At 56.5% G+C, this 56,867-nt stretch overlaps 8 protein-coding genes across 39 annotated transcripts; 3 read left to right on the top strand and 5 right to left on the bottom strand.

Annotated features, from left to right (window-relative positions):
• Window positions 1-1,114: 1,114 nt before the first annotated feature.
• PROSER3 (proline and serine rich 3) lies at window positions 1,115-9,376 on the bottom strand. Of its 18 annotated transcripts, none has more exons than XM_064580729.1 (10): window positions 9,292-9,353; window positions 8,131-8,227; window positions 7,621-7,823; window positions 6,623-6,750; window positions 6,410-6,519; window positions 5,694-5,776; window positions 5,450-5,589; window positions 2,646-2,821; window positions 1,410-1,491; window positions 1,115-1,300 (listed from the first exon to the last, which is right to left on the bottom strand). In XM_064580729.1, the coding sequence occupies exons 1-9, from the start codon at window positions 9,312-9,314 to the stop codon at window positions 1,444-1,446; spliced, it is 1,008 nt and encodes a 335-aa protein (XP_064436799.1). In that variant the 5' UTR covers window positions 9,315-9,353; the 3' UTR covers window positions 1,115-1,300; window positions 1,410-1,443. The 18 variants fall into 18 exon arrangements, with proteins under 18 accessions (XP_064436799.1, XP_064436800.1, XP_045747262.1 ...); XM_064580730.1 differs by having other exon boundaries at window positions 2,679-2,821; XM_045891306.3 differs by having other exon boundaries at window positions 1,580-2,821; window positions 9,292-9,349.
• Window positions 9,377-10,254: 878 nt separating this feature from the next.
• On the top strand, window positions 10,255-12,766 carry HSPB6 (heat shock protein family B (small) member 6). Of its 2 annotated transcripts, none has more exons than XM_045891312.3 (3): window positions 10,255-10,501; window positions 11,468-11,602; window positions 11,700-12,766. In XM_045891312.3, the coding sequence occupies exons 1-3, from the start codon at window positions 10,319-10,321 to the stop codon at window positions 11,868-11,870; spliced, it is 489 nt and encodes a 162-aa protein (XP_045747268.1). In that variant the 5' UTR covers window positions 10,255-10,318; the 3' UTR covers window positions 11,871-12,766. The 2 variants fall into 2 exon arrangements, with proteins under 2 accessions (XP_045747268.1, XP_045747269.1); XM_045891313.3 differs by having other exon boundaries at window positions 10,257-10,501; window positions 11,468-11,590.
• Window positions 12,767-12,822: 56 nt separating this feature from the next.
• Window positions 12,823-18,656, bottom strand: LIN37 (lin-37 DREAM MuvB core complex component). 4 transcript variants are annotated; one of them, XM_054511370.2, is made up of 9 exons: window positions 17,474-18,069; window positions 14,880-14,955; window positions 14,640-14,690; window positions 14,313-14,342; window positions 14,146-14,231; window positions 13,894-14,060; window positions 13,206-13,346; window positions 13,045-13,118; window positions 12,823-12,959 (listed from the first exon to the last, which is right to left on the bottom strand). In XM_054511370.2, exons 2-9 carry the CDS (start codon window positions 14,945-14,947, stop codon window positions 12,878-12,880), a joined length of 699 nt encoding a protein of 232 aa, XP_054367345.1. In that variant the 5' UTR covers window positions 14,948-14,955; window positions 17,474-18,069; the 3' UTR covers window positions 12,823-12,877. The 4 variants fall into 4 exon arrangements, with proteins under 4 accessions (XP_054367345.1, XP_045747267.1, XP_064436802.1 ...); XM_045891311.3 differs by having other exon boundaries at window positions 17,488-18,069; XM_064580732.1 differs by lacking the exon at window positions 13,894-14,060 and having other exon boundaries at window positions 14,640-14,729; window positions 17,474-18,656.
• A 127-nt stretch (window positions 18,657-18,783) lies between these two features.
• PSENEN (presenilin enhancer, gamma-secretase subunit) lies at window positions 18,784-20,203 on the bottom strand. The gene is made up of 4 exons (XM_045891304.3): window positions 20,067-20,203; window positions 19,778-19,934; window positions 19,243-19,347; window positions 18,784-19,066 (listed from the first exon to the last, which is right to left on the bottom strand). Exons 2-4 carry the CDS (start codon window positions 19,836-19,838, stop codon window positions 18,927-18,929), a joined length of 306 nt encoding a protein of 101 aa, XP_045747260.1. The 5' UTR covers window positions 19,839-19,934; window positions 20,067-20,203; the 3' UTR covers window positions 18,784-18,926.
• Window positions 19,274-22,585, top strand: U2AF1L4 (U2 small nuclear RNA auxiliary factor 1 like 4). 3 transcript variants are annotated; one of them, XM_064580735.1, is made up of 9 exons: window positions 19,274-19,375; window positions 20,043-20,135; window positions 20,562-20,649; window positions 21,032-21,098; window positions 21,179-21,228; window positions 21,304-21,402; window positions 21,580-21,701; window positions 21,819-21,914; window positions 22,268-22,585. In XM_064580735.1, exons 1-9 carry the CDS (start codon window positions 19,308-19,310, stop codon window positions 22,350-22,352), a joined length of 768 nt encoding a protein of 255 aa, XP_064436805.1. In that variant the 5' UTR covers window positions 19,274-19,307; the 3' UTR covers window positions 22,353-22,585. The 3 variants fall into 3 exon arrangements, with proteins under 3 accessions (XP_064436805.1, XP_064436804.1, XP_045747256.1); XM_064580734.1 differs by having other exon boundaries at window positions 21,580-21,713; window positions 22,268-22,584; XM_045891300.3 differs by lacking the exons at window positions 19,274-19,375; window positions 20,043-20,135 and adding an exon at window positions 20,233-20,415 and having other exon boundaries at window positions 21,580-21,713; window positions 22,268-22,584.
• Window positions 22,586-22,997: 412 nt separating this feature from the next.
• Window positions 22,998-25,563, top strand: IGFLR1 (IGF like family receptor 1). 2 transcript variants are annotated; one of them, XM_045891303.3, is made up of 4 exons: window positions 22,998-23,486; window positions 23,964-24,163; window positions 24,487-24,859; window positions 24,943-25,563. In XM_045891303.3, exons 1-4 carry the CDS (start codon window positions 23,219-23,221, stop codon window positions 25,248-25,250), a joined length of 1,149 nt encoding a protein of 382 aa, XP_045747259.1. In that variant the 5' UTR covers window positions 22,998-23,218; the 3' UTR covers window positions 25,251-25,563. The 2 variants fall into 2 exon arrangements, with proteins under 2 accessions (XP_045747259.1, XP_045747258.1); XM_045891302.3 differs by lacking the exon at window positions 23,964-24,163 and having other exon boundaries at window positions 24,791-24,859.
• A 147-nt stretch (window positions 25,564-25,710) lies between these two features.
• KMT2B (lysine methyltransferase 2B) lies at window positions 25,711-46,358 on the bottom strand. Of its 8 annotated transcripts, none has more exons than XM_064580719.1 (37): window positions 45,191-46,356; window positions 43,983-44,055; window positions 41,712-43,753; window positions 41,352-41,465; window positions 41,108-41,258; window positions 40,545-40,824; window positions 40,327-40,382; window positions 39,802-40,080; window positions 39,424-39,518; window positions 39,044-39,142; window positions 38,805-38,918; window positions 38,517-38,663; window positions 38,318-38,413; window positions 37,759-37,876; window positions 37,154-37,267; window positions 36,777-36,961; window positions 36,601-36,690; window positions 36,405-36,504; window positions 36,198-36,271; window positions 35,498-35,645; window positions 35,312-35,403; window positions 35,092-35,229; window positions 34,114-34,272; window positions 33,776-33,896; window positions 33,624-33,702; window positions 33,363-33,523; window positions 32,056-32,283; window positions 30,681-30,954; window positions 30,505-30,594; window positions 30,318-30,427; window positions 27,665-27,802; window positions 27,509-27,583; window positions 27,232-27,409; window positions 26,839-26,946; window positions 26,641-26,724; window positions 26,391-26,520; window positions 25,711-26,288 (listed from the first exon to the last, which is right to left on the bottom strand). In XM_064580719.1, the coding sequence occupies exons 1-37, from the start codon at window positions 45,551-45,553 to the stop codon at window positions 26,013-26,015; spliced, it is 7,179 nt and encodes a 2,392-aa protein (XP_064436789.1). In that variant the 5' UTR covers window positions 45,554-46,356; the 3' UTR covers window positions 25,711-26,012. The 8 variants fall into 8 exon arrangements, 7 of the variants coding, with proteins under 7 accessions (XP_064436789.1, XP_045747255.1, XP_064436784.1 ...); XM_045891299.3 differs by having other exon boundaries at window positions 30,681-31,974; window positions 35,498-35,613; window positions 36,405-36,509; window positions 45,191-46,355; XM_064580714.1 differs by having other exon boundaries at window positions 30,681-31,974; window positions 45,191-46,355.
• Window positions 46,359-46,583: 225 nt separating this feature from the next.
• Window positions 46,584-56,478, bottom strand: ZBTB32 (zinc finger and BTB domain containing 32). Its single transcript, XM_045891296.3, has 6 exons — window positions 55,675-56,478; window positions 48,133-49,048; window positions 47,803-47,876; window positions 47,622-47,690; window positions 47,335-47,496; window positions 46,584-47,151 (listed from the first exon to the last, which is right to left on the bottom strand). The coding sequence occupies exons 2-6, from the start codon at window positions 49,014-49,016 to the stop codon at window positions 46,874-46,876; spliced, it is 1,467 nt and encodes a 488-aa protein (XP_045747252.1). The 5' UTR covers window positions 49,017-49,048; window positions 55,675-56,478; the 3' UTR covers window positions 46,584-46,873.
• Window positions 56,479-56,867: the final 389 nt, after the last annotated feature.

The following is a 56,867-nucleotide window of genomic DNA, read 5'->3' as shown; positions in this document are numbered from 1 at the left end:
GCTCCAAAGTACACAAAAGAGAGGGGATGCAGGGGCACCAGGTGGAAATTGTATAATCTTTTCTAATCTGGTTTAGAAAGTTAAAGCAGTAACATTTCCTTTGTATTCTATTTGTTGAGGCAGTCCCCAAAGTTCTACCTAGTTTCAAGGAGAAGGGACACAGACTCTACTTTTTAATGGGAAGTGTGTCAAAGAATTTACAGACAAAACAACTGGTTTTTCAAAAGTCCAGACAGGTGATACAGCTTAGACTGGAGTGAGGGCATCGGAAGAAGGATTAAATTCTGGATAGAATTTACAGGAATTGCTAATCAACTAACTGACGGTGGGGTGAGGGAAAAAGAAGAGTCAAGAAAGGCCAGGAGGCTTTTGGCCTGAGCAGCTGCAGGGATGGAGCTCAGGAAAACCAGGGAGGGGCAAGTTTAGGGGGAAGATTGAGAGTTCAGTTTAAGACCTGTGGGGTTGGAGACATCTCTTAAGCCTTTGAATGGAAATGGTGAGCAGGTAGCAGAATACAGGAGCCTAAGTTTCAGTGGCCAGATCTAGGCTGAAGATAGAAATTTGGGGACCATTAGAATAGAGATGGGTGTTAGAGTGGTGAAGCTAGATGAGAGCACCTGGGAATGAATATAGACAGTTAAGGCCAGGGACCTGGGACATGCTCAAGTGACAGGTTGGGGCAATGACAAGGTGTGACACTGGAAGCAGGGAAAGGAAGAGTTTCAAGGAGGAAGGGATGAGCACACCATATGCTGCCGCTGGCTCAAGAAGGCTGTGGACTGAGGACTGACCATTGCCCAGCACTCTGATGACCCCATTAGCTTCATGGCCAGAACACAGCCCTTTGGTGTCCACTGAGACAGGAGGATCCACTTCTGAGCTGAGAGTCAACTAAGGGGAGTCCCAGTCTTGCCTCAAATCTGACCTGGAACCACATCCCTGTCCTGACCTCAGAGAGGATTCCTCAGAGGGGAAACCAGAAGAGATTTTGTGCCAAACTGTCAGGAACTAGAGTGGGGGTGGGGCAGGGGGTGGGTAGAGGAGGGAGGGAGCTATTTCTCTGAGTTAGCATGACCCTTAGCCTTTCCAGAACAACTTTCTCAGGGACAATCAGTAACATGAAAAAAATTTTATTGGGAAAAACATAAGTTGTACAATTCAGCGCCACCTGGTCTCAAGAGAAGCTCCTCCCCTCTGCGGCCGCCTTCCTGGGGACCTGGGGGGCGACCTGGTTAGAGGAGACCAAGTCCCTGAGTCTTCAGTGTGCTACAGTAAGAGGGATAGTTGGGCGTCCACTTCCCTGCAAAAAAAGCCAGGGTAGTAGAGGCTGAGGTTATGTGCTCAGGATTGGGGTCTGGGATGATGGATGGCTCTGGGAACGGGGTGTTGTAGATCCCGGTGATGGTCACCTTTTCTGCCGTCTCAGCTCGGCCCTCTGAATTCTTAGCAACTGAAGTACCGGGTCGTCCTGGAACTCGCTGCCGTCGGAGTCTAGGGGGAGAAAGGCGAGCGCCAGGAGGTCGACTCGTAAGGTGCTGGACTGCCATCCAGATGCGGACAGCCACGCACATCAGCCCACCTTCTGCCGCCTCCAGAAGTCGGGCAGCCTGGCAGAGCAGATCTCCTGAGGGGGCGTGCTCAGCAGCGGACCGGGGCGTAGCCACCTCCTCGAGAGGCTCCGCCTTGGAGGGAGGGGGCGGGGCCTCGGGGCCAGGGGACGCCTCCTCAGCTGGAGGGGGCGGGACCTTGGGCGGCGGATACCCAGCTTCAGCCAAGGGAGTGTCTTTGTCTTTCCGAGGCTCCCACACCGCTAGGGGGCGCGTGGCCTGGGCTTTCCGAGACTCGGCTTTAGACCGACCTGGCGGAGTCTGTGCTCTGGGAAATCGTGATCCAGATACAGGGGGAGTGACCTCTGAGCGAGGTGGCGCAATCTTGGTTTGGGGGTGTGTGGCCTTGACTTTCAGAGATTCAGCCTCGGGCAGAGGTGGGCCCTCAAGGTGAGGGGGCGTGTCCTCCAGGCTGTCCGGGAAGAGCCGAGCGGATACTACTTGGCCCAGGGCGCCTCTGAGCTGCGGGCCAGGCCCCTCGTCAGCTGCCACGACTGTCCCAGCGGACTCCTGGCGCGGGCCTCCGCTACTCCGAGGCTTGGGGCCCTGCTTCTCGGGCTGCGCCCGGCAGCTTGGAGCAGGAGTGGGTGGATCCTGGGGGGCGGCTGGGGGCGGGAGGGTGGAGGCTGCGGGTGCCGAGGTGGCAGCCGGAGGCGCAGGGGTACAGGGCATGGGAGGAATGGCCCCGAGAGATACGCAGGGACCAGACTGCGGGGCCCAGAAGAACCCATGGGGGCTGGGGCCCCAAAAGATGTGTGGAGGGAACCCTGGGGGAATAGGAGGCCTCTCCATATAGAAGGCCTCCAGGGGCCCCGATCGGGCCACACTGGCCCAATGTGGGACACAGGTAGGCTGGGTTCCCAGGGAGCCAAGGGTCTCTGCAGGGGCAGGAAGGGCCTGTAGACAAACGGGGGCAGGGACCTGAGAGGGAGAGAAAGGACAGAGGGTTCTTCGGTCCCCTTCTGGCTTCCCCTTCCTCCAACTTCCCTTAGCATCCCTCCCTCCAGCCCCCTCAGCCTCCTCCCTCCCCTGTCTCACTAGAGTGGTGAGGGAAGGAGTCCGGGGTAGTACCCAGGTTCCATCACCCTGCCCTCCTCGAGCCCGTTCAAGCTTCCGCCGCTGCCGCCACTGGTACAGAATATCATCCTCTGGACGCAGGGGTGCCTGGGAGGAGACCGGGGCTGGAGCAGGGATGGGGGCAGGTGCTGGTGTTACTGTGGGGTAAGTAGAAGGAGGAAGGGTAAGGCCACAGGCTGGGGTGATGAGCAAACCAAGGACAGCCTGTGCATACACCCTTCGACTGTACCAGAAAGGTATTCAGACAGGCTCTCCAGGTAATGTCCCACCTCCTCTCCCAAGCAGGAAGTGAGAAAAGGGGCAGTCAGAGGAGAGAGCACTCATGGGCTTCTCAACCTGTCATCATTCAGTTCTTTATTCATCAGCAAATATTTATTGATTTCTTACCATATGCCAGGCACTGTTCTGGACATTGTGGTTACAGCAGTGAACAAGACAGATTCTCCAGGATCAGTCCCCTTCTTCCTCTCTTGACTGCCCTTTCCTGGGGCCAACCCCACAGCAACCTCTTCTCTGGTCTCTCTACTTCTGTCCTCCCAATCTGTCCCATTCCCCCACCCCCAGCCCACCCCGCAGCCAGAGGGAGCCTGGGAACACCTGAGTCAGATCAGGGTCCTCCAGGATTGGAACCCTCCCCTGTCCTGGTAAAAAGCAAAAGCCTTTGCATTTGTGTTGTTCCCTCCTGTATCCCCAGGGTTCCATCCCTCCCATGCTTCAGATCTTTGCTCAGTATCATCTTCTTAGTGGGGCCTTCCCTGGCTACTCTATTTAAAATTGCAACAACCCCCAGCCCCTATCCTCTCTCCTGTTCCAGGTTTCTCCTTAGCTCTTTTCACCTTCTAACATATTCAGTGTGGTACTGCTTTGCTTACTTCGCTCTCCCTTCACAATGGCAGCTACACAAGGAGGTTTTCGTCTGTCTGACCATCACTATATCCTCAGTGTCAAGAACAAGGCCTGGTGCCATCAGTATTTGTGGCATAAATGCCAAATGAACTATTTATTATATGGAAGTGCAGCGTCCAGACCTGTGCTAGGGATACAGCAGTGACCAGGGGCAGGGCCACGGGCCGTCCTCAGTTCAATGGGGCAAATGGACATCATTCCCATCACCCAGAGCATAACTTCATCGGTCATGACCAGTAGGGCTCCCATGGTCTCTTTGAAGCCCCACCATCTGATGCTGCAGAGAAGGGGGGTGTCATCCTGGATCTCTCTCCCCCCCCCCCACTCCCCTCTGTATCCTGTGACTCTACTTCCAAACCTGGCCACTTCCCTCTACTCTGTTCCTCAGGCTCTGGCCCAAGAGAAACTACCAGCGTCTCTCACTGGGGGGCCGATAGCAGCCAGAGGGAGTCTGTTAATAACCCAAGAAAGATCCCATCCCTCCCTGCTCAGAACCCTCCCGTGGCTCCCCAGTACTAAGCTAATGACCAAATGCCTCCCATGGCCCAATGTAATCTGACCCCTGTCAATCTCTTCCACCTGACCCCACACTACTCTCACCCCCCACACATGCCCCCCCCCCCGCCCTTTCTAGTCTGTTATCCTCACCATGCTCCCCCCACTTCAGGTCCTCCGTATATGCTAGAGGCCTCTTGTCCCCACCTTCATTGTTCAGGTCTCCACTTAGACAGCACTTCTTCCAAGGAGGCCTTCCCTGACTTCCCAGCATCACAATCCTCTCTTGCATGGCCCTCATTTCTGCTTACATTTCACATGTATTTGTGGGGTTATGTAGCTATTTCTGCCCCACATTCACTATACTGTGAGGACCATGAAGGTGGGACCACACATGGTTGGTTCACTGTAGAATCCTCAAGCCCCCACCCAGGGCCTCATCCACAATAGGTAGTCAGTGTTTTTCAGATGAAAGAATGAGTAAATTTAATCTGAAGGACAACTCATGAAGTAGGTACTAGTCTTATCCCCATTTTGCAGATGAGAAAACTGAGGCTCAGGAAGGAGAGGTGAATAAAAGGTGAGGTAAAGCCGAAAAGAAGCAAAGAATCAGACAAGCGAGAGCTCAGCCAGGATCACACACACCACGCAGGACACCTCCCTGTTTACCGTGCCTCCCTGTCCCCCATTCACTCAAGCCCCATGAGACACAGACAGCATCTGTCCTGTGCGCCACTGTGCCCCAGGACCTGGCCATGGAGTAATAGTAATCCAGGTCCTTAATCCCATATCTGAAATCTGAAGACTTCAGGTGGCAGGAATTGAGCGTTCAACAGTCGGCCTGCTTCAGCAAAGTCACATTGTATGTCCAGCGTCAACAGGGGGCTTGCTCGGTACACCAGACTCAAACACAGTATTTGGTTGAACAATATGAAATTGTCCATATTCAACCATTTTTTACCGACAAAGACAAAAGTTTCATATGGTTCAATTTAACACAGCCAAATAAAAAGTATGTCTATTCACCCTCAATGAGATATAGAGAGATGATAAACAGCCTTCTTATTCTTTAGGTCAGATTTTGCTGTCCAATCAGGTACAGGGCCAACTGAGCAAAAAGCCATCTGATTTTGGAAATTTGTGTTCAGAACTGCAAACAGGATGCGGAGAGAGCCTGTCATACTAATGATAGGTACCGTTAGGACCTGTGGCAAGAGCTCCCTGCATCCCGCAACTCATTTATTACCCCTGTTTTAAAGCTGGAGAAACAGAGAGGCCCAGAGAGGCCCCAGGTCACCCAGCTGGTAAATGTCAGAGCTGGGATTCACACCCAGTCTCTTCTTCATCCTTGCCTCAGAACTTACCATGTGCCTTGTGGTCAGAGCCCTTGCTGGAGTCAGGGGTGAAGGTCGCGGAGAAGGGAGAGAGGCCATCAGAGCTGACGGGGAATGAGGAGCTGCTGGTATCGCTAGGGCTGAGTGAGGAGGAGGAGATGGAGGCCTTGCTGTAGGAAGAAAGCAGAAGCGAGGCAACAGGGGGGTCTCAGAGGCGGTGCGGGGGGGCATGGAGCTGTAGGAGTGGGGAGGAGGATGGGGGCAGGGAAGGCACCTGCGTTTGAGCAGCCTGGCAGCTCTGCTCTGTAGGCTCAGTGTCTCCAGGTCCAGCAGGGATGAGTTCCATGTGTTGAGGCTCTGCGAGGAAAGAGGGATTAGAGACTAGCCCCCATCTTAAAGGGTGCTGGGAAAGGGGCTTTGGACAGAGGGCCTGGAGTACAGGTCTGCCTTCCACCTGGTATCCTCACATGCTGGTAAGCCATTCTAAGGAATCCGCTCCTCCTCCTCAGGGAAGAGGGACCCAGTTTTCCTCTGGGGTTGCACACCCCTGCTTGTAGTCATTATTGTGGGAGAAGGGTTGACCCCACCTTTCTGACCAGGCCTGGCTAATCACAACAATCTGTCCTCGGTTCCACAGTGATTGGCTCAAAGATGAACGAATGAGAGTAAGCCCTGGGGCTTTGGATGGGTAAGTTAAAAGCCTAGAATCACTGGGGCCATCTTCACTACTTCAAGGGGAAAGCCTGCCTGAGATTGAGCCCAAGAAAGAGGAACAGAGAGTCAAGAGGGTCGAGTTCCTCCTAATAGTGGTCAAACACCTGGATCCAGCCATTCCTGAAAGCATATACATTTGGATTTCTTGATTGCATTAGCCAAGAAATCCTCCTTTTTTGTTTAAGCTTCCTTGAATTGGGGATTGACTCTAATTCTATCCTAGGGCTGGTGGTGTCAGTTCAGGTACATAGGGAAGAAAGTAAATGAGGATGTCACCTGTTTCATTTCCTCAAGGGGAGCCACAGCCTTAGCCTGAGATGCGCTGGCCACCTTTGCAAGAGTTGGGACTGCTGTGTTGGGTCTTCCTTCTGGTTCACTGGCTCCTGCTGAGAAGCCCCAATTGATTTTGGGGGGCCATGAGGAATTTCTGCTGGGGGCATTGATCAGGAAAGGCTTTAGGCCAGCAGGGGATAGGACTGAAGCAGGTACCTGCTGCAAGTTGACTGGGGGTGTCTGGAGATTTAGGCCGTAGCCACCAAAAGTCAGCTGGGGTTGGGCCTGCAGGCTGGCGTTCCTCTCGGCTTGTGGGCTGAGCCTGGCGGAACCGGTTTATGTACCTGTGAGCATCAGAGAATGGGAGGTGAGTGAATGAGGAGAGCCAAATAATAATAATAATAATAATGACAATAACAATCACAATAGTGATGTTTATCAATTACTTTGGCAGTACCTAGTACTTGTCCCTCAACATCTGTTCTCTCTTACAGAGTAATGCAATATTATGTAAGACTGTATAATCCTGGGCACATAGCCACTCTTCTACAGATATATTTATCAGGGGTCCCAATAGTTTAATGGCCACGTAACTAGGTTCTTGACCAGCAGGGTTATGAGATGAGGTGTGATTCTGGCAAGTGGATGTGGTTGGGAGCCACATTTCCTTTATGGTTGGTCCATAAAGGAAAGGACAACAGCCTAGTGATGGGAGGCAACAAGACAGAGGCAAACTGTGTCCCTGACACCTCAGCCGGGGGCTGCCATATCAGCCCTGGTTGCTTCTGCCTGGACTGTTTGGGTGAGGGAGAAATAAATGCTATCTTGCTCGAGCCACAATTAATTTGGGACTGTTTGTTAGAGCAGCTGAACTTGGATCCTACAAATCCAAGGGCTCACTATGTGATAGCACTTGTTATAGATGCTTTATAAACAGTAACTCATTGAAAGCTTAAAACAGCCCTAGGGCATATGAGCTGTTAATATCCCCAATTTACAGATGAAGAAACTGAGGCCCAAGTCATACAGAGGGTAAGTGACAGAGCTGGGATTTGAACCCAGGCAGCCTAGCTCCAGAGCCCTTAATAGCACATATAAAGTGTGGTCCTAAAAGTGCTGCATAAACAACTCTGGCTATGGTGATTATTATGGGATGCCTGCCCCCTCCTGATCCAAACCCTTCTCCCCCCCCCCCCAGGGCTGCTGCTACTTACTTGGCCACCACGGACTCCCTGCTGTCAACCAGGGTGGGTGGTTGGGAGGCTCCCATCTGTCCTTCAGTGGTGCTGGGTGGGGAAGGGGTCCCTGAGCTGGATGGCCAGGACTCTTCAAACAGTTCAGAGGAGTTGGGACCTGTGGCCAGAGCTTTGGGAGCTTCTGGGGGCCTGGACCCCCGGGACCTGGATGGGCTCAGGGTCTAAGACAGGGAGGTAGGGAGAAGAAAGTGAGGGTTGAGGGGTCATCCCTGTAGGGGAATGAAGGCACACATGAAGTGTGTCTTAGTCGAGAGGGGAGGAAACATATCCCACAATGGTAACAACTCAGAGTGATTGGGGGCTACGATAGGTGATCCAGGTAACAGAGGACTGGGTGAGGGCAGAGCCATGAGGAAGGACTGTCTCTTAACCCTCACCCCCCACCCCCATCACATATCCTCCTTCCCTCTAGTTGTTACTCCCTCACCACTGGGCTAACACACAGCACTCTCTATGGAGTGTCCTCACCTTGGGGTGCCAGGTCTGGCTTTGGGACGGCCAGTAGTGGCTTTGATCCAGGGGACTATCCTCAAAGGGGCTGTCTTGGATGGAGAAAATTGGCAGACTGCAAGGGGAGAGTGAGGTTGGCAGGCAGAGCCCCCCTGTTTGGGGGTTGTGGGGTGGAGTCAGGTTTCGGGGTTGGGAAGAGGAGGGCAGAACCAGATGACAATTCCCATAGATTGCAGGAAGAGATGGACTATAATTCCCATGAAGCAGCGCTGCACATTCGAGATAATGATACTAGAGGCTCGATTCCCACCAGCTCTTGGGGGCAGTCTCAGAAAACCAAGGAACTGCCAACTGGTGGTTCTTAACCCTGAATCCAATCTAAGAGCCTTTTAAAAATACAGATACGTGGTCCTCACCCCAAGCCAAAAGAAATCATAATATCTGGAAGGTGGCTGGTTATCTGTATCTCTTTCGCACCGTCCCAAGTGATTTTGAAGTGCAGCTTCAAAGCCGTTAAGAACCACGGCTAAACCCTCTCTCTCTACATTTCCCGTAAGTCCCGGGGACACGAAGGAGGAAATGGTAAATGGACTACAATCCCCATCAGTAACTGGGCTCCGCCTAAGCAAGAAAGGTCAAAACCAACACCCATAGGAATCTGGGGGCAGTTTTTAAAATTCAGCAATTGAACTCCCAAGATGACACTGGACACCCTTAGAGGAAAAATAAAAGGCCCTGGAGCCACTTGGAAAGCGGAACGTAAGACGCTACGGGACCCCGATGGTGAAGTCCTAGGCTGGAGCGGCCAAAGGATGTGAGCATCTTGGGAGTTGTAGTTCCAGTGCTGTTGAAAAAGAGACTCCGGACCCGAGCAAACCTGGCCCGACGCTTTGTTAATCTCACCCTAGGTCCTCCCCAGGCCTCCTGTGGTCCCCGGGAGAAGGATCGGCCTCACCTGTGGTCCATCCCGCAGCTACCTGAGCGCTTCCGCCAGCTCCGCTCCCTCACCGGGCTGACCCCGCGCGCGTCTTTGTCGCTTAGCAATGCCCTGTCAGGCCCGCCCCTCCCCCGGAGTGCCCGCGCGGGAAGAGAGCGGCCTCCAAGGCGACCAATGATGAAGAGGAAAATAAAAGTAATTGGAAAGTGGCCAAAGGGAGAATGTCGCACAACTGGCTGTACCTTCGGCCTGACTGAGAGCGCATGTTTGATTGGAGAACCGTAGCGTGCAGCAGTAATTGGCAAGCCTGTGGACCAATGGAAAGGATCTGAGGGTGAGCTCGCGGTTAGGAGGGGTCATAAAGTACTCTCGCTTTCCCCCAGTGTCTTAGAGCCACTCCCCCTTTTGGTGCGGAAATCTTGTCCGGACTCCAATGTAACCACCGTTTTTCGCGTTGCAGGGCAATCGGGGAATCTGTCCCCTCTCTAACCGCCGCCCCTCCATCAGTCGGGCCAGCCAACCAGTCCCGCGGAGTCATTAACCACTTCCGTCTTGCTGCGGGAGCAGCTGGTTGCGCTAAGTGCCAGGCCTGGGCTCCTAGCCGAGGTGGTGGGATCAAAATGAGCTATTTCGGGCCCGCCGCGCGGCCCCTCGGGGGCCAGCCTGGACTGTTCGTGCCCGCGCCCTCTGGCCGCTGCTCACCTGGCAGACCCCGCTACCCTGCGCACCCGAGGCTGAGTCAGAGGCCCAGAATTAGGCCCGGCTTGTCGGGGGGCTGGGCCCAGGCCCTGCTGAGATGGGAGTAGGGTCTGTTCTGTGTCCTCCTGACAGCCTGGCCGGCTACCACATTCCCTGTACCCAAGAATCTGCTCCTAAGACCGCCATCTGCGTCATCCCCAGAGCTGCCTGCGGGGCGGGGGTGGATTAAAGGGCCTGCGAACTCTGCGCAGGGGTTTTCGGGCCCCGGGTCCCAAATGCCGCGCCGTCCTACCCACTCGGCAAGGCTCCACCTCCTCAGCCTTAGTTTCCCCTTTGGGATATCGGGGGATCACCTCTCTGGCATCCAGCAGGCGCTTAATAAATGGCCAAGTCATTGTTGGGCTTTCTAAGTAAGACTCTATTAATGGCCGGGGCTGGCCGCGGTCCCAATGTCCCCGGGCGGCCCGCCGAGGGGCGGACACAAGGCGCGTACTATAAGAGCGGCTGCGGCGCACGCAGGGGCACTGCGGAGCCTAAGGGCGGTGGCGGCGGCGGCGGCGGCGAAGCAGGATGGAGATCCCCGTGCCTGTGCAGCCGTCTTGGCTGCGCCGCGCCTCGACCCCGTTGCCCGGGCGCCTCTTCGACCAGCGCTTCGGCGAGGGGCTGCTGGAGGCCGAGCTGGCTGCGCTCTGCCCCGCCTCACTGGCCCCCTACTACCTGCGCGCACCCAGCGTGGCGCTGCCTACCGCCCAGGTGCCAGGCCTGGGGGAGGGCGGTAACTCGACCACTTGCAAGGCTCGAGCCCCGGTCATCCCGGGGAGGGGGGAGGGTGAGGAATGTCCCCCGACTTTGAGCGGGGTGGAGAGTCCGGCCACTCAGAGGGGCTTCCAGAGTTCCCTGAGTATGGAATTTCACAGGCCGGATTACTGAAGCGGGTGGGAGGTCCCTGCCCATCTGAGGAGGGTCTCAGCTCTGAGGGGCTGGAACGGCTGAGTCACGGATAGGGTGGGGCCGTCACTCTGAGGGGAGCGTTGGTGACTCAGAAGGAGGCTGGTGACCCAGGAAATCTGGGGAAAGGGGGGCGCTCAGTTATTCTGAAGGGCATGGGGGTTCCCAGGGACTCCTGAGGGGAGGGAATGTTTTGTCATTCTCGGGGAAGAGTTTGGAGACTGTATGTATGTGGCGACCCTCTGCCTCCTGGAGAGACAGAGGGGAGGGAGGGTCCTGTGACTTGAGAAAGGGGGGCCTGGCCACTCTGAGAAGTGGGGGTGGATACTGGTAACTGTTAAGGGCGTAAGCGGCCCCGTGACTCCAGTGGGAGGGTAGAAAGATGACTCTGGAAGCTGGGGGAAGAGGCATCTTGGCAATTTCTGGTGGGGGGGCGGTGTGCAGTAAGTGCACCAGGGGTTCTGAGGGATGGGGGCCTGGGGATTCAGTGTCCAAAGAACACTCTGACACGGGGAGGGGGCAGGCCTGACTCTGTGAGAGCCGAGGTCCCTGACCTTGCAGGGGAAGGGGGGACCTCATCACTCTGGATGAGAGAATCTCAGTGATCACAGGGGGAGGGGTGATCCCAGTTATTCTGGGTGAAGAGATCCTCCGGGGCTACAAGTAGGAAAGGAATGGATTGCCCAGTTCCGGAGGCCTGGGACAGGGGCAGCCCCGGAACCGACCGGGGGAGGAGCCTCGCCCCGCCGATGACGATCGGGCTGTGCTTAGGTCCCAACGGAACCCGGGCATTTCTCGGTGCTGCTGGACGTGAAGCACTTCTCCCCGGAGGAAATCGCCGTCAAGGTGGTTGGCGACCACGTGGAGGTGCATGCGCGCCACGAGGAGCGCCCGGTGAGCCCGCTGGTAGGGGTGGGGCCAGAACGCGTAGGTGGATCCGCAGGCCGGAGGGGCGGGGCATCCACAGGAAAAGGGTTGGGGCCGCTCAAGTCTCTCTCTCCAGGATGAGCACGGATACATCGCGCGCGAGTTCCACCGCCGCTACCGCTTGCCGCCTGGTGTGGACCCTGCCGCCGTGACGTCCGCGCTGTCCCCTGAGGGCGTCCTGTCCATCCAGGCCGCACCCACAACGCCCCAGGCCCCACTGCCACAGCCGCAGGCTGCTGCCAAGTAGACGTCACGTCTGAACCCCGGGAGCCGCCTCAAGCCCCCTCTTTTAAAGCCGACCTGACTCCGCCCAGCCAGATGTCCCGAGCGCGCCCAAACCACCCACCCAATCTGGGATCCTACCCTGACCCTCCCCACGTAGACTCTTCCCTGGTAACGTAGACCATTCCTCTGACACTCCCGTTCTCACACCCCCTCCAGCTTTCGGACTCCTGACACCTCCCTAGCTTCCAGGCCGTACACGGACAACCCTTCAGCCTACAGTCTCCCGGCCCCACTGGCCCCACTTTCTTGGCATATAAACCCACTCAAAACTCCCTCCTCTGCTTCCTTCTGACTCATCTATTAAAATATCTCCACATCCCATTTTAATCCTTTTCCCTCTCCAACACCACATTATGGTGTGGACAGCCCTGCCCCCACCCTAGGCCAGTTAAGCATAATCCCTCTCCACCCCTCAAATATCCCAGACCATCCAACGCCTGGTCCTCAAGATTCTGGATCCTTCCCCTCACTCCAACTGGACAATCTACTCCCCCCACCCATCTTGTGACTTGAAACCCCAGCCAGCGCCCCCATCCCAGACTTTTAAACCCTTTTTCTGACCCCCCACCCTTGGACACCTATTCCAGGCCTAGCAGGACCCTCAACCTCCGAGTGCACAGATACCCTCCCCATCTCTCCAGACTCTGCACAGATATCCTAAGCCCCATCCCCAGCTCTAACCAGAACCCCATCATTTTGCTGTAATCCCCTCATCTCCAACCACATACCTCCCCTTGTTCTCCAAGATCCAACCAAGCGGCCACTTTTGCTTTGGTGCCCCACAATCCTTCTCCCTCCTTGAATTTCCTGCCACCCCATCCCCTTATCTGTTCCCCCAATAAATGTGCTAGAGCTGTGCCAACTGCTTTATGTCTGCGCTGGGAAATATGGGCTGGAGCAAGGAGAGGCCAGTGTGGAGGTGGGAAGGAGGGGAATGTTTATTGGGGGGATGTGGTGGGCAGGGGAACATCACTGTCGCTCATACATCTCCCGCAGGATCTTCATGCTTTCTGAGTACCGAAGCTGGTTCCGATGAGATGCCTCCTTCCACCTGTGTTGGGGGTAGAGAAGCAGAGGGAGGACTCAGCAGTTGGGGAAGAAGCCATAGGGGTACAAGCAGGTTCGGGGACGCTCACCTCTGGCGGATGCGTTTCCAGCGCTGCATGTTGCGGTAGATGAGCGTGGATGGTGAGGGCTCAGGCTCGGAGGGCTGCGTGGACAGAGAGGCCAGGCGGGGTTGGCCATGCCCAAGCCCCGTACCATCTGCCCACGGCCCTGGGCCAGCCTGCGTACCCACCTCATCATCAGGGGTACCCTGGGTCTCAGGCTGCAGGGGGGATGGAATTCGGGATCTGCAAGCATCTCCAGGTGGCCCAGGGGCTGTGGGTGGAGGCAGCTTGTACACGTCACGACTCTTGCTATTGGTGACCTCTGAACTCTGGGGACACAAGGGCCCCACACCAGGCCCAAGAGAGTTAGAGAAGAGGGCCAGCAGTACACACTTCCCCCCTCCTGCCTTTCCCAGTGACAGCAGACACGAGGGTCTCACTGGGGACCTGTCTTAAGAGCCATGTCAAAGAAATGTCTGCTCCAGGGATCCCTGCCTGTATTCTGTCCAGCCCAGGGACCCCCAATCACTCCTAGTCAGCCCAGTAACCTCCATCTGCTCCCCTAGGCCAGGTGGCTACACCTGTTTGCAGTAAGGACCCCTGTCAAGCCCCCCAGCTTTTGGGAACCTCTAATCTTGGAGGGCACATCTACCTGCCCAAGGGAGCCCTGTCCCCTCTCCCTCTCAGGCCAGGTATCATGTCTGTCTGCTTCAAGGAGTTCCAGCCATACCCTCGGCCAAAGGGTTCGCATCTGTGTGCCTCACCGGATCCAGAAATCACAGAGACCCGTGCCTATCTATCCCACTAGCTTTGGGAGAGGACACCTTTCACCATCTACCCACTGGCTGTTGAGAGGGGGCCCACCACATATCCAACCTCCTCATCCTCAGGCAGTGGGGGCAGTGGTGAGCTGGGTGAGCGTTCACGCTCACGCACTGAGGGGCTGTTGCGCATCCAGGCTCGGCAGATTGGGTAGAGCGGTGTGTTCTCACTGAACTGAGCCAAGTCCACACTCCGGTCAAACAGCTTGATCACATACGTGTCTAGCGTAATGGGAGGGGAAGGTGTGTGACCGTCCTCCCACAGCTCCCCGACCCGGCCTGCCCTCTAGAACCACCGCCTACTCACTGGATCGCTGTGGGCCTCCCTCAGCCAGCCCGTCATCCATCTCCCTCCTCTTCTTCCTCCGCTGGTGGGGGAAGCGGGCAGATGGCCTGTGTGGGGCAGGAGAACATCAGGACCGGGGCGGGGGCTGGCGACCTCCCGTCAGTCAGCTGGGGTCCCTGCCACCTTACCGTTTGCCAGTGGCTGCAATGGAACAATCCCTGTGGGGAGAGACAAGGTGTCAGCAGGCTGACCCTCGAAAAAACGCCCACTCAAAACCGCCCAAAGGGCGCCCTGGGGATGCTGAGATGTTTGCATGGACCCCACCAACCCCTTAGACCTGTGTCCCGCTCACGCCTCCAGGGCGGTAGGTGGCAACCATGAGGGGACCTAAGCTTCTGCTGCCGCAGGGTCTCTGTACATGCAGGGTGGTTAGGACTACGGTGGAGGAAGCTTGGACGAGGCAGGAAGTTGTCCAGCACAAACCCTCAGATACAGATCCCATCCACAAAACTTACTTGTTGTGGGTGTCTGAGGGGGTTTTCCCAGCTTCCTCCTCCAGACGCTCCCTGGTACAGAAGAGAACTGTGGGCTCGGGGTTTCCAGGGCTGAGTGGGAAGGCACTGAGTGGCTTTTCCATGGGGCCCCTTGCTCCCTAAGCCAGCCTCTGGGGTCCTACCCACATCCCCCCAGGACCAGAGGGTCCAACTTGCCAGGACTCCCAACCCCCTATGGCCCGTGCCTGGCCAGGTCCCAACCTGTCCATGTGACTCTTCTCCAGCAGACACTGCAAAACAGCATCAAGTTGGTTCCGGGCCTTGGCCATCTCCAGCTCTGGGGAAGAAGATACCGAGCAGGAGTCAGTTCCCAGGCCCAAGGCGGGTGGGCAGCCAACTGGGCTGGGGGAGGGGCACGCATATCCAAGCCTTCAGCCAGGAGGGTGCAGTGGGCAAAGCCAACTGATGTGATGAGCAAGAGCGCTGGGTCCCACGGTTGTCCCACATGCTCATGTGTGACCAAAGGCAAGTCACCTTACCTCACTGAGCCCGTTTCCTCACCTTGAAAATAGGTCTCCCAATGATACCTATCTGCAAGGACTGTTGTGAGGTTTAAATAAACCTATGGTGTGTATGAGTCTCTTCACAACAAGCAGTAATAATAATAAGTAAGTTGTACAGAGTACTTTTATGTGCCAAGAATTGTTCCAAGCACATCACCCACATTAACCCTGTTACATTTTCACAGTAACTCTGGCAGGTAGATATGATTATCCCCATCTTATGTATGATGAAACTGAGGCACAGAGAAGTTAGGCTACTTGCTCAAAGTCACACAGCGAGGAAATTGCAGGGCTGAGGATTTGCACACAGGCCATCTGGCTCCACAGCTGAAGTTATAAGGCAGAGACTCAAACTGGGTGCAGAATCTAGCCCCCAGATGTGCTTTGTTTGGCTGAGGCAGTGGTGTTATTTTAAATCTGAACTAAATCTGAATGGACAACATTTAATAATCTGGAGACTGCACCTAAAATATCCATTTTGGGCAGGAAATGACATCTAGGCCCCCCTTCCTGCATTCCTGGCTCTGTCGGCCTATGTGTTTACTTCCCCTCATCATAGAACTTAAGGAGGTGATGATGTTATAAATATTCTCCTCTTGCTCTTGTGAGGTGTTTGCTCTCTTCTTCCAACCAGTACCTAGCATCACTCTGGCCCAATGCTCAAAGCCTGGAAGGACACTTGGGGACATGCTTTGCCAGCCCTGGGATGGGGAGACACAGGGATTCCCAACATCACTGAGGACAGACAGGGTGGGGGTGAAGGGCTAGGGACAGCTGAGATTCTAGCAAAGAGCCCTGGGAAGGAGCCAAGGTATAGATCATATCCACATCTCTTTCCCTAGCCCCTGCTTCTCTTCTGAACCTTAGACCTTGGGATCCCAAGGTCTCCTAGATACCTTTCTCTAGACATCCCCTAGGCCCCTACCATCTACTGGGTCCCACACTAGGCTTAGTGCCTCTCTATGCTTTACCCCTTTTCTTGGGCCCCCATCTCGGGGCTAGCCCCACTGTCTCCTAGTCCCTCCCTGAGCCTCATAATAGACACCTCTCACCCTCCCCCACCCAGCTCACCAAACCCATGGCCTGTCCACTTGGTCTCCTGAGTGTCTCTCCATGTACCCCCTCCCTACCCCAGTCCTCTCCCTTCCTTCTCCTGGGCTCCCAGCCTCAATTTCCTCTTCTGACCTAACCTCCACAAGGTGGCCAGAGGACTCTTTGGAAAACCAAACCAACGCTGATCCTCTCCTGCTCAGAACACTCCACAATTCTGCAGAGCCCCGGGACTGAGCTCTTCAGCCCGGTGTTCACAGGCCTCCATGACCCTGCCTACCCCTGCCCCCCAACCATCATTTGTGGCCAAGCCTTTACTCTTCCACCCACGATTTTTTTGGCGTTTGGGGGGGCATTTTTATTAACTCGCTCCTCAGCTTCAAACCCTCCCTTGGCTCCCCATTTCCCTCAAAACAAAAGCCAAAGTCCTAACTTGCGCCCACAAGATCTGTCCTCCTCCTTCTCACTCTTTGCCGTCATTCCCTCCCGCTCCCCACCTCACTCCCTCTGCTCCAGCCACACTGGCCTCCCTGCCCGTCCTTGCACAGGCCAGATGAGTCTTCCACCTCAGGGCCTCTTCGGAGCTATTTCCTTGGTCGGATTTGCTGTTTCCTCACCTATCCTCATAGCTCTCTCCCTCATCCTGTCAGATCTGACCTTCTCCTGTTTCGTTTTATTACCACTTATACCATCAAACACCCTACACATCATTTTGCTTTTTAGTCTGGATTCTGTGCCTCTCCCACCACCACCCTCAATATGCCAGTCCTGATTTCCCATCAACTCGGGCCCAACTCAAAATGACTTCCTCTCTCTCAGCTTCGGTTTCCCCCCCCACCACATTTCTCCTACTTCCTAGGACTGTTGGGATACAGTGATTGCCAGGATTAAAAGCTTCCCTGTACTTCAGGCGCTGAGCACAATGCTTGACCTTTGCTGGAAATGACCACTGCTGGAAACAGGGCAACTGAGGCAAAGCCAAGAAGACTCCTTTTCAGAGTCACACGGCTCGGGATCCCGGTGTCTTACCGCACCACACGGTCTGAGCCACCACCATTCAGTCTCAACGCTACCTTGAGCACAAACCGGGAAAGTATGAAGAGGGCAAGAATCGTTCCATGGTCTGACATAGCGATAGTCAGATGGGCGGCAGGAAGTCGCGTGGTCCGTCTTATCGCGATAATCCTGTCTTTCGGGACTCCCATACCCCGATCGGTCAGTGCTCCCCTAAAAGCCCCTTACCTCGGGGTCCTCACCTGATTTCTCCACTTTCACCTTCACCGGGAACATGGTTTGGGTCTGAGATGTGGCTAACTGGGTCAGAAGAGCCCAGAAGAGCCCAGTGTCACAAATCAAAGCTGAAGGCAGACGGGAAGAGGTCAAGGTAAGCTTTGTGCGCGCCCAGTCCTCCGCGCTGAGGAGTGTCCGGCGGCGACCGCCACTGCAGCCGCCACCTCCAGTAGTTTCCCTTCTGTGGGCGGGCCCCTTTGGCAATTCCTTATTTCCATTTGTCAGTGCAACCGTCGATCTCGTCCCTGACCAATTGACAGCTGCCGCCATCGGCTCCCAGGTCTAAGTCCCACCTTTCTGAGGCCCCGTTTCCGGAAACAAACCAACGACATCCCGGAGCGCTTCCTGGGAGGTGTAGTTCCAGCTCTCGAGACGCAGCTAGAGTAACGGCGGCTGCGCCGCGCGAGGCACGGTGGGTGATGTAGGATCAGGGCTTCGCGAGGCTTCTTGGAACTTGTAGTGTTAGAACCTTTGAGTAACACCAGTTTAGCTGTCGACCCGTTTATTTAACCGTGGGAGTCCTTCTTGTCCCTGAGGAGGAGAAGTCTGGAGTTAGGCCGGGTTCAGTCTTACTGAGCACTTGCTAGGTGCCAGCTACCTGTTAACCTCTCTTCAGGCACAACCTTTTATTTAGCAAGTATTTATTAGTGTGCCAGGCACTCTTCTAGGCACTGGGGACACTGCACTGAACAAAACGTAATAAAGCGTATATTTTAGAGGATGTTAAGATTACAAGAAACAAGTGAAACATTTCAAATTAAATGTAATGAGAAAGGATACAACCTGAAGGCATATAGGGAGTACTAAGGTAGGGACTGAAATTTTAAATAAGATAGTCAAGGAAGCCTTCTCTGATAAAGCTCTTGGCTGTGTCTGTTGCTGCGGACAACATCTTCAGAAAATGGGAAACTTCCATTTACCACATACGTTTTGGCTCAGATAAATTCTAGGAGGTAGCATTGATATCCACATTTCTGATGAGAATACTGAGACCAAGGGGAAAAGTACAGTTTTCAAATTCACACACCACCAGCACAGGATAAAAGCCCCTAGTAATGCAAGCATTATTCCTTTCTTAGTTCTGCGTCTGGAAAACAGGGTTCCTGAGCAGGAAAGTTCCTATTTCAGAGGGTGCAGAGAATGAAGGATTGCACATAATGTGTGAAGCACTAAGCCTGGCACAAAGTGGGCATTCAATACGTATTTCTGAATAGTAATAATCATTTTATGCTTCAAGCTCCAAAAGATCCAGGAAGTCAATATAGAGAATAGAGTCCTTTATTGGGGGATGTCAGCAAAGAACATAGGAAGTGAGAACAAGTCTTAGGGGTTTGAGAGTGAGCTTAGAGTAGAGAAGCCCATCCTGGGCGAATGAGCAGGTCCCAGGCCTGTGTGGAGGAAGCTATCAGGGAGTACCCAGGGGTATGGTGAAGGAGAGGTAGTCACCAAGGGCGCCCCAACGGGGCCGGTAGATCTGGAAGATGGTGATCCAGGTGGTGAGCACAATCACCCAGAAGAGGAAGCCCAAAGCTGAGCGCCAGACATCTGTAAAAGGGAACAGGAATGGGTAAGGTTGGCCTCCACCTGTCCTGCCCAGCCCCCCCCCCCCCCCCCCGCCCCATGCTGGCCCTCTCGTCTCTTCCAGAGCCCCAGAATTTTGGAACCTCCATCATTCCCTTCCAACACCCGATGGCCTCCCTTCATCTGTGCCCTGGACTCACAGCCTTTGATTTGGCTCTGCTCCGTGTATGCTGGGACAAGGAAGGCCTCTCGGAAGAACCAGAAGATGTTGACCAACCAGAGAAAAGGCAGGAAAGCAAACCCACCTAAGAGAAAAAACAAACAAACTGGAATGTAAGGCAGTGAGGATCCTCCTCTCCCTCCCCTCCCCCTGCCCCAACTCCCACCTAGAGGACGGAAGGCCCTCCCCCATATCCAAGTTCAAATGGAGATCTCTGCTATCAGAGACTTAGAAATCCTGCCCCCCCCCCCAGGGCCCCCAAATCTGACTCCTCATTCATCTCTTTCTCAGGACCCAGAGTCCGGCCCAACTCCCCCCGTCTCTTGGGACCCAGAAGCTGAGGCTCCAGCTTCCTCTTTCCTCAGGTCCCAGGCCCTTCCCTCAGATCCAGGAGTCCGCAACCCCAGTCGCTTTATCCCTTAGACTCAAGAATCCAGGCCCCCAGGCTCTCTTCCCTCAGGCGCTCTAGTCCGGTCCCCTCTCTTCTCCTGGGATCCTAGGAACCGGCCCCTTACCCAGGTAGTACTTCCGGCACAGATTCAACTTCTCCTCGTTAGACACCCGCTCCAAGTTCATAGTTGCGCTGAGGCCGAGTCGTCCCGCGGGTCTGTAGGGCAGGAGCCTAGCCTTGACCCCAAGTGACAGATGCAGGGATCGAAAACAACCACGCCCCTATAACGACAAAACGGAGATAAACTGAAGGGTGGGTTTGCCGAAAGAAGGGTACCCCGGCCCCCACCAGCAAGCTGACTGGGTCGAACGCTCTTCATGTTTATTCAGGGGCGCGAACGGACCCCAACTCACCAGTGCAATCTACTTCCTCCGCTTGGAAGCCTTAGCCACTTGCAATTCCGGACGTTTGCGCGACATACCGCAAGTATCTCTGGAGTTTGTAGTCTTTTTGGATGCGGCAACGCTATACGCATGCGCCTTCAGGGAACTCCAGGTGGTGATTTTGCAGGGAGGGCGCAGGGCTCTAACCCGCAAGCGCAGTAGGCGGTTTCTGAGCGCGTGCTGTGTCGGGAGGCAGCGACCAACTACACTTCCCAACGCTCTTAAGCAACGGAAATGACGTAAAGAGCAGAGAGTGTTGGAGGGTTCGGGTAAAAATGGCTGAATATTTAGCTTCGATATTCGGGACTGAAAAGGACAAGTGAGAACGGGCGCAGGGAGTGGCCCCTTGCGGGGGCCGGGACCGGGACATTTGGTTCCCTGGTGGCTGGGAGGCGTTGGGCGGTGTTTCTGGGGTGTCCGGCCTCCCCGGCCCTCGGTTCACCTCTGTCTTTGCACCTCTTCCAGGGTTAACTGCTCTTTTTACTTTAAGATCGGGGCCTGCCGGCACGGGGACCGGTGCTCCCGGCTTCACAACAAACCGACTTTCAGCCAGGTGAGACCCGGCACGGAGCCTTGAGGGTTAACGCCTCCCGGCCATTCCCCTTCTGTTGGCCGTCACCACGAGGTCCCGCCTTTTCCGGATTTCTAAGCCCCACCCCACCACCGGCTTTTTTCGTGTCGGGCCTCTGCAGGTTCCTCCCCTTTCCTTCAGGCCCTTCTCCGAGGAACTTGCCACGCCCCCGTACGTACAAATTACACCGCTGGGCTGTCCCCGAGTGCTAGGTGTCTCTTCTGGTTTCCTTCGGGGCAAGCATCGCTTGATGCACTCAAGATGCTTAGGCTTCTTCTCTGTTGCCAAGTCTCACCCCCAGCCTTCATACCTCACCTCACCCCTTTGCATGCGCTCAGGCCCGCCCCCTTTAAATTCTGTTCAGACCATAGTGCTGCTCAACCTGTACCGGAATCCACAGAACACCGCCCAAACCGCAGACGGATCGCACTGTGAGTGAGGGACCGGTCTTGGGGGCAGGGCGGACAGCCCCCAACAGGCCACTCCCTGATTTCACCCTGCCCCTCCCCAGGTCACGTGAGCGACGTCGAGGTGCAAGAACACTATGATAACTTCTTCGAGGTGAGGGTTGGCAAGGGATGGGTTGAGTTTCCTGTGGAACAGGAGCTCAGCTGAGTTCCTCCTGGTCTTCCGCAGGAGGTGTTCACGGAGCTGCAGGAGAAGTACGGGGAGATTGAAGAGATGAATGTGTGCGACAACCTGGGGGACCACCTCGTGGGCAATGTCTATGTCAAGGTGCCTCCTGTCCCCACATGAGAGCCTAGAGGTGGAGGCATTTCAGTGCCTGATGGCCACCACTGAAGCCTCACAGCTTGAGGTCCATCACTAAATCCAGCCCGGCCCCAGAGCTGCTGACTAATCCCCTAAAGACTTCTGAGTTTGATTGCTGACCCTGATCGACTTTGCCCTCAGTTTCGGCGTGAAGAGGATGCAGAGCGGGCAGTGGCTGAACTCAATAACCGCTGGTTCAACGGGCAGGCTGTGCATGCTGAGCTGTCTCCTGTCACCGACTTCCGGGAGTCATGCTGCCGGCAGTATGAGATGGGGTATGGTAGTATGGGGGTGGGATGGGCACCTGGAGTCCCAGACTCCTGTGTGTTGGGGTGCAGTCATTGCCAACAGCCTTGTCCATCCATCCATCCTCTACCCAGGGAATGTACCCGCGGGGGCTTCTGCAACTTCATGCACCTGCGGCCCATCTCTCGGAACCTCCGACGTCAGCTGTATGGGCGGGGACCCAGGCGCAGGTACCTCAGGACCAGCCTGTCAAGACGTCTCATACCCTAAGGCCCTTATACCCCGAGGTGGACCTGATCCTGTGCCCCAATAACAGCGTCTGTCTTTCATATCCAAAGACTAGCTCTGAGCACCGTCCAAAGACCAGCGCCTGAGTCTCAACCCCCAAACCAGCTGGGACTCCAAAGCCCCAAACCCAAGACCAGTCTGGATCTCCAGTCCGGAGATCAGTCCCTGAGAACCTGTCCTGATACCACGCAGGAACTCTGGTTACCTGCCCCATCCCAGAGCAGAGAGGCAGACCTGGGGAACGGGGCCACACTCCTTCCAGCTCTAACCCTCATCTCTCCACTCCTGTCCCCAGGTCGCCCCCGAGGTCCCATACCGGCCACCGTCCCCGAGAAAGAAACCGACGACGTTCCCCAGACCACCGGCATGGCCGCTTCTGAGACCCTGGCTCCCTTAATCTCCACCCTTGACAGGCATAAATGTTCCTGGCCAGGACCCCTCCTGAAAGCTCCCTTAACCCCCCAGTGCCATCTTCCCCAGGCTCCGGGGCTCCGTGATGTAATCTGTTCAACACAGGGACTTTCTCTTACCACCCCTCCCCTAATAAAGTTCTGTATTGAGGGTTTAGAACCTGTTAGCTTGAGCCTAGCTGTGGGCTGGAGTTACCTTCCACCCCCACATCTCCTGACGAAAGGGGAGGCGGGCTGGGCTCTGGCCACAACTTTTGCTGTAGAACTTCCAACAGGTAGGAGAGCAGCAGGCTCAGGGCCCAAGGCTCTAGAAACCCCTCAGTGGGACTGGGTGGGGTGGGGACACCTCTGTGCTGGGAACCTCAGTACGGCTCTCTCCGGCTTCTCAAGGGGGAGGTGCCTAGTTGTGGCAGGTTGGAGGATTCCCAGTCGGGAGGAGATTGGGTTTAGGGAGCCAAGGTAAGGTTACTGGGAGTTGAGTGGGAGTCTCCAGAGGGTGAGGTCTGGGTCCTCCTTGTCAGCTGCCCTGACATGGGAGTTGGAAATAACCTACTACTTAAGCTTACCATATGCCAGGTGCTGTTCTAAGTGCTTTACTTCAAGCAATGATGTTAATTCTTCACAATAAATCTTTGAGACAGGTACTGTCATCCCGTTTTAGGGATGAGAAAAGAGGTAAGGAAGATGGCAGAGGTGGGATATGAATCTGATCATTGTGGTTCCGGACTCCTCATTCTAGGCATCTTGAGGTCTTGGTGGCCCTTCTGATAACGGGCCAGGAGCTGGACTAGGGGCTGGGGGTAGATTCCCGTCTTCCAAAGGGGTCTGGGGACGCCATGCCCCCACATCACTGCTTCCTTCTGCCCGGGTTTCCTGGAAAGTGTGACGGAAGCGCTGTGGTCGGAAGTCCTGCGGTCACGGCCCCCCAGGCTGCAGACCCCGCCCGGATGGGGCCCCTATGCCTCCTCCTGACTGCCGCGCTGCTCCTGGCCCAGGCGGCGCCTCGGGGGGCCTCCCAGCACTGCGGGCGCCTCGAGTACTGGAACCCTGATAACTGGTGCTGCGGCAGCTGCCTGCAGCGCTTTGGGCCGCCCCCCTGCCCGGGTGAGGAGCGGGGACGGGGGTATGCGTATGTTCGGGCGGAGCCAGGGGGTGATAAGAAGCCAGGGAAGGGACGGTCTGTGGGTTACTGTGAGGCTTGCTTCGGGGTGGGGGCGGCGGGCCTTACGCAGATAAGACGATGTGGGACTCAGCTTGTGATGGAAGGGATAGTACCGGTTACGTTAGGGCCACGGCGAAGGGGTATTGCCTGTTGGGCGGGATCGCGGCAGTGTTCAAAGGGTGGGGTGTGTGGGTAAATCAGGAGTGGGCGGGGCTTGGTGCTCGAGCGGGGCGGGGATAATGGGAGGGGCGGGGCCTGTGAAGAGAGGGTCGAGACTGGCAGGGCTGGTGCGGGGACGGTGGGCACGTCGGTGATAGGTTGGGTTAGTAGAGCCCAAGAGGTGGGGCCTGCTGGGATAGGACAAAGGGGAAAGGGTGTCGCTAGTGCCGGAGAGGAGGGGCTGGGCGGCCACACGTGAGACCCTGTTTCCCACCAGACTAAGTTTTCGGAAAACTGCGGGCTCAATGACTCTGGCGATCACGTGTCGCGCCCCTTCAAAGAGTGTCCTATTGGGCAGTGCAACCCCGACAATGCGGAGCTATGTAGCCCCTGTGGCGGCGGAGCCACGGCCCCTGCTCCCGCGGGGAGCCGGAGCGGAACACAGCGGCGCTGCAGAGAGGTGCTGGTCGGGCTCCCGAGGGCCTGGGCTAGGGTGCCGCTCGCTGGAGGCGGGGCGGCGGTGGAGGGCGTGGCTTGGGATTGGATGGGCGGGGTCTGGATCAAGGGAGGGGGGTGTAGCCCCACTGAAGAGAATGGGGTGGGGGCATAATAGGATCAGGGGATCTACCTGGGTTAAAGTGTGTGGGAGGGGGGCGGGGAAGCGAGGGGGGATAGCTGGATCGGGCGGGGATTTGGTCCCACGGAGGGATAGAAGGATGGGAGGTTCAGGCTGAGGGGCCAGGAGTGGGGCACACCTCCCGCTTTATTCCAACCTATTTGCAGAGGTCGGTCCCTCCCAAGGAGCCCTGCCCCCTGAAGTCTGGGAGACCAACGGTCCTTAGCTCCCAGGAGCCCAGCCTCTTGTGGACATCTGAGCGCAAGGTCGCTCAGCAGGCCTTGCCGAATTTTGCCCTGCCGGTCGTGCTGGTTCTCCTGGTACTGGTTCTGCTGGTGACCTCAGCAGTGATCCTCCTGCTCGCCCAGCGGTGCCACCGCCAGGCAAAAGTTGTCCTCCACCCGTATCCTGGCTTGGTTTGTGGCGACACCGACATCCATACTCTCTTCCCTGTGCACTCGTCCTCTTCAGGCTCCCGGGAGGCATCCGAGGCAGGGGGCCCACTGAAGGAGGCGGCTCTGGTTCCACTCGTGGGCAGAGGTTGGCCGGGGACAGGCCAGGGAGGGAGAGGGTGGACTGGGAGATTGCCCTTCCTCTCCATCACCCCTCCACTGCTCTCCCAGAACTGCCGAAGCTGGCATCACAGCCCCTGTGTCGCCTGCTGGAGGAGCTCATAGTGCTGCTGGATCCTGAGCCTGGGCCGGGTCGGGGGATGGCCTGTGGCACCACGAGACACCTGGCGGTGAGGTACAGTCTGCCTGCTGCCTGGTCCACCTTCGCCTACTCACTGCGGCCCAGTCACTCACCACTGCGGGCCTTGGTTGCGATAGTGGTGGCGAGGGAACCCTCTGCTTCTCTGGGCCAGCTCGGCACGCACCTGGCCCAGCTAGGGCGGGCAGATGCGCTGCAGGTGCTGTCCAAACTTGGCTGACCCGGGCCTCGCCCAGCCTAGTCCTCAAGAAAGTTTCCCGTGAAATAAGCGCCTGCCGTCTCTGGGCCTCACTCAGGCGTGCTTTTGAAATACAGTCTTCTGGGCCGAGACCCAATGAGAATCCTCTCCTTCCAGCATAAACGCGAGACCAGATACGGCCTGAGGCGCCACTGAGAGCTGGCCTCAGGTGCCTCTGGGCAACCAAGGTTCTCTCTGGGAAAGGGCCCTGCTACCCCTGGAAGGGCTCATCCGCAGGGACCCTACCCGGGTTCCAAGTGGGAATCCCGAGAGCACATGTCGCTGTGACGCTGTAAGAGAGCCCCACGACTTACCTGTAATTCTGAGTGATGGCCTCCCACCCCCCTGCTCAGGCTGCCAGGCTGCCCCCGGCTCAGGACTGGTGTGGAGGAACGGGAGCTCCTACCTGCCCCCAGCACCATACAAACCGGAAGACCACCTCTCCAAACATTGACAGACTTTATTATGGGGGGTTCCCACCTGGGAACCCACCCTCTTAAATAAAAAAGTGCATAGAAAAGAAGGGATTTAGAAACCTTTGTACAGTATCTACATCCTGGGCCCCCAGGGCAAGAAGGGGGCGATTGCTGGGTGGGCTGGAGGGGTGGAGGCAGGGCCTCTGCCACCTGCAGGCCCACATCCACCCTCAACAGGAGGGTGGGGGTGAGATGCTCTGGGAGGGACTCGGGAGCCCCCAGACTCGGGGCACGACGGCAGCGGGGGGTGGGGGGAGCCGCCGCGGCCTCAGTTCAGGAAGCGACGGCAGCGCTTGGCGCCGCAGTTGCAGGGCAGCTTGTTGCTGGCATCCTCGATGGGGAACTTGTAGTCGTAGGTGAGCTCCTCGCCTCGCAGGATGCGGCGCAGGGCGAAGATGACGATGTGCTTCTGGCCCTCCACGTGGATGACTCGAGAGAAGCAGTTGGGCTCACACGAGTGGTTGATGAAGCGCGCGGCGTTGCCGTGCATCGTGGCGTCCACCACGTCAAAGTCATCCATACGGAACATGTAGCACCCGATACCCTACAGGGACCGCGACGGCCCATCAGGTGCTCTGTTCCCACGGCCCAGCCCCCCGCCCCCACCGCTTCGCCCACCTCAGCCCCATGGCCCCGTGGAGCCCACCTTCCCATCATAGAACTTCTCCCGCTTGTCAGTCAGCACGGAGCGAATGACGATGCCGGAATACTCAATGACCATCTCGCCAGCATCGATGTTTCGCTTACAGAACAGGCCCCGCCCGTGGATGGCAGATCTGCAGGGGAGGATGGGCCAGGGGGAGTTCAGGGGGCAGGGGGACAGAACCAAGGCAGCCCCGCACCAGGGCACCTGTCCATCCACCCAAGGGGCATCCTCCCCCCCCGACCCCACTAACCTGTAGACACCCACAGCCTCTTTGGATGTCTTCTTGAGGTGGCGAAAGCGCATGGCCATGGGCAGCTCCAGGCTGGTGGCACGTCTGGTGGGGTCAGCAGTGTCACAGGCTGGTACCCAGGAATGACCTCTCTTGCCCCGGTCACCCTCTTTAGGACCTTTCCAGAACACCCCCAACACCCTGGCCTGCCCTCCATACCTGGTTGACCTGAGCTGCACCTCATCCTCTTCCTCGTCACAGGTGGCTCCCTCAGGGAGCACCCGGTGCTGGGAGGCCAGGAAGTTGAACATGTCAAAGGTGCACTTCCTGCAACACGAAGGGAGGAAAGGAGGAGGAAGGGAGGCTAATAGCCGTTCCTTCAAAGAGACGCCACCTACCTACCCTCTGGCTTGGGCCTGCCGCCAGCAAAGAAGAAATACTGCTGCCCCCGAAGACAGAGTGGAAGGGGAATGGATGGGGCTCGCTCTTGTGCCGTGAATCTAGGAGTGATTCCTGGAGTGGCCTGGCATCTTCTCCCAGGCCCCGGTTCCCAGTCTCTAAAGACCTAACTCCCCCGCCCGAGAAGGCCCCCAGCGACGCCCAGAGCCTCACCGGAGATAGACCTCGGCGCGGGCCGCCCCGTGCGGGTTCAGCGGCGGCTCCTCCTGGCCCTCCCCCTGCTGGTGGTAGCGGAACTTGTAGTGCTGGCAGCGCTGGGCCCCGGGCAGCTGCTCCGCCAGGAAGATGACAGCGTCGTGGTGGATGCCCAGGAGCCTCGCCCCGCTCATTCCTGGGGACAGAGGTGAGGACACACATGTCATGTCAGAGGCCCCTCTTACCCTCTCCGAGTCCTCCCAGCTCTCCGCGTGCCTGCGGCCCCTCCACTTGCCACTGAAGGAGAGATGCCGGAGCCGGGCGTGCCCTCGGGCCTCCTGCACCTTCTCAATCAGAGTTCTCCAGGCCCCTGAGGAGAGAGCAGGGCCAGAGCGGTCAGGATGGGGCTTGACCGGACACCTTCCCTCCGTCACCACCACTCCTGACTCACCCTCCAGGCTCTCCGCCTCCACGCTGAACCCATCCTCACTGCTGATCTCAAAGCGCAGATGCGGGCCAGCCCGTTTGGGGGCCTGGTTCTCTTTGTCCTCTGGGGAGGGAGGCTCTTCCTCAGAGCTTGAAGCCTCACCTGGTCCCAAGCAGCAGGTCAGAGTAGGTGAGGATCACCCCAGATCCAGAGCCCCGGGTTCCCCACCCCCTCCCTTCCTCTCCCTGCACAAGCACAGATACTTGGTCTGAGGGCTCTCTTCCTGCTCTGACTGCCCCGTGAGCCCTACAGGATGGACATTATTTTTCTCTAAAGAGCCCGCGGTCCCTTTTCTGTGAGAGTTCTTGGAGAGATGAGCCTGTCCATGGAGGCCTGGAGTGCCCCGGCTCCGCAGGACACACTCGGACACCCGCTCACTCAAACCCATCTTACCAAAAACGCTCATCTACCCCTCATTCTTCTCTCACAGAAAATTAAAAATCCCAGAAGTATATTTGCATTTTTTATATGCAGCACAGCTCTGTAAATATTACAAACTTATTATATAGGCTCCTACCCACAGAGTCAAGTATATGTACACTATGAGCTATTTAAGAGATTTCTCAGGGTCTAAAGATTTTGAAGACGCAACAGACAGGACTTGCTGCTGTAGGAGATGGGCATGTAGGAGATGGAGAGAGCCAGTGCAGGGTCAAGGACAACTCTGAGGTTTGGGGCCTGAACAACTGGAATGGTAAAACTGCCGATGATGAGATAGATGGTGAGGGAGAGGGAGCAACAAGTCTGGGGTGAAGGCAGAGAGCTCAGTTTGGGATATGCTGAGTCTGAAATTCCTCTTAGAAAACCTGCCCTTGCAACCTGCTGGTGGAGACGGGGAGCAGGCAGCAGGATCTAGGAGCCTGGCTACCAATCCACCGGCTGTCAGAATAAGAGATGGGATTTAGAGCCATGAAGTAGATGAGAACACCCCAGAGTAGGTACAGACAGAGAAGTCAAGGCCGGAGCCCTGGGACATGCCAAAGTGACAGGCTGGGGCAATGAGGAGACAGGACCAGGAGGGGGGGACAGGGCTGTTGGAAGCCATCGAAGGAAGTGCTACAAGGAGGTTGGGGGGCGGGATCAGCCCAGATGCAGCAGCTAGCTCAAGCACCATGCGGACTGAGGGCTGACCATCATGTCTGGAGGGGGAGGGTGGGGAGAACCTCAGTTAGAGTGGAGCGTGCTTTAGAAGTGAGGCAGGACCCATGTGGCCACACTTGCTCCCCACACCACTCCCCTGGGCCAACCTGACCGTGTGCCCTCCCATCCCGAGGCAAGACTCCAAACCTGATTTGCTGTATGACCCAAATCATCTCCAGGCCTCTGTGCCTCTGGGTTCACCTCTGACAACTTCTTCCACCTCCTCTTTGCCCTTACCCCATCCTCACCTCCATTCTGTTCCCTGAACCCGACAGGCTGACTACAGGGGCCTCACCCGGGCGCTCTCATTGCCTTCTTTCTCACGGCGCTCGTTCTCAGCTGCAGTACACTTGCTAACGTACGTGTCTGTTTCCTCTACCAAAATGTGGCGTGGTCCCTAAGGGTGGGGACCTGTCCGTCATGGTCACTGCCATATCCTCACGCCACCTCTGACCCCCATACGCAGTCTTTCAGTTAAGCAGTCTCTTGTGTACCTCGCTCCGCTTCCACGCTCAGTAACTCAGCGCTACGTAATGAGACAATCCACACATCCGGGCAGGCCTGGGGCCAGGAGAAATTCCAAGCCTCAGGCTGCTCAGTTACCAGCTCGCTTGGCTGTAGCCTACCCCCTCTCCCATGGCCCTCTATAACCAACAGAGCACTCACTGCCCTCCCAGCTTCACCAGGGCTGTCAGCCCGATCCACTCTGCGTACCCCTATCCTGTGTCCTGATGGCTCTGCACGTGCACTGCCCTCCCCTTTCCTCCACCTCAGCGGTCTCCTATTCACATCCAACCACCACGCCTCCTCCCACCTCTGCTTCCATCCACAAGCCCCCTTCACCCTCCTCCATGGCTTTGCTACTCAGCCCTCATACAAACCTCTCTGGGCTGCTGCCCACCCTCTCCTCTCAGACCCTTAGCCAAGCTTGCTGGCAAGATGCCTGGGTCTTATTTTGGCTTCCTCATCAACCACTGTCTTCAATTCTAGACCCTGACACAACATCCTTCCCAGCCAGTACACCAACCCTAGACCCCACGTGCCTGGTGTCCTCTTATCTCCTTCCTACTCTTCCTGCCCCTCTGGATCCTAGATGAGCTCCATCTTCGCTGGCTGACCCCCAGGTGCTCTTGTCTGGCTGCACGGCTCTAAATCCCATCTCTAATTCTGACAGCCTCCACACTAGGGACCTAACCCTCCGACCCTGGCAGATCAGGCTCTGAAGCCGACCCCCCAGCTCTTGGGCACTTTTGAAGGGCCTCTCATGTGGAGCTGAAACTTCATCTCTCTGCCTTTTTCTGCCACGGGCCAGGAGCTCCGAGGGCATCTCTCGAACTCTGAATACCTAGTCTCAGGCTCAGAGCCAGACTGGTACACAAGGTCTATCTTTTGAAGTAGACTGACTCTGCATCTGACCATCACCCAGCTGAGGCAAGCATAAAGAAGGAGGCAGGGAGAGCGAGAGGCTGGTCCCTACCTGAGTAGTGGTGCCACTGGGACTCAAGCAGCAGGTCAGGGGGACCATCGGGGGCCCGGGGAGGACCACCTTCTGGGAGTGGCAGCAGAGGGGACCGGTCCTGGAGGGGCCTGTGAGGAGAGACCTGTCAGAAAGAGGAAGGGATGGAGGTCCCAGAGCTTCCAGGGAAAGGGCACTGGCTACTCACCTCGGACTTTCCTCCCCAGTGGGTTCCCCAGGCTCATCCAAGTCGAGAACTCCACGCACTGTGGGCGTTTTCATCCTCACTCGGCTAAACCTGGGGGAGGAACCCCAAGAAGGCTGAGCTGCCTTCTCCTGCCCACCTCTCTCACCCTCCTCCACAGACTCAGCACATTCACTCACCCGCTGCCACTAAGCCCTGGACCCTGGGGAGCATCCTCCAAGGACTCTCTGTCTTCCTCCAGCCGGGGGGTCTTGTTTGGGGGAGGCGCTGGTGGGGAACGGCCAGAGAAGGTGGACACCCTCTTGACGCGGATGGCCTGATGGGGCGGGCTGGGGGGCCCACTGCTCAACACCAGTGTCAGTGGAGGAGGGGGTGGTGGGGCGGGGCGGACCACCCCTACCACTGGCAACACACCCAGCAGAGGTCCCGGGGGCAGAGTCCAGGAAGCAGGGGCTGTGGGGGGGATGGGAGGGGGCAGAGGTGGCTGCTTCACTGGGGGTGAGACGGGCTCACCCTCCCCAGCCATCTTCACAAACACTTGCCCCAGCTTGTTGACAAGGATGATTTTGGATGTGGCGGGTTTGGGAGGCTCAGGGGCAGGGCCCAGGCTCAATACCCGGACCCCTGGGGCCCCAGGAAGCCAGGCAAACGTCCGAGTGGGGTCAGCTGGGCTAGGGGGCAGGCCCTGGGGAGGCTGGCTGCCATTGGCCAGGGGAGGCGCTGGGGGGAGTGGCTCCTCTCTGGGCCCAGCACCTCCCTCCCCAGGCCCCCCTAGGTTCTTCAACACAAAATCCACAATTTCTGACGGCAAGTCCTCAGGAGGTCGGGTTCTGTCCCCTGCAGCCCCGATGACCCCAGCCCGGCCCACTCCTGGCCCTGAAGGAGGAGTCCCCTGGCCCCGAGGCTGCTGGACGGCCTCTGCCTCACTGTCCGTGCCGTCATCCACTCCATCCAGCTGTTCGATGCGGGGGGCTCCAGGAAGGGGACCAGGGGCCAGGGCAGGGCCAGACACCACAGTCACAGGGAAGTGGACATAGCGGGGGGTAGGGCTGGCCTCTTCCTCTGAGCTGTCCCCTGGGCCCCCGTGGCCGCTCCCCACTGCCCCCGCAGCCACAATCTCTTCCTGGAAGGGCTCAGTCCCCAGCAGGCTGGCCGCAAAGTCCAGGTCAGCAGCACTCAGTCCTGACACCACCTCCATGTCCTCAAAGTCTGGGCCCAGGTCTTCAGGGGGTGGTGGAGGAGATGGGGCTGGACCAGGGGGAGCCAGCTCCCCTGAGGTAGGCGTGAGGGCTCTAATGACTGAGGTAGGAGGGGGCACCCTGAGCTGTGGGGAGGTTCTGAGAGGGGGAGAGGCCCGCCGTGATGCCGGCAGCCTTGGGGCCAGGGGGCTGGGACGACGGGAACGTCTGGGGGGAGCTGGGAAGTCCAGGTCTCCCACCGTGGGGATGTGGTGGGTCAGAGAAGATGGACTTCCTGTGGGGGGAAGGGTCAGTGTCAGCCATGAGCTCCTGCCTCACCCACCCACCCCTCTCCCTGACACTCCCAGGTACTCACCAGGGGAGGGTAAGGGTCCAAAGGAGACACCCCCCAAGGGCCTCCGGGATGGTGAGTAGTTGGGCACTTTGATTCGAGCCCCCGAGAAGGAGCGGGGAGCCGGAGGAGGGGCACTGCTTGGATCTGGCCGAAGTGGGGGGTCCAGGTTCTGAACAGGTGAGTGGTGCTCAGGAGCTCCAGGGATAAGGGCATCTGCATCTGGAGGGGGGTCCACATGATCTGGGGGCTCTGAGGAGGCAGGAGAATGGCATCAGGAATGGCAGGGACGGTCAAAGCCTCTCCTTACACACCCTCCCTTCTTTTGAGCCAACCAAGCCTTCCCCACCCCTGCCCAATGGTCCGGTCACAATGTGCACCGGTTCCCAGTCATCACCCAGGTCCCACACCCCTCTGTGGCTTCTTTAAAGCCTCCACACACAACTGGATCACGGGCCCTTTGTAACCCCTCCTCATGCATCTCTGCCACCTCCCCTGTTGCCGGCTGCCTACTGCTCTGACTCAGGCTCCGCATGCCACGAGGGGCACTGCCCTCCCTCCAGCAGGGCCAGTCCTACCGCTTCCTCACCTGTGCCGCGCATCCCTGCCACATCAAACACATCTGCTGCATCCTGGCGCTTGGGGCTCCCCATTAACTGGCTCCACCCAATCTGCGAGAACAAATCTCTGCCGCCTCCTCCCAACACTCCCCTGCTACCAGCCAGGATAGCTGCACGCTCTCCTCCCCTTTCTACTTCATGTCACGCTCCAACCTGGCACAAACCCCTTCCCTGCAAACACACTCCGAAAATCTTCCTCCTCCTTTTCAGCCCACAAGCTCTCCTTTTACCCGTCTCCAAGCCCAATCTTCGCTGTGTGCCACCCGGCTCTCAGCGACATCCCTCAGCATCGGCACGGCTATGAGGGGACTGATTTGGCTCACACCCCGATGCCAGCACTGTGTTACCGTGCAGAGCAAGTGCCCTTTCGGGGCTGCGGTATAGCAGAGCGCCTGCCTTCCTTGGAGGGCTGCGGGGAGCATCGCGGGAGCGCACATCCCAAGTCAGGTGGCTGTAAACACTCTGTTTGTCTAGAAGCTGCTCCCCACCCCCCAAGCAGGTAGCTCTCCCCTCACTTCCTGTGAAACGCTGAGCACAGTGCCTGGCATGTAATGCAAAGCTGTTAAGCGATCGGTTATTGCCATTATGATAAAAGGAAGAATGGCAAACATCTTGGGGTTTCTTTAGGGAAGAAGGGAATGGGCTTGGTGGGTAACCATCTGGGGAGGGCAGCATTCAGGGAAGGAAATGAGGGAGTTTCAAGACACATACCTGAGGAAGGGGCGGGGCTGTGCACAATGGTCTGATTCTCCTCTGCTGCCTCCAGGTGAACTGGCTCTTCCCTCGGACCCCATGGCCGATACTCCAGAATACGACACCGATACCAGCAGCGCCGCCGAGCATCCACTGTGCTCCAGTACAGACGGGAGCACCTGTCAGGTGGGCGTGTGGGTAAGAGGGTCAGGACAACTTGGGAAATGGGATCCTGTCCTGGAGTCCTTCCACCCCACCCAGGCCCCCTGGGCTGCTCACTGGTAGCCAATGGGGAAGAGCCGTCCCTCGCAGTCCGAGAGATCAGACAGGGTACCCAAGGAGTCAATTCGGATGGAGCCTACGATGCAAAGAGATCAGGAGGGTGGGCCAGACAGGGTCAGGAAGACCAGGGTAGAGAGCAAGAGGCTTACCAATGAGCACATTGATGGCATCAGGTTCGAGCCCTGTCAAGAACTTTCGCTTAAAGTTGATGCCCTCAAAGTCCACATAGACTCGGCGGAGAACATCAAACCCATCGGGGGTCACAATCTCCTGGAAGGCAAATGGGGTTGCTAGATTGGTGAGGGGCATGGGGGATGTGAGGGAAGGCTGTGAGGCAGGGAGTGGACAGCTGGGGGCTTGGCTCAAGGACTCAGGAAAAAAGACACCAAGAGGCAGCTGGGGACAGGGCTGAGGGGCTGCAGGGGTCTACAAGTGTAAAGGGAAGAGAAAGCAGCGGGGAGCTGTCTCCCCCGTGGTTCTGGCTCACCTTGCCATCCAGCAGGTCTGTGTGTTTCTGGCAGAAAACTTTCTTGTCATCCTGGAAGATGCAATAGCTGGCCCGGGCACACATGAAGTGGAAGTTGCTGAGGCAGGAGGAAAGGCAGCAGCCCACTGTGGCTCCAGGCTTCAGGCAGAGTTCACAGCGCTGCGGGTGGAAGGGGCTGCTGAGGGGAGAAGCCAGTGACCGAGACCAGGGTTTGATGCTCAGCATCACTGTCCTTGAGACTCTGACTGGGCCCGTCTAGCCCAGCGCCTCACAAAGCAAAGGCACTCATCAAACATACCCTCTTCCCTAGCTGCATCCAGGGCCAGGTGCACATCAAAACTACTTCAGATTTTCTGAAGCAATAGGAAAAAAAACAACAACATCTAACACCAAACAATATTTACCATCTTTCTCACACCATTTAAAAAAATATATTTAAGTCATCACTACATTCTACACGTGAGGCTTGAACTCATGACCCCAAGATCAAGAGTCGCATGCTCTTCCTCTCTCATGCTATTTTAGTGTAAAACCTGTATCATTTTATTTAATCTTCACATTAGCACCCCCCCCCCCCGTACATATCACCCAGGTCTCACTTCCTAAGCCTGAGACATTATACAGTACCACGTCCCACACTGGTGAGCAGGGGGTTCTAACCCAGGCCACACCTCACCTCACAGGGAGCCAGCAGGAGCTAAATGTCACACAGTATAGAAAAGCCTCCAACACAGGTTCAATTAATAGAAGATCCAACTTTTAATCTCCCAGGCTTCAGGCCCAAATATGGGGGGAGGGGGAGTCCTCCCTGAAGCACCAGAATCCTGGGACAACCAAAAACGGTCCCTAGGACCAGCAGTGAAAGGATATGGTGGGGTAGAAATTGTGAAACAAGAGCGGTTTCCCCTGCAGAGGGGTGGGAGGGGGGGGCTACCCGAGACCCTGGGGCTGCCCACCTCTCTAGGCCCGGGCTCTCACCATCTGCCTCCCTCGAGCCACAGCAGCATGCACGTTTTTGAGGGAGCCATCATTTTCCTCAAACACTTCAGCTGACCAAATGGCACAGTTGACGTGTGTCCACTCATTCTGCCCAATGTATAGGAGCCGTCCTGCCTCCTGGGGGCAGAGGAGAAATGGTGTGAGGGAAGGCCCCAGGGACTAGGCCCCACAACCTGGGGCTTCACATGGTAGCCCTCACCTTAGAATCCGCATCCCCATATTTGAGGCAGAGCGCACACTGACGAGGGTCCTCCAGGTGTGAGAAAGCAGCTGGATCCTTGCCCTGAAAAGCTGGAAGAGGTGTGGAAGGCAAATCCCAGAATCAGGACCTAGAGCTTGCCCCACCAACTCAGGGCCCTGGCTTCCAGTCCCCACTGCCCAGTACCTGCTGAGGGATCCCCTGGAGGCTGCCCTGATTCTGGGGTCTCTGGTTCCTGCTGTCTCCACTGAGCGTAGACATGGTCCAAGGATGGGGGCAACACGGCATTGGGAAGAACTCCGCTGTGGACAGGCAGGGTCAGCATCTGACACGTCTAACAAGGGTGGCCACCCACAATCTTAGCCTTAACATGCCATGACACACTTGGTCCTCTCTCCATGTGGCATTTCTCTCAGTCTCCCAAATAAGCCAGGGCCCCTCATGCCACCTATGACACATGAAATGCTGTTCCTCATGCCTGGAATACTCTTTTTCCACATCTCGGCTCGGATGTCATCTCTTCCAAGAAGCCTTAGCCCTAAGCACCTTCTCTGGGCTCCTACAGCTCCCTCGACGTTCCCATAACCACCCTGACCATCTGGATCATCAGGCACTAATGTGCCTGCTCAACTCCCCAAACATGGCTTACTCACTGCTGTTCCCCAATACTATCTTGCACAAAGTAGAAACAAAGTGAGCTAACTGCACAATCGGAGTCTTTGCTGGCCTAGAACCCCTGCGGATGCTCATCCTGGTTCCACCACCCTCCAAACCTTAACTCTGTTTCTTGTCTATTCTCAGCCCAGGATCCAGACCCTGGATTCCCAGGTGCCCTTGCTTTTGCCCTTATTCCCTGGTTCCCCTCCTGTTACCCAGCCTCGCTCACTTTGGCAGCCGGGTACTCCGTCGCCAGTACTTGGGGTCGTGGGCGTCGAACCAGCCGAACGCAGACTCTAGCAGCTGGGGAGTGGGGTAACAGAATGAGAAGAACTGGCTTCCCCAGGAAAGTTGGTAGGGGCAGCGTCTGAAGGACCCACACTCTCCTCCCCACTACCACGCAAGCCACTCTATAGACATCCCCCAAAGTTCCCACCTTCAGTAGGAGCCCCTTCATCTGGCCTCCAGCCCGGCGCTCTGGGGTCTCTCCTTCTTCTGAGTGCTTCATCAGGATGCCCACCATGTCCTCCATAAAGCTGTGCTGTAAGGGGGCTTGTCAGGATCAGAGCCCCCACCCCACCCACAACACCCTCCTCCTGGAGCCCACCTATTCCTCTCAGTGTCCCACTCACCACAGACTTGTAGTGGCCTTCCTCGAAGCGCCGACTCACGGCTTGCAGATCGCAAGGGCCTGGGTGCAGCTGCTTTCCAGCCTGCCCACACTGTAGAGAGAAAAAGTCAGCAGGGCTGGTGCTGGGCCTGGCCCCACCCCATCCTACCTCCCAAGCACCGCCCCGCCCCCCCAGACCTGAGTGCACAGCAGCAGTGGGCCTGCCACCTTGGAGCTCAGCAGGCCCTGGAGCACCTGGCGCAGGCCCCCCTGCAGGGCCCCACTCAGGGCCTCTCGCCAGCGGGGGTGCGTGGCCCCTGCACATGGTCCGCAGGTGTACAGCACTGAGTCTGGCAGCCCAGAAAGGATCTCATAGTCTTCATCTAAAACAGCCAGGGAGGGACAGGACAGAATGGTTCGGGAGAACGTGAGGGCTCTCAGCAGCCCAGAGGAGTTGCCAAGGACATACATTTATGATACCTGTCCCAAGACGGCCTGTGCTGGGGGTAGGACAGGCACCCCCACCCCCCACCCCGGGGCAGAGGTGGCAGCCTGGGCGCGCTCTGCCTGCTCACCTGAGAGCCCCTCGCACTTGGCGTGCACCCAGTGGTCACACTGTGCGCACTGCATCATCTTGCTCTCGTAGTCGTTGTCTTCGTAGCAGCGCGTGCAGATGGGGCAGAAGTTTCCTGCAGAAGAGGGAGGAAATGGGGAAGTCAGGGGCTGCGGCCACGACCTGCCCCTTGGCTGCTGTGAGGGCTGCCTCTGCTATGCCCCATCTTGGGTCCCTACCACCCTCAAAACGCTGGCTGAGAATATGGCCTCTTCTAGCCCTACAGCCCCAGCACCTCACAAAGAACCTTGCGAACTTGCCACCTGAACAAATGGGGAAAGCCCAGGTTTTCAAAGTGATCAGTGGAGACTCAAGGTTCCAAGAGGCAGGTAAGGGACCACTACCTCGATGGGGGCCAGGCCGACTCCCACTGCCCTGAGAGGAACTGTGTCCCTCTACCTGAGGTACTATATAGGCTTCTGTGGGAGACTACCCTGACAGAAGGAAAGGTTCTGGGGCTACAAGAGGATACAAAGCCACTACAAAACTATATCTGTCTTGCCTGTCTAGGAGCCTGGCCCACTGCCCGGTGTCCCTCAGGGCCCAGGTTTCCTGACAGGTCCCCACCTTTCTCATAGAGCTGGGTGCACCTGGGGCAGAGGCTGTAATCTCCGGACCACTCGACGTCCCAATTCTTGCCTGGAGTCGCCCCACAGCTCTTACAGCGCACGCAGGCTGAGCAGATCTGGGGGGGGGGCCGGGTGAAGTTAGGGGGAGCAGGCTGGAGCAGTGTGGGGGGTACAGTGGGAGGAGATGGGCAAAGAGGAGTGGATGGTAAGCAAGAGACAAATGAGGAAGGACAGGTAAGAGAAGAAAAGGTGTACAAGTGAGGAGGAGAGAGGGACAAGACCAAAGTAGGGGAGACCGACAGAAGGAGATAAGGAGGAAAGGAGGTCAGGCAAGGGCAGGGGATTCTGAGCCCAGGACCATGGAATGCATGAACCCTTCTGCATTTTGCAATCATTCTGTACAAATTCTGCACATAAGTCTTGTCTATGTGAAATTTTGTAAGTGAAAATGCTATTTATCAGATAAACTCTCACAAGGACCTCCAACCTTCCAGTCTGGGGGTGGTAGCGGCTTTAATTAGAACTCCAATGCAAGGGGTGTGGGCCTCATCTCTCACCCAGTGGCGCCGTTTGCGTGTGGCCCGGGTTGGGTAGCTGGGCCCCAGGCAGGCTGGGTGATAAGCATGGCGGCAGCGTTCACACTCCAGGAGGTGCTGTTGGAAGTTGGGAGAAAAACAGCAATGGCAAAACCTATTGGCACAAGAATACCCCTCTCCTCCATGCCTCCAACCACCCTCATGGCTCTTGTGCCCAAACCTTGGATCCCCGGCCTTTGCGCCCACAGACATGGCAAAATTTGCAGCGGCGGCAGCACCAGGTGTCATGATGTTGGGGCAGGGGCCGCTCGGCCTCCTCCAGACAGAATGGATGGAAAGGGTCACAGCAGACTTGGCAGAACACCAGCTGGAGGTGGGGAGAGTGAACAATGGGCACAGTGTGAGGCCAAGAGGCCAAGGGATGAGACCCTGCTGAGAGGGCCCAAGCAATCAGGCAGTAAGGGCCAATGGAGACCTGGGGGGCTGTGGAAAAAGGCGGGGATCCAACCTCATGCAGGCCTTTGCTGGCACACAGCAAGCACACCATCGGCGGCCCCCCTGGCACAGAGGTGAGCACGCTGAGGCCACCCATCAGCCACACGTTCTCCAGGTCGCAATCCTCCTGAGGAAAGAGAGGACACGGGATCAGAGAGCAGCCAAAGCCATCTTTAAAGCCCAGTTTTTCAACTACAACCCCCAGGTTTCTTTCAAACACCATCCTCGAGACCCTCTCCCTCAATGCCATACCTTAAAATCCACACGGACCCGGTGCACTCCATCAGGGGACTTCTGTTTTCCAGTCCAGCCATTGGGAAAAGAAGCAAAGGGGCCAGGGGCCAAAGCATCCTAGGGAGGATGGCGGTGGTCAGAAGGCTGCCAGCCTCACCCTCTGCAGACTTCTCTCCACACTGTCCTCTTCCCCAGCCTGCCCAACCCTGTCTTTTGCCCAGATCCTACTTTGCTTTCCAGAAGGACAGACCTGCCTTACCCCTCAGGGCCTGTCCTCTGGTGTGGACACAACACGGCACTCAGGTGAGCCCGTTACCCTGACTTGCTAGCAAGCTCCTGAAGGGCGGAAGCCATGCCTTCCTCAGGACTCAGGGTTCTTGGTGTGGGGCCGTGCTGACCTTGTCCAGGCGCCTTCGGGCCTTGAGCTGCAACACAGGCTGCAGGGTGGGTTTGCGGGGCCGGCTCTGCTCCTCGGGTTCTGGCACTGGCAGCTCTAGGCAGCACACGTAAGTGGTGAGGGTCCCACTCCTTCCCTGCCCCATTCCCTTTCCTCCACACCCCGTTACCTGGATGCCCCTGGCCGCCTTTAACTAACCAATAGGATGACTTTTAGACCTGGCTCGAATGCACCCATTTTCTCTGTCCACCCCAAACTACCTCCTTCTCTGCACTCAGCTACTTTCTCTATCACACAAATACGGCCCCTGGTCTAGAAACCCCAGCCCCCTCCTACACAAGACACAGAACTGAAAGGGGAAACAACAATCAATTCGCACCATTCTCTCGGGGGGTCCGACGCCGGGGAGCAGGGGGACCCCCGGGCTCTGAGTCATCCGAGTCCTCGAAGATATCATAGGAGGGTCGCTGTTTGACGCAGCGCCGGGCTGACTTGCGCTGCAGTAGGAGGGAGTCCTGCTCCTCGGGCCCTGGGGGGGCCACCACCTCCTCCCGGGGCCCCCCAGCTCCCGCCCCCCGGCGTGGGCCTGGAGGACCAGGGGAGGCCTCAGGAGATTCATCGGAATCCCAGGGCAACAGCGTCTTCACTATCGTCCGGCCTGTGGGAACAGGGGACTTAGTAGGATCTGAGCTCAGCCAGGGACATGGGACATTGGGATGCAGAAAAGCCAAAAAGAAGTGGGGTAGAAAAGAACGAATACAGGAGAGACACAAAAGCACAGGATGGAAAGATAACAAAGGTAATAGGCTGCAAAGATAAGGGAAAGAGAGCAAAGAAAACAGTTTCTTCCACACCATGGATCTAAACAAGGTTGTGTAAAGAAATACTCCTCAAACTTCGTTACCTTTTTTAGCCAGCCGTTCCATCTTCCGAGCCTCTATCTTGTCGCATTTCCGGTATCTGGGGAGGGGAGCAGCACGTCACCAGGGTAGGGGACTGGTGGTCTGGGGGAAGAGAGGAAGCTCTCCACAAGGATGCCAATCCCACTGCTCTGGCGGGGCAGGAGGCCTGGGTGACTTGACAACCATGGGTGGGAACAGAGGCTGCACCCTGGCTACTCACACACAGCACTGCTTCTTGGTGTTGGGGCCCCCAAACTTGGGCTTGTCCAGGCAGTTGACACAGGACCCACAGTCCTGCACACGCAGGCAGCCCCGACAGTGTCCACACCGTGCCATCCGCATCTTCTTGCCATGATGGGAGGGCAGTGAGCGCCGAGGTGTATGGGCCAGGGTCCCTCCAGACCCTGCAGGCTCTGAGTCTCCCCCAGGCCCTGCTGACTCCACTTTTCCCCGCCGAGACCGTGACGGGACACTCTCAGTCTCAGATGCCGATGATGTATCTAGTGCAATGGAGAGGAAGGGATGGAGCCACAAGGCCATTAGGCCTTTTACCTCAGTTCCCTGTTCCTAGATCTCATTCAATTGGCCTTCTGGCCCCCACTTTCCCGTGGTGTTCAGGCCCCAAGTGCCCCCAAATCTGCTCTAAGGCCTAGCACCCCAACCCAGCTGCCACCTGCCCCAAGCATCCAACTCAGCTCCCGCTCTTCTAGGCTCTCGGTGCATGTGCTCGCCCCCGACCTTGACACAGCTGTCAAAATCTTCCCACAACACACCCGCCCCTACCCTCCGTGGCGAGGTCCTGCCGATCCCGGAGAGGGAGAGCACTGAGGCGGGGGACGTCTTCGGGCACCATGGCCCGGGCCTGACCTAGGGCCACAGCAGCATGACGACAGACATGTTTGATACGGGGGCCTTGCACAGGGGACTCGGGGCCCTAGGGGAGGAGAAACCAGGAATACATGTGGGAAGTTGCCCCTTGCGCTCCTGCAACCAGCCTTCTTCAGAGGGCCCCGCTCCCACTCCATACCGACGGTCTCTCTCTCTTAGTTTCCATCGATTCATCTTCAGACCTGACAGAACCTCTATCTGAGATCTGCTTGACAGTCCCCACGACTTCCTCCATCTGCCCTCCAGGGCTTGGCTGGTGGGGGAATAAACAGGGTCAGAGGCTGGAAAGTGAAGAAAGATAGGGCCGGGGGACTAGCATGGCGGAGGGCCAGGGCCAGGGAAGGAACACAGGCAGCTGAGAAATGGAAGGACTGGCTCTGAGCGTTCCCTGCAATACTGGAGGGGGTCTGAGGAGGCAGAGGGTGAATGAAAATTGAGAATGGAGAGAACTGGGGCTGGATGGCTGGGTGCAGAAACCTAGCCCAGGTGCCATGCTCACCGGCATCAAAGACGCCACCTTCTGCTGCTGCTGCTGCTGATCGATCTTGAACAGCTGCACCTTGGCTCTCTTGAGGAGGCTGAACATTTTCTCCTCCACACCAGACAGCGGTAAGGAGCCTGAGGCTGCGGTACGGGCCTTGTCCAGTGGTGACGGCGGCTGCAGGTGCAAGTGCGGCTGCAGCTGCGGTGGCTGAGCTAACGCCTGGAGCAGCAGCTGGGCTGGCAAGGCCTGCAGGGGCTGCTGCAGCTGAGCCTGACACTGCTGCCCGTTGCTCAGAGCTGGAGCCCCAGGAACGGGCACCTCGGCCTTAACAGGAGTGGCGACCACGGGGGCAAATCGAGGCAGGCTGAGGTGGTTGGTGCGGCCCACTGCCCGTGGCTCAGGCTCAGCTGGAGAGTCATCAGCAGGAGGAGGCTCTGGCTCAGGGGCTTCAGGGGCCCCAAGAGGAGTAGTAAGCACCGATTCGTAGATCTTCAGGTGGGCTTCGCTTGGGGTAAACTGGGGTGCCCGAAGGAGCAGGGGCCTCCGGGATGGAGTGACAGGGGCAGGAGGTGGGGGCGGGGCCGGTGGGGGGGCAGGAGGAGGAGGGGGCAGTTCCCGGGTCAGCGAGGTCCAGCGAAATGTGGGTTCCCTTAGAATGGACCGTCTCTTCTCAGGGAGTGGGACCGGGGTAGACGGGGGAGTTGGGGCACGCGGTGGAGAGGGAGCTGGTGCTGGTTCTGGGGGGGCGAGTGGGGAGGTGGCAACAGGAGGCCGAAGAGTAGGTGAGACTTCTACCTTTAAGGGTTTGGGGGGGTCTTCATCCATAAATCGCCGGGGTGTCTTGATGACTCGGGAGGAGCGGGCACTCACCACAGGCATAATAAACTGCCGGATATTCTTCAGGAAGGTGGTACTTTTGGGGGCCACAGTGGGGCTGTCTTCCAGAGGGCCTCCTGTGATGGTGCTGGGGGTTGGAGTGGGAGGAGAGGTACCCTCCGGCACTGCCCGAGCAGCTTCTCGCTCTGCCCGCTGGCTGGGAGTCAGAGGAGGCCGGCCCCTCTTTCTGGAGCATGTAGCTGGGACCACAGGAGGAGGGGATTCTTCCTGCTCCTCTGGGGCAGGAGGCGGTGGAGGTGATGGTGGGGGCAGAGGGGACACTGGGGGTGGTGGAGGGCAAAGTGGGGATGAAGGAGAAGTGGAGGGGGGTGGGAGGGGTGGAGGAGGTGGAGATGGTGGAGGAGGTGGAGGGGGTGGAGGGGCTGCAGGGGCTGGCGGAGTTGAGGGTGGGGATGGCAGCTTTGCCTCTTCCTTTTCCTCTGCTAGCGTCATCCCTTCTTCAGGTCCAGCTCTCTCTACCTCCTCTTCTCGCTCTTCCTTGTCCTTCTCTTTTTCTGTCTCCTTCTCTCCCTCCTCCTCCAGCTTTTGCTCCTTTCTCCAGCAGGGGCCCTCTCCCTGTCCAGATCCAACTCTTCCTTGGGGGGCACCCTGCCAGCTTTCCTCATGTTGATCTTGACCCTGACCTGATTCAAGTCCCAAGGACAACTGTCCCATCTTCACTTTTTTGGCCTTTGAAACAAACTTGATCACAAGAGGGAGCCCGCCTCGGCCTCGGCCTCTACCTCCACGGCCTCCTCGCCCGGACTGTCCTCCACGCTTGGGGGTCCCAGGTCCTGGGCCAGGCCCCTCCTTGCACTTCCAGCTGCCAGTTCGATGTTTTACGGGAACCACAGGAGGTGGGGGCTCAGGTTTGGGGATTGTCACAGCTGCTTCTGCCACCACTACTGCTTGTTGCTTCTTCCTGCAGGGGCCTGCTGGCCGTCCTGGGGGCCGTCCCCGAGACCGACGTGGAGTGGAGGGCTCACATGCCCGGCTCCGTGGGGCTGGGGGTGCCTGGGCCCGCCGGAGAAGCTCAGTCAGTGCCTGCACCATCCGTTCTGTGCCCTCCTCACCCCGTTTCCGGGCAGGAGTCTTTGGGGGGGTAGGAGCGACATCTGCTAGGCGAGGAGGCGGAATGGGGGTCATCTTATGCTTGCGGCCCCGACCTCGGGGGGCTCGACCTAAAAGGAGAATAGGTGTGGGGAGATGGGTCAAACTAGCCCCGCAGACTGAAGAAGGCACTCCAGGAGGGCGAGTCTGTTTCCCCCACAGCCCAGGCTAGCTTGAGCTTTGAACACAGAACACGCTACGTAACTGATGGAGACTCTACTTAAACAGGGAAGAGCTGACATGAAGAGCAAGAATAACATTCCTGTAAAGCTATAGAGGTAGAGTTTCCCCGTCACTCACCTCGCTGGGATCGGAGCGCAGAGCGCAGGGAACTGGGGGCCACATCTTCCTCTGAATGAAAACCCTGAAACTCCTGATTTAGGGGACCAGGGGTGGAGGGGAGAAACAGCAGTCAGTACCAAAGCCCTTGTTCCACCTGAGACTCAGGTATGGAGGTATATCCCCCCCGTTTCCCCCTTAACATACCCCTACCTATTTTAGAGAAAAACTTACGACTGGAAGCTAAGAAGAGTAGAAAAGAGTCTCTCCCTCTCATCCTAGAGATGGAGGCACAGGGTATTTTGAACCCCCATCCCCTGTACCGGACTACACCAGCACAGCCATCAGTGGTTCGCTGGCCCAGAAGGGAACAGAACTGGATCTTCTTAGGCCAGGCAGTAGACACTACCCTCAGACTCCCTCATCCTCCAATTCAGAAAAAGGTGGGGCTACTGTTCACACACTCTCAGGATACAGTTTCCTCCTGAATGAAGATGGGAATAGGGGCACTCAAGTCCGGGGGGGGGGGGTGTTTCAAATGGTTTACCGTAATAAGCTCTACTCTGAGCCCTCAGGTGACTACAAACTGTCCTAAATAATACAACCCACACCCTCCTGACTTTTCTGAGAGGCTGGGGATAAATCCTGAGCTGAAGTCAGACCTGCTAGAGTTCCCAGTCTCAGCCTTTATTCCATTTTCTTCAACCTGTGCTCCCAAGAGGAAGCCCTCCTTCATGCTACCATCTCTCCACTTTAAGTAAGAGGAATCGGGGTACTGGTGAAACCAGTGATGTGTCAGAGATTATGAGGCCAGGTGGAGCAGCCTACAGATAAGTGCCCAGAGAGCCCTAGCCTGGGTCCACTAAAGCCACGCTGCTGCTGTCAACCACCACTGGTTGGGCATGCAGGACCCATAGCCTTCTCGCTCAAACCTCTACTGCAACAGCTTTGCCAACTACCAAAATCATCAGCCTGGGACACTTCTGCAGGACGTGCCTCAGGCCCAAGTACCCAGATGCAGCCCAGGCTGCTCTATATACTTTCAGAGGCCTTTTTCACGGACAGCTCCGTGCAGCCTATCTCCCCCCAGGCCTATTTCCAGGGCCCCTTCCCTCCGCAGGGGCCCTGAGAACCTCGCTTCTCCACTCCACCCCTCAGGGCCACCCAGACCCTTGGAAGCCCCCGGCCTCCGCCCCGCCCGGCGTTGGGGACGCCTCCGACTGCCTCACCTCATCGTCGGATTCCTCGTCACTGCTCTCCTCCTCGGGCACGCAGCCTCGGCTCAGGCCCCAGCCCCGGCCCCTGCCCCTGCCCCGACCCCGCTGAATGCGCGGGCCGGCCCACAGGCGGCGGAGCCGGCGCAGGCCCCGGCGGAGCCCCAGCAAACGGAGCAGGGCCGTGTCCTCCCCGGGCTCGGCTCCGCCCGGCCCCGCCGCGCTGCCGCCGCGCCGCAGAGCTACCCGCACTCTCTCGGCCCCGCTGCCCCGTCCGCCGCGGCCCCCGCCCCCGCCGGAGCCCCGCGGCCGGCCTGGGAAGCGGCCCCGCGCGGAGCCAGGCCCGGGGCAACTGCCGCCGCCCGCCGCCGCCGCCATCTTGGCACCGTGAGAGGGGCCGGGGAGGCGGGGGGAGGGGCGGCCCGTGCGCAGGGCCGGGGGGGAGGGGAGGGAGAGGTGGGGCGGGGCGGCTGCGGCTCACGACAGCAACCAGCGCCGCAGCGGGGCTAGCGGGAGCCGGGGGCTGGGCCGGCCACGCGCGGGGCACCACGGGAGCGGGAGTCCGAGGTCAGTCGGCAGTCACCCTTAGACCGCGCCTGAAGAGCATAGACCCCGTGTTGCGGCCAAAGAGGGGTGATGCGCAGGGACCTTCGGGAAATGTAGTTCGGGCGCCTCGCTCCTTCCGCCGGGAGCTGGGGTCGCGAGAGCTGGGGCCGCGAGAGCTGGGACTATAGGGTCCTAACCGGACCCAGGAAAACCATCTCCGGGGCTGCCGGGAGGTGTGGTTCTCGCCCCCAACTCCTCCCATTGTTCTTGGCGAGACCAGGGCACGCATGAACTACCACTCCCAGGGTGCATGGACTACGGACCCTGGGAATCCTAGAGACACTGGGAAATGAAGTTCGCGATTGCAGGAGGCGTGGAGTGGGAAAGGGGCCGCCGCAAAGGATTAGTCTCAGTTGGAGGCGCCACCCGGCTGCCGTTCTGCACAGCATGGAGGGAGGATGCTCGAGAGGCCGCAGCTTTGCGGTCCTTCTGCTCAAGGAGAGGAGGAGGGTGTCTGAAAGCTCAAGGAGAGGAGGAGGGTGGAGCACGCGTTCCTCGAGCCCCGGGCTGGGGGTCCCAGACTCAGATTCTGCGCACCGTTGCTTGCTGTGGAAGGGGCGAATAACTTGATTTCTCACAGCCTCCGCCAACAGGGCTTGCTGCTAAGCCAGCCTGGACTTCGCGGCCCTCGCGGGCCCCTACCTCTGGGGAAGAACAGGGAGACCCGGGAGATGGAGGTGGCCCCCGCACTGAACAGTGGATGCACAGCCACGAGGGGCCGCCACAGGACAAGGGGCAAGGCTGCCCCTTCCCTCTCCCCTGCTCACAGACTAAAGTCTGGACTCGGCTTCTGGTCCTGAGAGGGCACAGGAAACTGTTTATTTTGATGGAATCGCCAGCCCCGGCACAATTAATTTTAACTCGTGCAAACTTCACTGCCCACACCCCACAGGGGCTCGCTGGCCCAGACTTCTGGGGCCCGCGGTCATCTGGGAGAAGGCTTTCAGCGCCTTTCCTGCGGTGCTTCTTGGAGCCGAATTTGCTAGGCTGCCAGTAGCTGCGGTGCTGGGTCAGAAACCTAGCAGCCCCGGCGGCCCGTCTTTCATTCTTTAATTGTATTGTTGGCTGAAGCCAAAGAAGCTACCAACACCGTCAGGTGGTGGAGGAAGGGGACCCACAGGGAGAGGTCGAGGCCCGGGACGGCCTCGAAGAGGAGGAGTAGAGGAAGGTGGAGCGAATGGTCCATCCAGGTGGGAGCTGGCTCGGCGAGTGGCCGCGCATGTGCGCCTGCATGGAGGCCAGGCTGGGGCAGCCGGCCCGGCACAGAGGGCAGCGGTAGGGTGCGGCCCCATGCGTCCGCAGGTGCTTGGTCATGGCTGAGAAGTCCCGGGAGCGCTGGGGGCAGAGGCTACAGGAGAAGGGCTTCTCTCCTAGGGCAGGTGGAGGGGGAGGCCGGTAAAGGAAAGAAGGGGGTGAAGGCTGGCGTAGGGGTTGATCTGGGCGACTGGGCAAGGGAATTGTGTGGGAGCCAAGCACACAGAGAAGGACTCAGGACCAGACAGACCGGAGTTTGGAAGGGAGCAGATAATTTGCACTGGGCGGGGAGCCCATACCTGTGTGGACTCGGTAGTGAGTCTCCATCTGATGCTTGAGTGAGAACCTTTTCCCACAGACAGAACAAGAATAGGGCCGAGACCGGGCAGGTGGGGGTGGGGGAGGTTGTTGGTGGGATGGGCCTGCTGTACTCACATGACCCACACAGGTTGCAAGTGCACCTGTGGGGATAGAGAAGGCAAAGGAGGGCAGGGCTGGGAATCCCAGAGCTGGACCACTGGTACTCCCAGACAAGACACTGGGAGCTACAGTGGGGCTGAGGCAAACGTGCCCTCACCCTACTCACCTGTGTGCCTCTGATCAGACTCTTCCATCTCCCCAGGGATGAACTTTGTGGGGCTCTGGGGGAGGAAACCTGGAAGGAGCAGAGTGAAGGAGGTGCCCTACTCAGGCTGGACTCCTGGAGTCCCAGCCTAAGGAAGGAGAGACCATGTTATAGCATTTGTACAGGGCACTGAGGGGCTTACCTGGGGCAGGACTGGAGTTGGCCAACTGGTTCTGGTTCCAGAGACCTTTCTCAGGGTTCAGGGACAGTGGGATCCTGGGGATGGGGTGGGGAAGAGTTAGCCTTGGCAAAACCCGGGATCCTGGCCAGACCCTTCCAGGAGGGGGAGGTGTCATGAGTCCTCAGGGGCTGGGCTTTGAATTCCCCTGTGATGGAAGCTTCTTGTCCTATCATCAGCTCCGGAAATATACAGTAGAGATAAGAGATGTGGTGCCCTTCTACCCATCACTGCTGCCTCTCCTGAGCCACTCCCTCCCAGCCAGGGAGGTCTTCCGTTAGGCTCTTCACTCACCTCTGGTCCCGAGGCCAGACCTCCTGCCAGGCTCCAGTGATGGGGGTGCTATGGGAGAAGGGAGTGCCATATCTGGGTGGCAACAGCAGGATGCTCCACAGGGCAGGCTGGCTCTCCCCCAACCAAGGGGCCTCAGCCGACCAGGGCCTAGGAATGACGCTTGTTTGGAGGGAACCTGGTGGGGGATGGTGGCCAGAGAACTCCCGCAGACTTTCCTCAGAGCCCCTTGGACTCTCCGTCACCCACATAATCACTTCTTGCTTCCCATCTGTTCCCCCATGGCCAATAGGGGATTGCTTGAGTTTTTCCTTTGATCTCATCTGCTCCCCCGCACCCTCCTGCATTGCCTCTGCTATCTCAGGGGTCTCTCTTGATGGCCTTTGCTCGTGCAGTATCTCTCGTTCTCTCCACCCAGCTCTAATAAATTTCTCTGGTCTCTGCTCTCCATGTCCCTCCAGTCCTCTCTCAGAATCCCTTGTGGGGTTCTCTGGCTCCTCCTGATGTTCCTTGAGCCCTGGACCCAGTTCTCTAGCCCTGTCCCGTCGAGCCCTCCTGCATGCCTCTTCCAGGGACTGCACCCCCAAGGTTCTGGCCGCTTCCTCAAGGGGTCCCAGTTCCCCAGGCTGCAGTTCTACACTCTCTCCATAAACAAAGTACAGAAGCTGGGCAAAGGTAGAAGGGCTGATGCCTTTCACCAGAGCCCAGCGGCCCCTGCGGCCCAGCTGCTGGCTCACACCTGCCAGGACCAGGCTGTGGGCAGGGAATTCTTGGCTTTCCACAGTGATCAAGGTATCACATAGTGCTGGCCGGAGCCTGGCTGCTAGCCGTACCAGCCGATCAGAGCCATAGGGGCTAGGCAGTCTTGTCGTCGGGAACAGGGGCATTGTGCCTTGCCTGGGTACCAATCTCAGAGGACCTGAAAGAAAGGCCACAGTGTGGGGTCCATGGTGGAAAGGGGAGGGAGGAACAGCGTATTCTCAAGCCTGTGGAGGTGAGGGGAGAAAGAGTGAGTTGCTGGTTCAGAGCTCTCTGTGCCCTGAATGGAACAAATAAACTAACCCAAGAGAGGACCCGAGCTTATCTAGAATCATAATGGACCAGGGGGTAGGGGTGACGGTGGGGGTGGCGGGAGAATGGAAATTAGACCATACCCAGGACTTAAAGAATAAGAACCAGGCCATTAACAACCATATCAAATAGTGGGTTTAAGGCTAGTATAGATGGGTCCTGCCAATTGGCAGTCTCTGACTTAAAAGAGAGCAGACGCTGATACTTCTGCTACTTTAAGCCCTTCTGCAGGGAAAGACCTTGGAGCAGGCCAGGCTTTCTTCTTTCCAGACAAAGAGATCACCATAAGACCCAGTCAGCCCTGGCAGTTAGGGATGGAGCAAGACACAGCTTCATGGGAGAGTTTTGAAAGCTAGTTCCACCCCCACCCCCATCCCCACCCCATCACATTTTGCTGAGTAGTCTTGAGAGGCAGAAAGGACAGTAAGACTGAGGTCATAGCTGCAGGAGGGCATGCCCTAAGACATCAATCGATTATTTCCCTATGGCTGAAACTTCTAGAACATGTCCTCAGAGAAGGACCTGGAAGAGAATCCCATCTAGTGGGTTAAGAGAGCAGGTGCAGAAGCCACAGAAGAGAAGGTTCCCATCAAGGATGGACAGAGATTTTGAAGAAAGTTTTGACTCCTGAGGAAGTGGGAGAAAGGAAAATGGGAACTGTATAAGGGGAGGCTATTTTCTTTCCAGATTAGGATAAGGAGATGGTTTAATTTTGTTTTTCATAAGCCAAAAGCAAAGAATAGAAAGAGCCAACAAGGCAGAAATTTATCACACATGAAAACTACCACACTGACTTTTAAGAAGAAAACTGGGAACCCAGATACTAAGAGACACACCTAAGTGTCTCAGTGCCCAGTAGGCATATTCCTCAGTGTGGGCTCACCATGAGTAAGGACCCTTGTGGGGAGGATTACTACTTGGACCCCTCAGGGAGAAGGCTACAGGTTGGTAGGAAGTGGACAGAAAAAGGGGTGTAATGGGAGGAAAGTCTCAGCTGGGGAGAAGCAACCACTCACCGGTTGTAGCTTCCTCCTGGACACCGCATGCTCTGAACTGCTGTTGGGGCTCCTGGGGCCCCCCTGGAGCTAGCCCCGCCCCTGACCTCACAGTCTTCCATTGGGTGTCCCAAGTATCAGTCTGTCACAGTCCCCCAAGGGGGTGTGGTTTTATACCCCTGGCTCTGCTTCATCCCTCTAGGAGAGACCACCTCCTCTACTTCCAGATTCAAGACATTCTGCCTCCCTTCCTGTCTCATTTCATTTGTGAACTTCTAGAGTCAAAGAAATTCATGTGAGGGGGTACCTGGCTGGCTCTGTTTGTAGAGCATGCAACTCTTGATCTTGGGCTTGTAGGTTTGAGCCCCATGCTGGGTGTAGAGATTACTTTAAATGAATAAAATAAAAATCAAGGAGCGCCTGGGTGGCTCAGTTAGTTATGCATCTGCCTTCAGCTCAGGTCGTGATCTCGGGGTCCTGGGATTGAGCCCTCTGATGCATCAGGCTCCGTGCTCAGCCGGGAGTCTGCATTTTCCTCTCTGCCCACCCCCACCCCCCCGCCATGCGCTCTCTCATGCACTCTCTCTGCTCTCTCTCAAATAAATATATAAAAATCTTAAATAAAAAAAGTTCATCTCGCAACAAGAACCTTGGAATAATCAGACCTGCATTTGAGTCTCATCTCTGCCATTTACTAGTTGAGTCACATTGGGCAAGTCACCTCTCTGAGCCTCAGTTACCTCATCCATGAAATAGGGATAACCTTTGCTTACCTCATTTGGAGGTGAGGGTGAAGATGAAACGACATGATGAATGTGAAAGTGGTTTGTCAGTACATAGCATCATTCAAATAGGATTAGTTCTTCTGAGAAGTGTCAGAGCTCTAGAAGCTGGAAGCAGTTTCTACTACCTCAGAAGTAAAAAGGACTGACACATCTGGATTCAGAGGAGAGAGTGAAGGAGGGCCAAAAGCATGCCTTGTCCTTCCTCTCCCTGCCTTAGTACTAGGAAGCCTTAACTGCTCTGTGGAAATGACCCCTGTCATCTGGGCCACCACTGGGGACTGAATGTACAAGTGACTCAGATTCTCCCATCAAGCTCTGAAGGGGGCAACCCCAGAAAGGGCCTGCGGTGGTCTTCGAAGAGAAAACTCCCTTTTCTTGGGTTGATGACAAATGACATTTCCCCGAAATCAGAACTCCGGGGTTTCTTTCACTTCCTGTCAAAAGGGTCGAACTCTCAGGAGATTTCCCCTGTTTTCACACGTTAGCACTCGTTAACCTGGGGAAAGGATGAGGTCTGAAAGACTTACATTTCTTTTCCTGTTTTTTATTATTCCATTAACCCTCATCCTGTGGCAATTTTTTCATTCATTTAACAAGCGTAGAGAAATCATTTATGATATGTGCCTGGTGTATCATATATGCCCAATAAATAACTGGAAGATAAAAAAATCAGGCATTGGTAGGCTGCTCTGGTGACCTGACACAGTCTGGTTCACCGTAGGCTTGTCCTTTACATCCTGGTCCCCTCCTAGACCCAAAACTTTATGTCCCTAAACTCCCATTTCTCCCTTTGGCTCCAGGACCCCAATATGTTCACACAGCCCCCTACTTTCTCCCTCCAGACTTAACATGCCTTCCCCCTCTACCTCTCGTTCTAGCTTGAGTATAGACAGATGTTAACCCTTCCTAGATCAGGCAGGGTGTGCCAGTGGGTGGGGCTGGTGGAGGGGCAATAATAGGGTGGGGAGAGGGGAAGATGACTCAGAGTGAAAGGGAAAATGCAAATGGACAGGCCTTATTCATGTGCTACTCTGAACGTTAAATATTTTCCATTTCTGAGCTTTCTAACTCCTCATACCACCACACCCAGGGACTTATTTGACACCCATATAAAAGGCACTTGGCCTGGACATATAAAAGCACCAATCCCGGATATGTATGTATACAGAGAAAAACATTCTTTCTTCAACACAGTAATACAGTCCCTGAAGATATGGAATAAGTGGGGAAAATCATGAGAGAGAAACCCCAAGTGTAGAAGAAAAGGCACAGGGGTCTGGAAGATTACATCATCACCCAGTGGCCTTGCTTCCCAGTCCTACTTCATGTGCCTGTGACTCAGCTCCCCCACTGGTATGATTTGCTCATTGATGATCAAAAATATTGGAGACTATGCTCAAAGGGCAGTGTCCTCTATAAGCCAAGTATAGTGACAGGGAGTGTCAGCAGGCTTTCAGGAAACCTAATAGGGAGGAGAAGGGCAAGGGGACTCCCCATTCAGAGAACAAAAGCCCCCCAAGAATGGGAAACCCCATTTTGCCTCCTACTTGGTGTCTACCCCACCTGAGGATATCCTTTTAGAGACTGCCTCCTTAGAGGTATCTCCAGGGTCCTCTACACCTCAGCCCTGAGGCTGGTGATACTCTAGGCCCTTCTCTCTCCGTACATTCTTGACTACACAGCCCAAGCCATCTTGCATTGAGCAGTGACAGCAGAAGCACAAGCAAATAGCACTTTGACTTGGAAGGGTAGGGAAACTGATAACTCTATTCTTGAAAAGTCTCCCATCACAGTCTCAAAAACCTTGTCCACCTTCCACTTCCCAGGATGACTCTGTAGGAATCCCCTGCAGCTGTCTCCTGGGGTGTACCCAGGAAACCATTGGTCCTGAGGACACAAACCTGCATCCTGGGACAGGGTAGAGTGGGTGGGAGAGATTAGGTAGGACATAACCGGAAGGAAGTATGTGGGAAAAAGAGGTATGATTTTTGCCTCTCATTCCCAATACTCATATTACTAAATAAAGTTTAAAATCTGCTATTTTTTAATTCTAACTGATAGGCATGACCGTAAGCTCCTTCATATGCCCCTGCAGGTACAATCCAGCTTGATATAAAAATGTCAACACAGCAATACAAGTATGGATTCTCTTTAAAAATAATTAAAACTGGGGCGCCTGGGTGGCTCAGTTAGTTAAGTGTCTGCCTTTGGCTCAGGTCATGATAGCAGGGTCCTGGGATCGAGCCCTGCATCGGGCTCCCTGCTCAGCAGGAAGCCTGCTTCTCCCTCTCCCACTCCCCCTGCTTGTGTTCCTTCTCTCTCTCTCTCTCTCTCTGTCAGATAAATAAATAAAATCTTAAAAAAAAATAAGTAATAAAAAAATAAAACTAAACCATCAGAATAGGCCAACTAGAGGCATGACTATTTGTTTTATGAAAAATGTTCTCCCTTTATCTCACTTATTTTAAATAGTGAGTATTCCAAAGCCAAATTAAAAAAGATTTAATTTAGAAAAATTATATGAACTTTCCACTTTTTCCAGGAACACATCTCTTTCTTCAAATTAAGGTAGTTAAATTCCCCCACAGCATTTTATGCAGATAAAGACCAATTATCCAAATCTTACACGAACTATCAAATGCCTACTCTTCCTAGTTAAGTACATCCAACACATACCAGAGAAGAGACAGTAAATTAGTTTCTTTCTTCCTTAAATCTATGTTTCATATAACTCAAGAACTAGTATAATCATAGCATCTAGGTCATAGAGATCCTATCTTAGCATGTCTTTTGTGGATCAAGTGGAAAAAGAACTAGACTAGAAGTAAAAAATTTAGGTTCCACTGCATCTTCTCTGTGGGTGGCCTTCTTCTTCAGCCCTAATATGGGGCTAACTCTTCTGAGATCCTCAATTTGCTCACGGGGGCTGTTTTCAAGACCAGTACTGAATGCCAATATTGTGTTAAACCCACTCTGACCCCCTCTGCCTGTGTCCCCCCCCACCTTGGGCCAAGGATCCTAAGGGCATCTAGGAAGGGCCCACCTGGAACATGTGTCCCCCAGTTCTAGGCTGTGCTCTGGTAACTTGGAACTCTGACTTCCTCACCCAAATGGCCCACTTACCGGACCTACCCAGCCCTCATCCCCAGGTCTATACTCAGGAGGATGAACTGTGTGACTGATGTACACACCCCAGGCCCTGGTTGTGTGTGAGGGGCAGGTAGACTGAGCTCAGACATGCAGACTAATGTGCCTTGAAATGTGCACCAACACCAGGTGTGGGAAGAAAAGGGGAAATCTTCATTTCTAGTTTGGCCTAGGCCCCATAAATAATACGGAAGCCTGCTTAATTCCAATGGTTCTTAAGGTCGTAGTTTAAGGGGATTGCCATCCTTTTTAAAATTGTAAGCTGGGGAATCAACTCTTTACATCAGAAAATTATAGATACTCATACCATTGTGCATGTGAATGACAAGGGATTCATAGACTGAAGCCAGTCCCTGGACAGGTTAAATACTCCTTGTTTATCCTTGTGGCTGCTTTGCATGCCCCCCTGCAACAACATGCATACAGTTTTTCTTATGATTTTCAGGAGCTCAAAACCCCTTGAAATCCACTCATAGACCACTCCCTTGCATCCCCATCCAAGGTTTAAGAACACTGGGTGTACATGAGAGCATTCTGAAAGCTTTAATACTATGTAGAACTTGAACAGCTGAGTGAAATTAGATATCAACACCCTGCCCCATAAGAATAAAAAATCTTCTGTGAAGAGAACCTGGGTGATTTCCTAAGGAGCAGGATATCTTACACACCTCTTCCAGTGCTCCAATACACCATCCATCTTATCTTCCCTATGCATCTGGTCCCATTCTTACTGCCTGGTATCTTCTGGGAATGATCAGGGTTTAGGAAAGAGTGGACCAAAAGGCCCTAACATGACCCAATCCTGGTTTTTTCTAGAGTCACATGGCAATAATATTTCATGGAGAGCAAACAACCTCTGAGATTCAGAAACTCCCTCCTCAAGAACCTCCAGAAGACCCTGGGCCTAACCTCCTGGCCAGGTTGTCTAACCTGGACCCAATACTGGAAAATCTGTACCTCAACCTCGAGTCCAGCGACTGCCCCAAAGCCTTGCAGCCACATGTTCTCAGCACAGCCTGGCTGCAATGGCCGTTGACAACTTCCCATTGGGCTTTCAACCTTGGCAACTCTCACTCTCAGCCCAGGCTGGATCCTAAGACCCCAGAAAACCTCTCAAGTACACACTTGTTTCATCTTTTGGCCAGTGACTCCCAATAACCTCTGGAGGGCCACAGGCCTCTCCTTCCAGTCACCAGATCCAGACTCAGTCCAGAGCCCTCAGACAACCTCTCACAGTTCAGAGGCCATACCTCATGGCCAAATGACGCCAGGCAGAGCTCCAAGGGCCTCCAACTGCCCCACAACACGCTTCCAAACCAACTTAGCCTCAGGGACCATGGACCAACTCAGGGCATGTTGGCCTGGCCTCTGACCAGCCTGGGCCCACAGGTGCCCAGGAGGCCCCACTGCCAGCCTCGCCAGAGCAAAGGGAGTCCGCAGGGACTAAAACCCTCAACCCTCACGGCGACCACTCAAGCCCTCATACCCCAGCTCGGCCTGGGCCAGTCCCAAGCCTGAAGAAGTGTAAGAAAAACCATGGCACTCACCGACTCGGACCCTGTTCCTCTTCCCACAGTCTCACATACACTGAGGGCAGCGCAAGCTCGAGTGGCCGTTAGAAAGTGGTGAGCGGCGCGAGCCCAGGAGCTCGAGGCCCCGGGCGCGTGCACAGCTTGCCTGTCGCGCCTGCATTCCGAGGCGGACGCTGATTGGCTGCAGCGCTGGCCGCATCCTGCTGAGCATGCTCAGCATTCTGGGAGACACCTAGGACAGCTCCGCTTGCTCTCGCCCACCTCGCGCCCACCCCGATTGGCTGCGGAGCTCCCACCCACCCTGCTGGCTCTGTGGTGTGGCAGGGCCTTGGAGTCTGATTGGTCCGCGGACTTGGGTTTCAGGTGTCTAAGGCTGAGATGTTACCCTCCAGCTCGCCCCCTCCCCTGCTGAGTGGTTGTGGAATTTGCCCTTCCTCCCACCCTCTCTGTGAAAAGACTGGGCCCGGAACCTCCTTCGCCTCAAGAACCTTGGAAGCTCCCTCCGCAAGGGCTCAGGATACCACCGCTTTCTTGCTTCTGTCTTGCCACCCTGAGTAGCTCTCGTTGCAAACCCTTTCACCTCTCTCTTAACCCTTGACAGTCTATGAAGTGTGTATCTGTGATTGGTTGGGAGGCCCTCAAGAGCCAGCCAGGCTTTGGGTGCCTGTGGGCAGCTTCCCTTTCCCGCCTCTTGCCCTGCCCACCACTGATTGGTTGCAGAACACACCCTGCCTCACCCGGAAGTATGCGGGGACAGGGAAAGCACAAGAGGGGGCAGTGCCTTGACCCGTGATTGGTCTAGATGCTCACGCTTCGAATGCTCATCGCCTGTCAGATGAACAGGGTTAACTGCGTACTTCACGTACTAGCCATCTCCCCCCACCACCACCACACACCCCACACCGTAGAGAGAATGGCCCATTGCTCTGCCCCGCCATTAATTGGCCAGGGCTAAGAGCTCGGCCAGCTGGCTTTCTGTCCTTGCAGGGCTTTGGTGCTGACAGGCGGCGAGCTCGCACCGCGCCAGTCTGTGAGCTGATACTGCCTCTCCAGTCCCACGAGCCGGGCTGCGGTTGCACTGCTGATTGGCTGGCCCCACTCTCTTCTAAGTGGCTTAGCTTTGGGTTCGCCCTCGGGCACATCCAATGAGAAGCTAGGGCTCTTTAAGGAGGCGGGCATTGCTCGACCGCTTCCACTTCTGATTGGTC

The sequence above is a fragment of the Mirounga angustirostris genome, unplaced genomic scaffold (genome assembly GCF_029215605.1).
Source record: "Mirounga angustirostris isolate CCGP_5_RB_7025 unplaced genomic scaffold, mMirAng1.0.hap1 SCAF_16, whole genome shotgun sequence".
Lineage (NCBI taxonomy): Eukaryota > Metazoa > Chordata > Mammalia > Carnivora > Phocidae > Mirounga > Mirounga angustirostris.
Note: the sequence above shows the minus strand (reverse complement) of the source record. Positions and strands in the feature narration are given on the sequence as shown.

Bases quoted from the DNA above. Each gene is read 5' to 3' on its own strand.
- U2AF1L4 (XM_064580734.1), top strand. From the start codon at position 19,308: ATGTTGACCAACCAGAGAAAAGGCAGGAAAGCAAACCCACCTAAGAGA. The intron at 20,650-21,031 runs GTGAGACCCGGC...AATTCTGTTCAG, and splicing joins ACAAACCGACTTTCAGCCAG to ACCATAGTGCTGCTCAACCT. The intron at 21,403-21,579 runs GTGCCTCCTGTC...CTTTGCCCTCAG, and splicing joins TGGGCAATGTCTATGTCAAG to TTTCGGCGTGAAGAGGATGC.
- IGFLR1 (XM_045891303.3), top strand. From the start codon at position 23,219: ATGCCCCCACATCACTGCTTCCTTCTGCCCGGGTTTCCTGGAAAGTGT. The intron at 23,487-23,963 runs GTGAGGAGCGGG...GCCACACGTGAG, and splicing joins TGGGCCGCCCCCCTGCCCGG to ACCCTGTTTCCCACCAGACT. The intron at 24,860-24,942 runs GTTGGCCGGGGA...CTGCTCTCCCAG, and splicing joins GGTTCCACTCGTGGGCAGAG to AACTGCCGAAGCTGGCATCA.
- PSENEN (XM_045891304.3), bottom strand. From the start codon at position 19,838: ATGAACTTGGAGCGGGTGTCTAACGAGGAGAAGTTGAATCTGTGCCGG. The intron at 19,348-19,777 runs GTAAGGGGCCGG...TTTTTCTCTTAG, and splicing joins GTGCCGGAAGTACTACCTGG to GTGGGTTTGCTTTCCTGCCT. The intron at 19,067-19,242 runs GTGAGTCCAGGG...TCCCTTTTACAG, and splicing joins GCAGAGCCAAATCAAAGGCT to ATGTCTGGCGCTCAGCTTTG.
- HSPB6 (XM_045891312.3), top strand. From the start codon at position 10,319: ATGGAGATCCCCGTGCCTGTGCAGCCGTCTTGGCTGCGCCGCGCCTCG. The intron at 10,502-11,467 runs GTGCCAGGCCTG...GGCTGTGCTTAG, and splicing joins TGGCGCTGCCTACCGCCCAG to GTCCCAACGGAACCCGGGCA. The intron at 11,603-11,699 runs GTAGGGGTGGGG...CTCTCTCTCCAG, and splicing joins AGCGCCCGGTGAGCCCGCTG to GATGAGCACGGATACATCGC.
- LIN37 (XM_045891311.3), bottom strand. From the start codon at position 17,791: ATGGCGGCAGCTGTCAATTGGTCAGGGACGAGATCGACGGTTGCACTG. The intron at 14,232-14,312 runs GTAAGGTGGCAG...TGCCCCACACAG, and splicing joins ATTGCAGCCACTGGCAAACG to GCCATCTGCCCGCTTCCCCC. The intron at 14,061-14,145 runs GTGAGTAGGCGG...CCATTACGCTAG, and splicing joins GGGAGGCCCACAGCGATCCA to ACACGTATGTGATCAAGCTG.
- KMT2B (XM_064580714.1), bottom strand. From the start codon at position 45,553: ATGGCGGCGGCGGCGGGCGGCGGCAGTTGCCCCGGGCCTGGCTCCGCG. The intron at 36,962-37,153 runs GTGAGCAGGCAG...TGGCTGTTTTAG, and splicing joins CAAGTGCGAGGGGCTCTCAG to ATGAAGACTATGAGATCCTT. The intron at 35,646-36,197 runs GTGAGCGAGGCT...CACCCTTGTTAG, and splicing joins CGGAGTACCCGGCTGCCAAA to ACGTGTCAGATGCTGACCCT.
- ZBTB32 (XM_045891296.3), bottom strand. From the start codon at position 49,016: ATGCCCCTGTTCCCGACGACAAGACTGCCTAGCCCCTATGGCTCTGAT. The intron at 47,691-47,802 runs GTAAGCCCCTCA...TGCTCCTTCCAG, and splicing joins CAACTCCAGTCCTGCCCCAG to GTTTCCTCCCCCAGAGCCCC. The intron at 47,152-47,334 runs GTATGGGCTCCC...CACCTGCCCTAG, and splicing joins TCACTACCGAGTCCACACAG to GAGAGAAGCCCTTCTCCTGT.
- PROSER3 (XM_054511367.2), bottom strand. From the start codon at position 9,314: ATGCGCTCTCAGTCAGGCCGAAG. The intron at 6,751-7,620 runs GTAAGTAGCAGC...TGATGCTCACAG, and splicing joins AGGGAGTCCGTGGTGGCCAA to GTACATAAACCGGTTCCGCC. The intron at 6,520-6,622 runs GTACCTGCTTCA...GGGGCTTCTCAG, and splicing joins CCCCAGTCAACTTGCAGCAG to CAGGAGCCAGTGAACCAGAA.